General features: G+C 43.1%; 2 protein-coding genes across 7 annotated transcripts; both read right to left on the reverse strand.

The window, feature by feature from the left end:
- Positions 1-9,612: 9,612 nt before the first annotated feature.
- Positions 9,613-38,603, reverse strand: LOC146172925 (TNF receptor-associated factor 6-like). 4 transcript variants are annotated; one of them, XM_084584119.1, is made up of 12 exons: positions 38,480-38,592; positions 37,929-38,407; positions 29,732-30,024; positions 29,234-29,338; positions 28,411-28,572; positions 23,565-23,639; positions 18,315-18,392; positions 16,651-16,743; positions 15,591-15,650; positions 14,576-14,626; positions 12,855-12,920; positions 9,613-11,888 (listed from the first exon to the last, which is right to left on the reverse strand). In XM_084584119.1, exons 3-12 carry the CDS (start codon positions 29,969-29,971, stop codon positions 11,856-11,858), a joined length of 963 nt encoding a protein of 320 aa, XP_084440245.1. In that variant the 5' UTR covers positions 29,972-30,024; positions 37,929-38,407; positions 38,480-38,592; the 3' UTR covers positions 9,613-11,855. The 4 variants fall into 4 exon arrangements, with proteins under 4 accessions (XP_084440245.1, XP_084440246.1, XP_084440248.1 ...); XM_084584120.1 differs by lacking the exon at positions 37,929-38,407 and having other exon boundaries at positions 38,480-38,603; XM_084584122.1 differs by lacking the exon at positions 16,651-16,743 and having other exon boundaries at positions 37,929-38,586.
- A 5,136-nt stretch (positions 38,604-43,739) lies between these two features.
- LOC146172926 (uncharacterized) lies at positions 43,740-55,324 on the reverse strand. Of its 3 annotated transcripts, none has more exons than XM_084585638.1 (8): positions 55,121-55,320; positions 51,531-51,678; positions 50,226-50,300; positions 49,285-49,359; positions 48,874-48,966; positions 47,705-47,764; positions 44,874-44,939; positions 43,740-44,014 (listed from the first exon to the last, which is right to left on the reverse strand). In XM_084585638.1, exons 1-8 carry the CDS (start codon positions 55,171-55,173, stop codon positions 43,883-43,885), a joined length of 702 nt encoding a protein of 233 aa, XP_084441764.1. In that variant the 5' UTR covers positions 55,174-55,320; the 3' UTR covers positions 43,740-43,882. The 3 variants fall into 3 exon arrangements, with proteins under 3 accessions (XP_084441764.1, XP_084441765.1, XP_084441766.1); XM_084585639.1 differs by lacking the exon at positions 55,121-55,320 and adding an exon at positions 54,239-54,398; XM_084585640.1 differs by lacking the exon at positions 47,705-47,764 and having other exon boundaries at positions 55,121-55,324.
- Between the last annotated feature and the right edge of the window lie 245 nt (positions 55,325-55,569).

Genomic DNA, 55,569 nt, shown 5'->3' on the forward strand with positions numbered 1-55,569 from the left:
GTCTAGGTAGGATTTGTACAAAGTCGTACACTACATCATCTTCTTCATCTAGATCTAAATCAAGTGCAGTATAATCCTTGTGAACCATAATGCAAGTTGCTTGAGTGCGTTGCTGTGTGGAGTAATTAATGAGTTTTGCGGAGTTAACCTCCTGTAAAGCGATGACATCTGGTTGGTTTGGGAGAGAATCAATGTACTGTTGGAGTGAGGCTCTCTTACGGCGGAAGCTGCGGCAGTTCCACTGTAGGACGCTTAAGTTGTGGGTGGTTGCTGTCCTGGCGGTAGGCATGGTACAGGTGAAGAAGATTCTTCGGAAATTGAACGCATAGGTTCGAGGGTGGGTTAGAGGCAGGATTCCAAGTCTTCGTCCGTGACAGCGTGTCGGTGACGGAAGCCTTTCAATCGTGGGGAGGCAGACCGCATGAGTTCCGCCACCTGTTGTTGTAGGCGCGCTATCTTAGCGTCGTGAACTCGTTGGTTTTGAAACATAGGTTCTAGTAAGAGCTTAATTTCTTCCCTCATCTGTGGCACGACTGGTTGCATAGCCTCCTGAATCATCTGCCGCATACTTTGAAAAAGTTCTGTCCTTAGGTTATCTATAGCCTGGGTTGCCCACGTTTTAATTTCGGTATACTGCTCGGGTTCCCCGGTGGCTTCAGATCGGATGGTAGGGGGGTTGGGTGCGAGTGGAGTGGCGCTAGTGTCAGTGGAGGGTAGGGGGTTGGTTTGCGTGGGTGATGTGTTGTTTTGGGGTTGAGATAGGAGCTGTTTTAACCGGCGGTTTTCGGCTTCGAGCGTGTTGAGCTTATCTTGCATTTTGGTTTGTGCCAACAACTGAGGGGAAGTTGTGGCTACCTTAGCCCAGCTCACCTTTTGTGCGGAGCCGTCTCGCTTGTCTTCTCTTTGACTGCCGCCTCCCGCCCGGGTGAAGTGCTGGAACGCCGGGAGTTTGCAGAGCCTCCGCTGGACGACCGCAGGCGCTGATGTTTATGTGGCTCATGGTGCTGCAAGCGTTGTCTATCCCTGGATGAGCGGGTGCTGGTTTGATCGGTGCCAGATCGCTGACCTCGGGGGGTTGGTGCCCGATATTTAAGTTTGCATATGTTTAAGTTGGTGAGGTGATCGCCTCCGCAGGTGAAACAGGTAACTGTGCACTCATGGCCAGAAGATGGGTTCTGAACACCACAGGAGGGGCAGCATGACGCCTCCGGATGAGGACAGACGTCTTGGCGATGGCCTACCTGGCCGCATTTCAGGCACGTCGGTGTGGTTTTCTTGTATAGCCGGACCGGGGTCGCTTGCTGGTAGAAAAAGATGTGTCGGGGTAATTTGTGCCCGTCAAATGTGAGGGCTACCATCACTTTTTTCTCAAGGCGGCGAACGCCGATGACCGCAGCTTGTGGAGAGTAAATGGCTTGCATGATTTCGTCTGCCGTGGTTTCCAAGTCGACAGGAATGACTCCTCTGCATGTCGCATCTTGAGGCTTCAGGTATGCAGTCACTGCGTACAGATTACCTTCGACCCTAATGTGCTTGATGTTCAAGAGCTTGCGGACAGCTTCCTCGTTGCGTGCTCCTATGACGATGAGATTCTGGTTCCATTCGGGCCAGATGCTCAGTAAGCGCGCCTGCGGCTGAATCCGCCTTTGGCGCGAGGATGTGGCGCCATCATGCGGGAGCGGGCGGGAAACACATTGAGCGGCAGTGTAGCAGACGACGCGAAAGCGCACCATACGAAATGGCCCCGCCAACGCTGGTAGAAAGCGAAAGCTTCCCCCCTTTTTTGGCCTCGGAGCGAAAAGTAGTGACAGTGATTGCAGCATATCATGTTCACGCAGTATGGGGGAAGGTAGAGCGTTTTCACAATCCACTTATAACGCACGTACGCATATACTATCTTCGTATTGTAAGACCGTGTAGCGCGGGCCGTGTTCGACATGACAGAATGAGACGCTCTCAGCGTGCAGGTTTTCGGCAGACAGGAGAGCGTGGGGGAACAGAGAGAGAGGGATCTCAAAGGGCAAAGCAGCCAGGGGTTTGTTGATGCTGCAGAGCTAGGTGGAATCGTCTCCTGTGACTTTGAGCTGCGCATATGCGCGGGGTGTCTTGAGTTACCGAGCACAATGCGGTCACCGCAGCGCCGGCATGGTGCAATGGGCGTCGCTTCCTCCTCGCGTCATCTACAACCGTGCAGCTATAGGATTTCATCCACGAAGATCGGCAGAGAGGCACATATACACACCCCGTGAAAAGGGGATTTTCCCGGCCGGAAGGCACACCTGCAGGAAACGCGCGGCATTTTTCTGGCAATGGATGATTCAGAGCTGTAGCCGGTTTCTGGCCTCAGGAGTCAGAACGGATGTGGTCGCAGTGGTGAAAAGGTTCTCGGTGCGCAGAGAATGGTCATTCTGTGTGTGAAAGGATCTCCAATGTTCATTTCTGCCTCCGCCGCGATTTCTGCGGAATCAACAACTTGGTGACACATGTGAATCTCCTACATATCGGATGCGCATCTCGGTCAGGAACCAACCCTGTTCTACGTCCAGAGCGATCCACTCTGCAAGTGAACGAGCATGAACCCTCCAGGAGACTCATTTATTGTGCCGGGCGGTTTCCTTGCTGTTGCAAACGGTTGGACGTAGACGACGATTATTAAGCTCCCTAACGAAGTGCATCTGATTGCGTACACCAAAGGAACAAAATCCGGATGCTCTGGCGTGCACGAAGGCGAGCCTTTAATTTAAAAAAAAATACTGTGCGTTGTGCAACAGTGTCAAGTGCGACATATGCTCCGAGCGGCAAAAACACAGATACTACAGGTATGTATGCATCTAAACGAAATATGCATGATGAAAAGTACCTACTGGAGCTTTCACCCAGGCTGTAGCGCACCAGGGATAGCTGCAATGAGGATTTTTTCGGTGCGTGATTGCTTTAGCTGCGCCGGGGCCTGAAGGCGATGTATTTTGTCCTTTCTTTTCTCTATGTGCGAAAGGGCCAGGTAGCTTAGTTATCACAGGCGGCTCTGTGCGCTAGGCCGTAATATTTAGCATGTTTTATCGTGACTGCCCAACAAGAAAAAAAATACGGCGTTTTAATGCACTGCCGTTCGCGAGCCTCATGACCAGCTCAACCACTCGGCTCGCGAACGGCGGTCCATCACAACAAACGCCTAATTTTTCTTTTCTTTTTAGTCAGGCGGCAGTCGCGATAAAACATGCTAAATATTACGGTCTAGCGCACACAGCCACCTGTGATATCTGCGCTACCCGGCCCCTTCGCACATAAAGAAAACAAACGACAAAATACATCGCCGTCAGACACGCCGAACAAATGCTCATTGCGGCTATCACTGGTGGGTTGCAGGCTTGGTGCAAACTCCGGTAGATACTTTTCATTATGCACATTTCCTTTAGATGCATACATACCTGTAACGAAGTGTTTTTCGCACAGTCGAGAGTACGCAGTAGGTAGCTAAGGTCGGCCATTCACATCTTGACGCTTGGTGGCCCTAATTGTAGCTTCACGTCGTTGTTAGCCGCGGCTCGGCGAAGGAAACCTGAAAAACCGCGTCTTGCATCTTGGCGCGCTTAGAGAGTGGCAACCGTACGCGGCAGATGTGGTTGGCATCGTTTTGCCAAGCCTGTGACGACCACGGTGCTGCCCGGTGCCGCCAGCCCCCGTGCACTGGCGGCGCCGAGAAACGCCGTCAACGCCGCTCAATGTGTTTCCATCGGTCGCCACTACTACTTCGCGCATGCGCAGAAAACGCGCAAAAGGCGGATTCCAGTAGCTTCATGAAGCGCGTGGCTGATTTTTCCGCTGTTCTTGAATTGGCTTAGATCGAGGGTATCCTTGGGTTTTATAATTACGACCGCTTCGTTCTTGCTGATCTCTGCCTGTGTTGAAGGACGCCAGCGGGGCAGCCGCGTCCGTGGTGAACTGTCTGTCGTTGCAGAGCCGGACGCTTCCTGACCTTTTGGCGCTGCGACGTGGCGTTGGCTGGAACGCACTTGGGTCCATATCTCTTTCTGCCTTTCGAGTAGCGTCTCCGTGTAGGCGGTAAATTTTGGAGAATCGCTCACCTGGATTGTGGAAGTTTGCATTGCGTCGGGGTCGTATCCCATGACGGTAGCCATCCTGATGTAGCATACGCCTGGATCTGGGGCCGAAGCCCGCGCTCAGGCAGTTAGGCCTAGCTGCAGGCCACTGCTGAGTTTCGGGGTTCAGAATTTACGGGAAGCGAGCCCACCTGATCAGGAAGGTAGTCGTGGCGTCCCAGAAGTGTCGGCAGTTTCTCAGGTGCACGTTGCGACAATGCAATGCTCGTAGACGGCCACCAAGGCATAGATTGAGCAGAGCCTACTGGGCGTGCATCCGCAGGGCGAGTCTTCACTCCTAAGTGTCCAAGGATGCGGGATCGAATCCTGGCCCTGGCGGCCGCTTTTCGGTTGAGGCGAAAAGCTAGGCGCCCTTAAGCTGCTAAAGAACCCCAGGTGCTAAAAATTTCCAGCGCCCTCCACTACGGCGTCCCTCATAGCCAGAGTCGCTTTGGGACGTTAAACTCAAAACCAGAACCTACTCTATGAACTTTGGATGCCTATGTACTGCAGTCTCTAGCACTTTCAGTTGTCAGGTATAACATTATCTTATGGTCAGCTAAAGAAAATTTATAGTATGATAGGTTATAGATACCTGGACCAAATATCTATAACAGTTCCTACGACAATGTATAGGTTTTGTGCTAAAGGAGAGTTAACATTTCCTACGTGCAGTGTTTGTCAAAAATATACGACCCAAGAGGTTTTTTTTCTATGCCCTGTAGCGCGGCACGTTCCACATCGCCAGTGTTCGAAATCTTACCGATGACACATCTCGTCTCCACTCTTCTCTTACTTGCCTATACATTCTGTAATGAGGCGGTTAAAGTAGTTTGTACACCAATATATTTATCTTATCGTTGCTGCTACGAAGGTCAGCGTTCTACAGAGACAGCTCGAGCTTTCTCCGCTTTGTCTTCACAAATTCATCGTCTTCGGCGACGTCTCAGTCTTCCTCTTCTTGCTGCTTTTTCACAGGTCAAGTATCTCTCTTTCAATACTCCCCTGTAGAAAGACGCTATCCTGGCGGATTAAGCCAGGCCATGATGGCAGGGTCATAGTACGATTTGAGGCGGTCAATGTGGACAATTTCACGTTCTCGGCGGTGGTGATCTGTTGACGGCGGGAGGAGCTCGATATGGTAATTAACCGGAAATTTTTTTTTTACGCGCACCATAGGGTCCCTGCTATCGACTCAAAAGCTTCGGCAACTGTCCTGAGATAGAAAGGGCACCCATAGCCACACCAACGAGTCGGGACTATAAGCAGGTGTCAGACTTGTGGAACCGGCGAGGTTGTTTTTCTGGTGGCACTGGCTTAGAGTTGTGATTTTACGTGCGATCTGACGACACTTTTCGTCACAGGCAACGGCTTAAGAAATATTTGTCAATTCGGAGATGTCAGGATGGTAAGGCGTCCATTGTGCAAGAAGGTTCCCGGCCATACAGAAGAAAATAAGGCAAGAAACCGGTATTCGCTTGAGTAGCAGAATTGTAGGCGTAGGCTATAAATGGTAGCACATGGTCCCAACTGGAGTCGGTGGAAGAAACATACATAGCCATCATGTCTCCGAGGGTCGGATTAAATCGCTCGGCCATTCCATTTGTCTGGGGACGGTAGGAAGACGTCTTACGATGAACAACATTGCACTCCTAGAGAAGGGTTTCTATGACATCAGACAAACATGCGTGACCATGATCACTCAGCAATTACTGCGGCGCACCGTGACGCAGGATGCGGCTCTCAATGATGAATCCAGCGCTGTCAAAGGCTATGGCAGCTGGTAAAGCAGCCGTTTCAGCATATCTGGCGAGGTGGTCGATGGCAACAGTTATCCACCAGTTGCCAGCGGAAAAGCAGGGAAGAGGCCCATAAAGGTCGTTTCCAACACGTGCGAATAACATGCGTGGACACGTTATAGGCTGCAGGGGAGCTGGAGGGTGCGGTGCATTACTGCGCCACTGACAGTTGATACAAGAGCGAGCATACTGGCGAACAAAATGATACATGCCCTGCCAGTAATCACGATATAGGCGAGTAAATGTTTTCAGGAATCCAGCATGTGCGCACTGTGGATCATCGTGATAGCTAGTGCAAACGACCAAGCGGAGATGTGGGGGAATAACGAGCAGCCATTTTCAGCCATCAGGGAGGTAATTTCGGTGGTAAAGCAGATTGTAACGTTTAGTAAAGTGATGGGCTTCACTTCGGAGAACTACAGAAAGGAGGCACTTTGACTTGTTGGCCAGAACGTTCGTGATTGAAGCAATCCAGGGATCCTTGCGCTGCTCACATGCCATATCCATGATTTCAAGGGTGCAAAGCGTGAGGCCGGTTACAGAGTGTGGTTCAAGGTCAGAGGTAACAGGGGAGCAGGATATAGCGTCTGCGTCGGAGTGCTTGCGACTACAGCGATAAAGGACACGAATGTCATAGTCTTGTAAACGCAGATCCCAGCGGGCGAGGCGGCTGGAAGGATTTTTGAGGGACGACAGTCAGCTCAGAGCATGGTAATGTTATGACATCGAATGGCAGACCATATAAGTAAAAGCGAACCTTAGTGATGGCCGAAACAACCGCGACATTCTTTTTCTGTTACTGTATAGTTGGTCTCTGCTTTGGTCAGGGCCCAACTGACGTAAGAAGCGACGTATACTCAGGGAAACCAGGATTACGCTGAGTGAGAACGGCACCGATACCGATGCCGCTGGCAACCGTGGGAAGTTCAGTAGGAGCGAAGGGGTCGAAATGGCGTAATGTCGGTGAGGAAGTCCGAAGTCGGCGCAGCGAAGTGAAAGTATTACCAAATTCAGGCGATCTGGCAGACAAGTCGGGGCTCCCAGCAAGAAGCTGGGTAAGGGGGCAATAATTTCGGCAAAATTTCTGACGAGGCGGCAGAAATACGAGCAAAGCCATACAAAGCTGCGCAGTTCTTTCAATGAGGTGGGCCAGGGAAATTGCGCCATTGCACGAAGCTTGGCTGAATCCGACAGGACTCCGTCCATGGACACGACGTGACCGTGTATGATCAGCTGTCGAGCACCAAACCGGCACTTCAAATTTAGCTGCAAGCCTGCGTCGCTCAGATGTCGAAGAACACTCTCGAGGCGAAGAAGAAGAGCTGCTTAGCCCTTCAAGAAGATGACATCATCATCTATGTAGCAGAGACATATCTGCCGTTTCAGCCCGCGGACGATGTTGGTCATCATGCGCTCAAATGTGGCTGGAGCGCTGCACAAACCGAAAGGCATGACTTAAAATTCATATATATGCTCTCAGGCATTATCAATGCGGTTTTCTGGTGGTCGGCTTCAACCATTGACACCTGCCAATAGCCAGAGCGGAGGCCAAGCGAAGAAAAGTATTTAGCTTCCTGCGCACAGTCCGTCATCGATGCGAGGGAGGGGATAAACGACCTTCCGAGTAATTTTGTTGAGCCGATGGTAGTCGACGCAGAACTTTACTAGCATTACGGTTGATGCCCACAGGCTGTGAGAAGGCTGGATCACTCCGCGTTCGAGCATGTCACTCACTTGGTCATCGATGACGCGGAGTTCAGCGACTGGGACTTGGTAGGAGCGCTGACGCAGTGCTACATGGAGGTCGGTGTCGATATGATGTCGAACCGCTGTTGTTCGCCCCAAGAAGTTTGGTGAGAGTCGAAGGAGGCGCTGAATCGTTGAAATAGGGTGACGCGAGCTTCCGATATGAACAAAAGAAAGCCGGTGGCATTGTGAGTGAAAACCCTAACTTTTTTCCTCGCAGGTGCCAGTTGGTAGATGTCACTGGCGAATACTGATTGGTCGGTGGGCTGTGTACTGTCACAAACCAAATGAAACGACAGGTGCTGCCAACTCGTGCTTCTCCTCCGAGATGAACTGGACCGATGAAGATCGAACTTTCTAGGATTATTAGTCAGGGAGTAAGAAACGCTGCTTATTCGGAAAACTTAAGCAACGTGCGCCGGATACAGACAGCCTGTTATTCTCGTAGTCTGCAGTTTGCCAACAACCTCTTCAGATCAGTAATTCTTACATCTAAAGTTGAAAATATGAAAAGATGAAAATTCAACACCAAATACTATGTTAAACCTTACTTCGTGTCTGCCTTCGCGTACCATAGCTTTGCCTTTACAAACGCACGCACGCACGCACTTACAGCACTGCTTACAGTCAACAGTACTATGCAGCTAATACAATAAAATCAATGTTGCAATGAAAGTAAATAAATGTCAGAACCGGACCGAAGGTAGCCGTAGAAACATGTTTTCAAGCATTATTTCTTTGGGCTCACCACGAAATTTTATTTCATGGGAGAAAGCTTTCGAACACTATCCTAACATGCATTAGTGGCTAACCAGTAGAATACCCTAGTTATAGGACTCCCTTTGTTTTTAATTCAGTTGTGTTTCAGAAGCATCAACTTCTAACTTGAAAAAGGTAGATATACAGGAGGAGGTCCCAAGGCATCAAACAAAACATTTTGTAATATACAAGTACGCATAACTGGAATATACGCAGAAATCTAAAAAGGGGCAGCTGGAGCGCAAAAGAAAAATGTTGCATAAAAATGGATTTAAGAATGATACCTAGCTGGGTAGTATGAGCTCCCGGTACATTTTGTACAAGCGCGCTCAAAACATTTATGTGCTAAAACAACGGGAGAAAAGCACTGCGTGTGGGATGACATGAGGAAATGTTTTTTTTTTTTTTTTTTGGGGGGGGGGGCAGAAAATTGAGGTTTACATTCTATGCCTTCGGGTAATGAATTCCACAATGCTATGGTAGACACTGTAGACGTTGCTTACCGTTATTGGTTTTAACTTTCGACTAAGCAAGCTTCTTACAACAAGAAAAGGTGTATAGTGTATTTGACGGCGTAAATAAAGGAGGAAAAAGGTTGCAAAGATACATTTCTGTAAAAAACATCGAAAAAAAAACATCCATACAGTAAACACGCATGGATGAAAGTGGAAGCACACCACGTTCTTTGAAAAAGGCGGCGTGGGTGACTGGCGGGAAAAAAATGTCATGATGTGCAATGTGCTTCCTTTCCGATATTAAACAGTGACGAAAGGTGACTACAGTATGAGCTGCCCCAAGATGCAATCCAGTAGTTGATATATCTATGAGTAAAAGCATAATGCAGAGTTAACAACGTTTGAGTGCTGAAATAGAATACAGTTTTGAGTAGAGCTTTTCTGCTGCAAGGAACCTCTCTGCATGAATCAGTTATGTGGTAAATGGATTATCAGTGCCGACAACAATGGCGAAAAAAACTCACTTGATCGCGACATGAGGTAGTTTAAGAGACAATATACAAGCATAGATAAGGCTTATGACGATTGAAAAAAAAAATGAAAACGTGCCTTATTATCGTTAATGGTCAAACAATTACTGCGGAACCAGTTTTCCAAGGATTCGAGATCAGTTTAGGGGATATAAGTAAATACATGGATGTCAGAGTACGGCGTCAAAATTGTTTGTCATGAGCATATAAAGGCCTAGTGGCATACACAAGGCATGAAAGCAGTTTATTGCAATAGATTAGTAAAGGTAAAAGCAACATGTTGGATACGGAGGTAATGGTGAGAGAAAAAGATCGATAGTTGGTAATGAAGTAATTTGTGACCTATTTTCTAGATGAATATCAGTTATCACGCCCGTAACTTTACTAATAAGCAATTAGGTCTGTAAATGAATGTCACCTCTCGAAGGCTGATTTAAGGTGGCCTTTGAACACCACCTCAAGCAGCGAAGATGACGCATATGATGACAGCAACGAGCAGGACTAGCCATAAATCTTTGCTAAGAAGAAAGTAGGCTTTTTGGAAGAAACGCTGGAACTGCCAGTTCTAGAAGTACCTCTCATCCCTCTCTCTTATCATCCTTGCGCAGCCATTCTCATCAGCCTCGGTCCTTTCTTGCTCTTCTCTGGCCCTTGGACTCATTGCGGGTGCCTGTGTAGCCATAGTCAACGTAGACCCTCTTCGACACCAGTTTGGACATAAGGACATCAACATGGGAAGGTGCACACAGATTGGTGACATCCAACTTCCGAATTCATAATGTCATCCCACCTAAAACAATTGATGAGATCATTACAGAGGATGAAAGAAATACGGTCCCTGAGAATGTTTGTTTCAAATATACAGTTCAGCGCAAAGTGCGTACACAGTAGGGTGGTCGTACAAAAACGTTCCTGACTTATACTCAAAAACAGACTTCCAAGAAGCGTTATGGTGGTATAAATTGTTACGGCATTAAAGAAGTTTACAAAGCTCCGCAGTGATTCCCAACATGCTGTCAGCTGTGCAAAGAGCATGACCTCTGGCGTGTAATGCAGCTGAAAGACTTTAATAATGAAATTCTTTGGCGCTGAATGCACGCAGGAATGCTGCAAGCTTAAGAGTACTATGAACGATAGATAAATAGCCAAATCGGTAATAAAGGCACCAGTATAAGGTGACAATCAGAAATATTATATCTATTACTTGAAGCATATCGCTTGAGGCTAAACGCGTACAATTTTGCAATTTTCAATTTAACAGCTTCGTGCGGTGCATTTGTAGGTACTGCAGTCATGCAGCCGTCTACAAGACTCTCTTCTTTTGCTATCTTTAGCCACAGAAAACAGCATGAGTTCTTTTTAAAGGACAAAGAGGACATGAATTTTCAGTTTCATGACGGTAGTTAAGCACATTTTCCAGCGGCTCATTGCTTAATACCAAAGAAATAATATTTATCCGGAACTCAGGATATATATTGCTCAGGCGTGAGGTCGTCACACGATTGAGAACGGTTATTGCTGGCCACATTTGGTAGCGATTCCTTGCGACTAAGTACATCGCTGTGACGTCATATACAATCACCAGCAATCCCTAGCACAATCCCTTGCAAAGGCGGCAATCTTTTATTCAGTACAATATTTATAATTGTCGATGATGCAAAGTTAAGCATATTATCAGAAACAAAAATAAGGAGGTCGCCTATGCTTCGCCTTTAGAGCAGATACGATAGCAAGTGCACTCATTGCCTCACTAATAATGCTCGCACCTCGGCATCCCGCCTTCGCTTAAACCATCCAGCTTCCTCGTACCGAACATTCTTTTCCGCCTTCTCAGCACCCATCTTACGTAATCTCCCTAGTCAATGACTACTACCATCCCGAGAAGACACATCTTAAAACGAAGTCCTCACATCCTCACACGTATACAGCATAATGTCAGAAGACGCTGCCGCATTAGTACCAGCTAAAGGTTGAATCACACGTGTCCAAACTCAGTGACACACACACTATATTATTAGTCTAAACCACGCTGCTTTCATTCACTACTCAGCAATCACTACTTGCTAAACAATAGTCAGTCAATCACACCATTACCCACTGCACTCAATCAACCAACGCTACATATATCATATACACTCTATACAAGGTATCCATCATTTCTCCACACACTTTTAGTCCTTGCTGAAGCGCCATGTTGGCAAAGACGAATCAGAAATTGCGTTCCGCTGAGCGCCGCACGCCTTCCGCCGGCGCCACCCAAATATTTCCGCCTTTTTTCACTCTGCCTTGAAAGCACCTTCTTAAACTGCGGTAAAACAATGGCTTTTCGGTTCAACGAACCCAGTACGCTTTGCGTAATACAGGTTGCTTCATGTACTTCAGGTCATTTTTCTTGAGAACTTTGTATAGTAGCGCTTCCAAAGTGGAACACTTGCACTGTGATTAGTAGGTTGACATCTTCGTTCTTTAGCGCCTCTGCGATGATGCAGCCTTTAATTCCTGCGAAGAAACAGCCTCATAAACAATTTAGACCAACAGTCGGTGACATATTGCCATTTGTCAAAGTTTTAGCACATGCAAGAAAGCTCTGTAGTTTCACAATCTAGTAAGCATTTAGTATATTTAGGGTTTGCATTCTCGCATGTTCCCTATCAGTGCACTCTCAGAAACCATATCACAGACACAAATGGACCCGTTATTAGCATAATATAACCTCTCCGCTGTCCACGACTCATTGCAAAAGCAGTTACAAATGTCCTTTCTGCATGTGTGCAGCGCAAGCCCAGGAGCCCGAGAGTTTGGATATATCACTTTTTGCCAAGCTATGCATGGTTGCCTACTTGCTGCAAATACAGCACAAACAAGGCATACTCTCCGGCCTTTTCATACATGAACTCTACATTTTCTAATTTTTAGCGCCGTGTGTAATATTCTCACATCATTAAATAAATAGCGACACAACTTTATTTATTTAAAACTTCACGTGCTATTAGCAATAGAATTTCTCAGACAATAAGATAGCACATAACATCACTAAGTTTACTTAATTCCGCGTTCAACGTAAAACTCACCGACAGCACGCGCACATTTTTTTCCTGTACGGTTTTGTGTATGCTCGACTTTTATGGGCTTCATTATGCCTACATTCAAGATGTAGTTTTTTAAATGCAGGCGCTGTGAAATTATCTGCGCAAATTTTTCAGTTGACCACTTTAACCCTCAATATAAACGCTTAGAGAAAATCATAAAGCATTTTGAAATATTTTCCACTCTCCTAAGGCAGCGCGCGTCACCATAGGACAATTATGGTCTCAGTACAATCCAGCAAAGTAGAGCGCCCACGGTGCAATTTTCTCATTGCGTACTAAGCTTGAAATCGGGTGGCGGCAGCTGAACAGGGTAACAGCTCTCGTGGTAAAAACAAAGTCTGCGAATCACACATGAACGAGGAATGTTTGTACGTACTCTCACTTCCTCACGAAGGTCCTCCAAGGCATCGCCCATGTTCCCTCGCAGGTACTCTTCTGCTTTCTACAGTGAAACAAGACCATTTGGCATCAAGATCGCTTGCTATGTTTCTGTCCTCAGTTCAGTTCAGTCGTTCAGTCGTGTACGACTCTTCGTGACCCTATGGACCATATCACGCCACGCTTTCCGGTCTCTCACTATCTTCCTAACATCACATAACTTCATCTGCAGCGCCTCGAGGATGCCATCTAACCATTGCGTTCGCTGCCTACCCCTTCTCCGGCTACCCTCAACCTTTCCCAACATCAAATCTTTCTCCAGCGACTCCTCTCTTCTCATCAGATGACCAAAGTAGCTGAGCTTTAACTTTAAAATTTGACCCTCCATTGAGCAGTCAGGGTTTATGGTCGACAATATCGACTGATTTGATCTTCTGGCCGTCCAAGGAACTCTCAAGAGTCTCCGCCAGCACCACAATTCAAACGCGTCAATTCTTCGGCGGTCAGCCTTCTTCACAGTCCAACTCTCGCATCCATACATCACAACTGGAAAGACCATAGCACGAGTTATACGGATCTTGGTTGGCAGTGTAATGTATCTGCTCTTTACTAGGCGGTCAAGGCTAACCATCGCTCTCTACATATATATATATATATATATATATATATATATATATATATATATATATATATATATATATATATATATATATATATATATATGTTTCTGTCCTACGCCGCAATAATTGCATTCTAAGCACTGTTTGACGCTGGTAGAGTACTGAGAGGGATTACATTAACAATTGCAAACTTCAATGAACATGAGTTCAGGGTTCAAGCACAGTCTCTTAGAATCACTACTAGGTTAAAAAAATAAACAGATAGCCTAAGGTGTTCTGTAGCCCTCCACTATAGCAATCTTCATTGCCCAAGACGCTTTGGGAGATTCAACTTCATACTTCAATAGCCTATATCTTGCTTTTCACGACACACCTAAGCATACGCCAAAGCCATTGCACTGGAGTACAAAGCTGTTCTCACTGACCACCTGTTCGCATTGTTTCACGACTGGTGGAGTCAGCTACCCCGACAATATCATTTTCTCAACTCCCAAAGCGAAGACGTTTAATTCCTCACTGTACCAGCTTCGTTCCACCATAAACCTAATCATTTACCTAAATTCGTTTATTACTTGTCCAACTGGATGATCTTAGCACTACGTTGGTAAAGATTTTTTTTCTTCTCAATCCACCACCCCGACTATGCAACATGCCTTAGCTAAATACAGGAAATACAAAATTAGTAACAACCCCACTAGGTCCTTTTGCTTTCAACAATTCCTGTTTGTTTGCGTTTTACAAGCGCCGATCACCTTAAACGAGCAGTAGAAGCAAGGACTGTACGTGAAACGTAGACATCGGCAGATTTAATAGCTTGCCAATAGTATACCAAGATGGCCTGAAATAACCATCAGCCCCCAACTAGTGCATTATTCTTCCTCTTTCTGGAGCCAAAGCTTTTTCAGGTGACTAATTTATGCCTACTAATGACCTTCAAATCTTTCCATTAAAATTCACAAGTGATTGTCGATCCTTCCTACTAAACAGCACACAATGGCGCGCTTTTTATTTCGATTTCGTTTTTAACACTACCGTTGTACACGTCTTGGCATAATGAAGTCATTAAAGAATGTTTACATGCAGGTATGGTTTAGCTTACCTGATGTACTTCTAAATCAGACACTCTTTTCTTCAAGGCAGCATTTTCCTCCTTCATTTCGTAGACGAGAAAAAAACAAAGTATTTAGATTAAAAAAATGTTCACCTGGAAATTACGTATGTATCAGCAGCGCGAACACAATCAGAGGAAAAGAAGAATAAGATAGGACAGAGCGCTGAACTTGCAACTTTATTAGAGGAAACTGAAACCCGCACCTATATGCACACCGAGAAGACACCCACCAGGGGGAATTATCACGGCGACGTGACCGTCAGGGCGCACGAGTGAACTGATAGAAACACACGTGTCCGGGACATCAAAAGATTACACGAGGAGCATCATGATGCTCCTCGTGTAATCTTTTGATGTCCCGGACACGTGTGTTTCTATCAGTTCACTCGTGCGCCCTGACGGTCACGTCGCCGTGATAATTCCCCCTGGTGGGTGTCTTCTCGGTGTGCATATAGGTGCGGGTTTCAGTTTCCTCTATGCTCCTCGTGTAATCTTTTGATGTCCCGGACACGTGTGTTTCTATCAGTTCACTCGTGCGCCCTGACGGTCACGTCGCCGTGATAATTCCCCCTGGTGGGTGTCTTCTCGGTGTGCATATAGGTGCGGGTTTCAGTTTCCTCTAATAAAGTTGCAAGTTCAGCGCTCTGTCCTATCTTATTCTTCTTTTCCTCTGATTGTGTTCGCGCTGCTGATACATATGGATCGTTACCAACTAGCCCGACAGATCGTGTTATAGAAATTACGCTCGGTTGAGAAAACTTAAAAAGAGTGGCCTCCCTTTACTTATAAAAGCTAGTGTGTTATTGGTCACCTAACATAGGCTCAGGTGTGAATTTGAGCGCCTTCTCAGAAATTCATAAACAGAAGTACACTCCTGGTTTGGCGGTGAAACCGCACAAAATTCGCCTTTAGTCAAAATCAAATTTTAATGAGTACTGCGGTGACAGTTTTATCCTATCGAAGTATTTTCAGAACGTTGGCAATATGGATCTTTTTTGCTTACCTGTAGATCTCGTAAGTCACCGATTCGTTCTTTGAGGGTGGCATTTTCTTTTGTCAACTCCTAGAAGGAAAGAAAAACTCTTTCTAGTCAACGTCTTCTAAGGTTACCAGTATATATCGCGTGTTTCAGCGAACAGCTGCATTAATTCCTTACAATAGTGACATAACAATGAACAGAAAATATTTCCAGGAACAAACTATCTGCTGCAGGGGCGCGATTAGCTGCAGAACGAATTATACAGGTTATTAACTAACATCAACGAATGAACTTTTGTACTTGAAAAATATGGCTGGTTAGTACCACTGAGGAGTTCGAAGTCTGGGACAAGATGCTATAAGTTTTTGAAACGAAGAAAGTCTCCTTTTTAAAAGCGTTATAGCGCAACAAAATCCAACAAAAAATACTATCAGTCTTATCTAACTATCCTTTAATGTTCACGTGAATTCCAACTGTGTCATGTCATCAGTATTAGTTTATTGTCTTATCTCGTTACAAACTACTAGACTGTGACTTACTATCACTGTCTTATCAGTAGCTACTTATCAGACCTTCCGACGACATATGATTACCAATAATGTTGACCTAATTCCTCCTTGGGGAACATTATGAGTCTTATCTAAGTATTCTATCTCAATATCATTAATAATCCTCTGTTAATTATCTGGCTATCATTAGCTTCGTTACCTCCTGTAAAAATCTCGTGGTCGCAAACTTAAGTCCTACCACCATGAGTCAAGAAATGCTTTCTCATTACTAACACTGCAGTATCCTTGGCAGGCCAATTTTTATTCCAGCTCAAACTAAGTTTAGAGTGCTCGGACGTCGTCCAAGCACACCATTATGCAATTATATAGGTGCACCTTGTAGGACACAATAATGATATAAATTTCCCCGTTTAAAAACTAAGGTATTATTAATATTTCTAGTCCAGTAGGTGCGATTACTTATGTGCATATGTTTGGCGAGCTTGTTTTGTGTCGTACAGGGAGGAATATTTTTTTTTTTTTTTTTTTTTTGCCAAGCCAGGGACCCCCGTCTTAAGTTGGCAGGCCTCTCTTACCTTGATTTCAGTTTGTTGACGGCAGAAGGCATCCGCAATAATATTGCAGTGAGAGACTTCTGAAACATGCTCTGCCATCGCAGATCGTGGCCCCTAGAATGCATTTATATCGCCTTTAGGATCGGTACTGATGTTTCTGAACATGCGCAAAATTTAGAGTTCTCCGCAGCTCTTTGTCACACTATTTGCGAAACACACGATAATAGATGTGCAGCTCCCCAAATGGACAAAACTAGTGGCGCCCTCTGTAAAAGTGGTTACCTAAAGATTTCGCGCTTATAAACAGCACACATAGGGTGCCCACCGTAATCCTCCTGAGCCTATCATATTTTTACACGCCCGCGGAGTGGACAGCGTAGCTATTCGACAAAGTTAATTATCGTGCTGTAAAGACACTACAACAGAAGGCTGAGATATCCCTGCACTTAACAGGTTAAGGTTCAGAGTCGTTTTACACTGATTCAGTGAACCAGTCACAGATGATTCCGGGTATTATTCTGCATCGACGTTCTCGCTTTGTGGCTTCTTGAACGTACAAAGATTATTTCCTTGATGAGGCAGTCGAAATAAGCAATTACTGTCAATCCATTGCGCAAGGTGTCGATGAGGGTTACAGCTTTTGGTATAGCCCGGAATCCCTGCCATGTCACTGGCAATTACAGTATTCCACGCGCAGCAATCATTACAATCCAATATGTGGCCATAACGAATGATTATTTAACACATGTCATCCCAAATAACATCTGCAAAATCCTGGGGCAAGACAGCGCGAGCAGGTGCGTCTGTCGCCCGTGTAGTACGTACAATGCATGTGACGCAGTGTATGGGGAGGAGATATTACTACTTAGGTGCGCCCTAAATAATTAGCTCACACGCGAACAATTTCAGATGCGTGAAAGGTTCTTTAATTCATTGCGTTGTGTAGGAAACCTATTAAGTAATTCATCTGCCTTCCTTCGTGTCCCCTTACGCAGGTGACACTTTTTCTTAGGTGAGCAGTAAGTTTTCTCGCAATATTGTTGCCATTCGATTACTTTTAGGCGATTCTTAATTTACAATACACACTTCTTTGGATTATCGTAGGTGCTATAGTAGGTTGTCTAGCGAGAGGCTTTCATAGCAGGTAGAAGCCAGACAATTTGATATCCAAACAAAGCCAAAACCTCGTTGAAACAAAGTTAAGAAACACTGCGCCAAGCTGGCCCGCAATGTAGAAGGCTGCCTCTTCTTCTTCGTATTTGCGCTATTTTTGCCCTGCGACAAATCAAACACAGAAAATGAAACGAAAGCGCTCGGCTTGGGATCCGAGGGATGGAGGTTCAATTCCAGGTGGAGGCAATGTTTATTAATTTATTGTTAACTCTCATTCTAAAACGCGTGACATTTCTGCTAACAACCTTCTGCTGACAGCCTTCTGTCGAGAACCTTTTCTCGATAACGATGAGGCATTAAAGTCTTTCGCCTTAAAACGCAACGTACCTATTCCGTCTCACATCCCACGTTAACCCACTTATCTAAACAAAGGCGAATATGAAGGTGAACTTTGCCCTTCGAAGTTAGCAACAACAAACCGAAAATTTATGTCAACTTAACATAAGCTGAAGTTCCAAAATATTGAGGTCATAGAACAGAGCATGTTACTTATCTATTGTATTGGACCTTACCTCATAATCACAGCCTAGTAGCTTATATGGGCAAAATAATGGCATTCTCGGACACATGGGGTAGTGATCTCGCTCAAGCTGAAATAAAACCAAGAGAAAAATGTTACATTCACAGTTTGTTCATTAACCTGCAATATGCTTATGACAAAACCAAAAACAAATTAAACTACTATCCCAGTGAAAGAGCTCGTTCAGCTTTTTGAATAATCGTGAAAGAAAGGGAGAAATTGCTCAAATAAAAAACTGTCTTGTCACGCATTGAGGCCAATAATATTCGAAATTCAAAGACATTTCTTTTCGCAAGCATACCACAGTTAATGCGCTTAAGATGTAGTTGGAGCTACAATGACAACTTAAAGGGCAATAGTGTCGCATATCCGGCAAAATGCACCAGGACATAGCTGTTCTGGATGGTAAACATCTCCTTCAGAATGGAATGCCAGGCAGGCCTGTTCTGAAGTTTTCTCCTTGAACAAAAGTACGGCACAGACAATTAGGCCAGCTTATGAGTATGAGGTCGAAGGCAATATGCTCCTCCAGCAAGTGAAGTGTCTTAAAGCGAGGTTTCCAAATGTAATGTTTTTTTTTTTTCGGTTGAAATTGTATTCGGTGTGTGTTTTTGCGTATTATACTTGCATGGTTCGCGCTGTGTTATAAGTCGTAATCGCTGAAACTTCAGTTTGAAGGCATACAGTTGCAGGAGTATAAGTCATTGGTTTGAATTCCTGTCATAAGCTAGTCTTTAATTTCACTAGCAGATGCGTACTATATGCCCCAAAATCGCATGACACTATCAGAAGGCTGTAGATGAATTGTTTCGTGAAATTTTTATACGAATGCCGAGAAGGCATACGGTGGAAGTTTCAATACCTGTCGCGAGCTAGAAGCCAACATGAATAGCAGATATTTGTTTTATGCGACCTCAAGTCATATGATGACACAGCCATAAATGATTGGTTACATCAAGCCCGTAGAACAAAGCTTACGACCGATAGAGGCCCTCTAGTGGAAAGTATGTACAGATAATCGATAAGCACAGCATTGCTTGTAATCGAAGTTCTCTCGGTCGCGGATTGGTCTGTGTCATTAAACTATGACGTCAAATGTTTTGTGTCGTATGAACGCGCATTCTTCGTTTTCTATTTCAGGCACAACTCCAAAGGCGGGTTTTTGTTTTTGTTGTATTAAGACGTATAGTTCATACGCACTAAAACGGCATCATTGCTTGGGGACATTTGAAGCATTTCTGTCAAATGGTAGCGCTGCACTGCGCCCCTCGCGGTAATGACACTACCGATTCACTACGCGAGTTAACAGCAAAATATCGCCCTGGGAGATCGAATATTTCTTCTATCTTGCAGATAACGTCACAGAGTTACCTAGACGCAGTGTAGCAGTATTCAAAAGAGTAACTAATTTTAAAAACAAGTATACGCTATTCGTGCACGGTGCATGTGTCAGTGAGTAAAAATCTTGGATTCATGCATACGCCCAGTCCGCGTGCAACCAGCGTACAGAAAATCAGTTTCGGCCATTTGTTTTCCTTTTTTTTTTTTTACATTTCAAACTTTATAAATGCCCCAGTGTTTCAGCACATGGCACACTGGTCAGTCGGAAGACTGGCTTATTATCCGAGAAAATGAACCCTTTCTATAGGTAAAACCAAATCCGGAAGAATTATTTCTTTCCAGTGGGATTATTTCAACTACACTTTTAAGCAAGTAATAACGCAAGCAAAGTTTTTGACGACTCCTAAGCAGGAACCACAAAGGGAGCTGATTGAGAGTTGTCACACTGTGAAGGCATGGGATTGGTGAGTGAGTACGCCTTCGATTTTATTGCACCAAAAATAAATGATTTCCTGGCGCATACCTAAATGTTAATTTTCCACGATCGTGCACACGTTTATAATAGTGCAGCTTCGTTTACATCGGGATCATGGAATTTCCACCGTTTTTCTTTGTTCTTTGTTTTCAGTCTATTTTAGGTCGCTTTCCCTTGTACGACTTTTTGAACACGTTTGCCTTTGGTATTTGCTTGCTTTCGCTATTTTTTATTATCCTTTGCAGCGAGTGTATAAACCGTTATCTGTTTTCAAATACTGGCTTTTACTCTGCTTTGCAGTTATTAGCATTTTCTTGATCTCGCATTCTATGTCTTTTATTGTTTGAATGATGAAGCTATTTCGCTTACCCGTTGTTAACCGCACTGCTGAAAAACTTACGTTACTTCCTTTATTACCTTTCTTGTCCAGTTTCTTTTTCCCGCGTTCTGATCATCGTGATCAGTCGAACAATACCCACTGCAGGGCAAAGGCCACTTTCATAACCCTTGAATTAACCCGGTCCGGTCCAAGCTGCATGCACTTACCACTGCGAACTTCTTAACCTCCTCCGCCCACCTAACTACTGCCACCCCATGCGACGCTTTCCTTCCCTTGGAATCAAATTTGTTAGTGTAAGTGACCATCCGTTATCTATTCGTACTACACGTCCTGCACATGGCCATTTCTTCTTGATTTCTACTAGCATGTATTAACTAAAATGCGCCGGTTTGCTGCACGATGTCGGTGCACGTAAAAGAACCCTGGTGGTCAACATTTCCGCAGTCCTTCACTAAAGCGGCTGCCATAGCCTTAGTCGCTTTGAGACGTTAAACCCTACAAACTAATGTCATTAACGCGAGTTATTTTTCTTACCCACTCCATACGCCTCCTGCCTCTTAACGCTACATCAAACATTTTCCATTTCAAGGCGCTCTGCATTGAACTCAATTAAAGTAGAACCTGTTTTGTTACGGTTCATATTTCTGCTCCATAGGGAGTGCCGCTAAGATATAGCCGTTGTATAGTTGCCTTTTGAGGGATACTGGTATCCTGCTGATCATGATCTGCGAGTACTTGCCAAATGCGCTCCCCAGTCTGATTTTGCTAGTTCCTTTTCGTGGTCCGGATCTTCTCGTATTACCCACACTGACTCTACATATTCCCTTAGCAGTTCCAGAGCCTCACCACCTAATGTAAACTGCTGCTCCTTTCCGAGGCTGTTGAAGAGAACCTAAATGTTCTGCTTATTATTTTAAGGCCTACCTTTCTGCTTCGTCTGTCCAGATCACCAATCATCCTTAACAGTTCGTATTCTCAATTACTTAAAAACGCAATGACATCAACGAAATCCAGATTGGCAAAGTATTTTGCATCGAGTCTTATCTCTAACTTGGAGTGTTTTCATAACGTTATGCACACATCGTGAGAGACGACCGTTATGTTACTTCTTTCAGCTTGCTTTGTTGACATGAACTGCTGGGACATGCTGCAGTTTTGTTTTGGTATCATTGGCTCTCTGACTGTCAATATGGTTTAGGAATCTGCCTTATTGTGTACAGGGATCGCTTATGAGAGATGTTAGCCAGCCTTCTTCCTTTCTTGTGCGCTTACTTGCTTACACCTTGTTTTACGCTCAAGCTTACTTTTTCATCTGGGGATGAAATTATCTGTAACCACTTCATATGCATCGCTTAAAGTGTTTATTATCACACGAGTTATTATAGTAACAGATGTTATTGTTTTGACACATAATTATAAATATAAGTCTTGTTAAATTGTTGCAGTAATGCTGCTGGCATCTTTACCGCAGTACGTTAATGTTAGCTTTAAACATTCGCACTTTTGCCGAGCAGGCCGTAACGATCTATCGGTGTAGAATGACGTCAGAGAAGAATGATGTAAGGCCAGACAAACAACGTGCGTTGCTCTCAAATGGCATTCGAGTTGACTGGATTGCAGTTTAACAACCTACATTGGACACCCAGCAGACGCCGACAAACGTACGCAACGCCTCAAACAGCCAGTCTTTCGACCGCGGTAATACCCATATGTGCGTGCACATTCTAAACGCTTTTCAATGTTTGAAAATTTCCTTAACACTTAACCGTTCACTCGCTCACAATGATAAGAACAAACATGGCGTCGTAGATGAAGAACATGCCGCCGCTTTAAGGTTGGTCTTTCTTTCACATTGCAAATGGCATATCACAGGATCGTATTGATAAAGGGTAATACAAACGAGAGTCAGGAGAGTGTTTCTCATTAGTAACTATGGGAGAAGCCTTATAATCTACATGGTCCAAAGATTATAAAAGCTCTTGATCCTAAAGGAAAAAGAAAATTAGTTCTTGTTTAGCTCTGGCGGCAGGCTGATGCTGATAGCACCCTCCCATATGAAAGGAGCCACCCCAGTTGGCAGCTCCTGCCCGTGGCATAGAGGTAACGAGAATTTAATGTCATGGCAAGCCGATTTTTTTATGACGAGACCGTAGCTAAGCCTCTTCACGGCGGCCACCCGAAGTCTCGCTTTTGCTGTCAGAGTACGTGTTACTTTAGAAGCAAAAACTAATTTGACTTGATCACGCTCATTAACATGACGCGGTGGCTCAGTCGCTAGAGCCCTCGAACCCAAAACCGTAACGGCCGGGTGTGAACTGGCTAACGGAGCTCGCACTTCTATGAAGGCAAAATGCAAGGCGCCCGTTTACTCTGCTATATCAGTGCGCGGTGTAATACCTCAAGCGATAGAAATTATCTACAGCCCTTCATAACGACGTCCAACATAGCCAGAATTGCTTGACGTGTTGAACCCTCTAAACCAAATCAAACCTGAGTTATTTCATTCGATTTAAAATTTCATTTTAGCTCATAAAAGTTTTCTTTTAAGGAATGAGCGCGGGGGGGGGGGGGGGATCAAATATAAATACAATGTCCTTAAAAAGAGTTTCTTTTGAATATATTCAAACCCGTAAAACACCTCTTCACAACCTTAACGCTTCGAAATTATTTTTAAGTTCATCTCAAAGTAAGCCAGTAAACCTAAAAATGAATTAAAAATAGATATTTCTGGTTTAAAACGTTCTGCTTTAATGAACTTGGATCCTCAAAGCAAAACGAACTATGGGTCAGTGCTGTAGAAGAAAGCATCACCGATACATTTCACAATTGATAGTATCATTTGGTTACCAACAACAATGGGTCTCTACAAATGCAGACCTGCTCTTTGTGCCTGGTTGATAGCAATCGAAGCCACGAAACTGCGTTTAAAGATGAATTGTAACTACAACGCCATATCAAAATTCACACAGCAAGTTCAATCTGATGTATAATGTGCTGGATTCAAACAGGCGTGAATGTGCAAAGGGCACACACTAAAGACCAAAGCTAACGCAATTGCCGCAAAATGTGAAATTTGAACACGTTACCTGTAAGTAAGTTGTGAACTGCTTTCGGCAGTGTTCGCAGGCGCCTGGACGCTGAGGGCAGTTGGTTTCATGTGCCTAATGATGGAAAAGATATCACACCATGAGGGACAGCAGGGTAAGACATCGAGAGTTGTGCAGATATTTCTTTCAATAACAAAAGTGACATTGCAATCTATTGTAGTTTCTATATTTACTATCTCTAACAGGCTACTCACAGCACTATGAATCATAATTTTGCGAGCTATATTGATAGCATAAAATCAAAGGTATACGAACCCACTGTTGCGCTAACTTCGTTGCCGTAGTGGGCTTTAAGGATGTGGTGGTAAGGTAAGGTTTAAGGTAAGGTTATTCGCAGAGCGCTATACTGAAGGACCCTACTTAAAGGCATTGAATAATGTGGTAGTATCACCAGTTGCCTAATTGTGCTGGTACAAATTACCGCAGAGGCATAGTTTAGTAAGCCTGCTTCTGAGACGAAGTCTGGTAGAATGATCGCTTCAGCAGGTACGCTTGCCAAAGAAAATACACATCTAAGTTTAGCTGCTGGTTTAAAAACAGAGACTTGCACAGAACATTCGGCGTCAGCATACAGACGATGAAGATTGCGCAACTTGATTAAATGCCAACAGATCAAAGACCCTGAACGCCGCATTGTTCAAAGAGGCATCTGGTTTGTTACCTAACATTTTCAAATTTATAAAATTTATCTAAACTGCGCTCCACAGTTCCTGTCAAATAAAAATGCAGAATTTGTTGAATGCTGTTTTGATTAATTTTTGGATAGTTGCGCCCGGCAGCAAGCGTTCAAGCATTATTCTCAACGTTAGGGGAGTAGAAAATTAAATCATTATAGTCATAATGAGGCGTAATAGTTATATTACAATAGTAGTGTAACGTTTATCGTTGGTTTCAGCTGAACAGGCATTCTACGTGGTTGGAAATATCCTTTCTTCTAATATGTGCAGGCAGATGGAAAAGAAAAATGACATGCACATATATATATATATATATATATATATATATATATATATATATATATATATATATATATATATATATATATATATATACCCTGCAGTGGCCACAGGACTGGAGGAGGTCAGTTTACATCCCCATTCCAAAGAAAGGCAGTGCCAAAGATTGTTCCAACTACCGCACGATCGCGCTTATTTCGCATGCTAGCAAGGCGATGTTAAAAATCCTGCAAGGTAGGCTGCAGCAGTATGTGGATCGGGAGCTTCCGGACATGCAAGCTGGGTTTCGCAAGGGCAGAGGAACTAGAGACCAAGTTGCCAACCTTCGCTGGATCATGGAAAAAGCAAGAGAGTTCCAGAAACCCATCTACTTCTGCTTTATTGATTATGCGAAAGCATTTGACTGCGTAGATCACAGCAGATTGTGGCGAGCTCTCCAAGAGATGGGAGTTCCAATTCACCTCATCTGTCTCCTCAGGAACCTGTATGAAGGGCAAGAGGCCACAGTCAGAACTGGGCATGGTCTTACTGATTGGTTTCCGATTGAGAAAGGAGTGAGGCAAGGCCGCATACTGTCGTCCTGCCTATTTAACCTATATGCAGAGTGCATCATGAGGAAGGCCGGTCTGGACGAGTCTTCAGCTGGAGTGAAGATTGCTGGAAAACGTATCAACAACCTTAGATATGCGGATGATACCACTTTAATGGCAGAAAGTGAAGCGGAACTCAAGAGACTTCTGATGCGCGTACAAGAGAGTGAGAAGTTTGGGCTTAAACTGAACATTAAAAAGACAAAGATCATGGCGTCTTGCCCTATCAATTCCTGGAGCATCAAGGGACAAGAAGTGGAAGCTGTGACAGATTTTCTCTTCTTGGGCTCCAAGATTACCTCGGAAGGAGACTGCAGCCATGAAATTAGGAGACGCCTGCTTCTGGGAAAGAGAGCAATGGTTAGCCTTGACCGCCTAGTAAAGAGCAGAGAGATTAGTCTGCCAACCAAGATCCGTATAATTCGTGCTATGGTCTTTCCAGTTGTGATGTATGGATGCGAGAGTTGGACTGTGAAAAAGGCTGACCGCCGAAGAATTGACGCGTTTGAATTGTGGTGCTGGCGAAGACTCTTGAGAGTTCCTTGGACTGCCAGAAGATCAAATCGGTCAATATTGTCGGCCATAAACGCTGACTGCTCATTGGAGGGTCAAATTCTAAAGTTAAAGCTCAGCTACTTTGGTCATCTGATGAGAAGAGAGGAGTCGCTGGAGAAAGATTTGATGTTGGGAAAGGTTGAGGGTCGCCGGAGAAGGGGTAGGCAGCGAACGCGATGGTTAGATGGCCTCCTCGAGGCATCGCAGATGAAGTTATGTGATGTTAGGAAGATAGTGAGAGACCGGAAAGCGTGGCGTGACATGGTCCATAGGGTCACGAAGAGTCGGACACGACTGAACGACTGAACTGAACTGATATATATATATATATATATATATATATATATATATATATGTGTGTGTGTGTGTGTGTGTGTGTGTAGTTGATACTAGATAATCAAGTTGATCTCTTCACTCACAGCCAGTGGAAGCCATTGCAATTTTTGAGAGATGCATATATGAAAACAGAGTTTAGAGTTTTTCTTTTTTTAGATTTAAATAGCAAGATATGAAATAAATTTTTTGGTGTGGTTCAAGTACATTTACTTTAGAGCATGAATGTATTGATGGACAAGTTGCAGGACTTTATGTGCGGATTTCAATCATTTGTTTATTCACCTAAGAATGATTATAAATGCACGAATTATGTTTTCCTTACAGTCTATTATCGTAAATGTTTTGGCAATGCCACTCGCTAACAAGCAGATAATAATTCACAACACTGCTGTCTTGTTTTTGTGGTACTATCGATGGATAGAGTCGTTGCTCTTCATCTCACATGGTGTGGAGATGTCAATCTAGTCCCCATAATAAAATCGATTGCACTCCCGATTGTACTCTCGACTGCGATACTATCAATAATGCTAGCAAAAATCCTATCAAAATTAATGTAATCAGATCTTCATTGATCCTACAAATATTTTCCATAAACTACCATTAAACCATCACTATAATTACGTCAGCTTGCCGATATTTTTTCATCAATATCGCTCTATATTCGTTTCTACAAATACTTTTGAGGGCTCACACACGAAACAGTTGATCAAAATTGTTATTTTGCAATACCACTAACTATGGTAAAGAAAGCGAGCTTGGTGTTATATTTTTTGAGAATGATTGCGCTGCTATGTCGATAAAAGGATATGAACACTCAAGTGCTTCTTTATAGGCCCATCATAGGACCTCATAGGCTCATCGGCAAGTAGCGACGAAGCAGTAAAAGGGCTGCAAATGCAGAAAAATAATGCAGATGCAAAACACGCAGATTGTCATAAACATCAAAGGTAATCTTCTATGTCATCGCGCTTTACAAAAATAGTAATTACAGTTGGCAGCAACAATCAAGCATGCAATGGTAAAAAAAAAAAAAAAGTTTAAACGTTGGCTTAATGCTGCAGCCCTTAAAAGAGGATTGTTAATGTGAGGTCAAGCTTCACATTATCGAACAAACGTATAATCTGCAAGATATATGTGGCGAACGGAATACCTCTAGGTACGCACCAAGCACCAAAATATAACTTTTTCGTCGCGAATTCCTGGGACTTTCTGTCCTGTAGTAGAGTAATTGGTTTACGGAAAGTGAACTCTAGACAATTTCTCTGCGCCACTTTGAGACGAGGACTGAATCTTTAGAGGAGAAAGCTTTATTAAAATTCGAGCTTTGCAGGCTTGCCTTTCGCCAATTATTGACCAGTTAATAATTGAATGAGCGGTAATATTGCTTGCTCACTCTAACACCCATCAGATATTTTATCAACTGGTATGAGGTATGTCCCCCTCGCAAGAACTTCACCTTGAAATGCTCGAAGGTTCGCATTTGCATTTTGTGCAATGCAAACATCATTTAGGATAAAGAAGAGCGGTATTCGGAGGCCTCGGAATGCACCTCTCGGTAATAGCTACTAGCAGACAATCATTTATTTGAACCTAATTTGTTTAAAATTTCATTTGATTATTTGTGTATTTTTATTTATTTTCAAGATTTATTTCAATACTGATGTCTCAAGAGTCCTCTCTATTATAGATAGTCCAGCCATTTTCATTTCATCTTTGGAATGCTGTGCTTCCTATGAAATCTTACTATTATATGACCTAAGCCTTATGCATTATTTCTTTTGCAGCAGATGGCATAGAAAAGCAGCAGCCATTTTGTTTCTATTGCATTTTGCTTCTTGGTAACATTTTATGCGAGAAATAAAAGGAGCAGCCTGGTAAGTTGTGCGAACTAGATATCTATTTTATAGATCACGGTGCTCTAATATTTCATTCGTAATGAGCAATTATGAATCCTTAAAGTCACTGCAAGGCTATTGAACAAAATTATTTTTTAACAGTATTTCATCAGGCTATTTCATAAGGAATATTTAGTTTTTCATGCACAAGAGCAATCAACGCAAACATAAATTCTAGCCTGCTCAAATAATAATGAGTGAAGATGGTTAGAGATTAAATTCTGGGAACCATCATCATATCTCTATACTTTATTTATTCAGTCAGGGGGCTGAGACTCCTTTCTTTCCAAGTGGATGAAAGAAACGACCTGAAGAAACTAGCGCTATCTTTTTGCTTTTGTTTTTCAGTATAATGTTCTTGATTTAGGAATGATTTGGGAAGTCTGAGCAAAATTTGGCTGTTTTTTCAACAGCTGCTAGGTTAAGTGGTTCTTGTAAAAACGTGCTATCGTTGAAGATGGGTAATGCTTCAAAGCATAAATAAACTACGCACCGTTTTCATACAGGCTTCGACGTCGTCCCTGCAAAACACGCACTGGAGGATCCTGTTTGGACACTCGTTCAGTATGTGGGCTGTGTGAGCCTTTTTATTTAGGGCCGTTCCACACAGCCCGCAGGGCATTTTTCCTGTGTATTCACAGCGCTCGTAGTGCCTCTGCGAAACGGAGGCACGCAATAAAATATGATATATTTAAATCAATCAATCACCGAATCAGTTAATCGTCTAACCAACCAAACAGGAAGACAACTAGTCATCTGTAACTGCAACCGTTGCATAAGTTTTTCTATAAGGTGTAAATACAAACGTATAGAAAACATATTGTATTGAACCTTCAACCAGAGAGCTGGAGCTTTACGAGATGAAGGAGGTTCTAATTAGGGCAGCCTCACTCACTTTGTTAGGCACTAGGCACATTTAGCCACAGTTGGCACCTTTTAATTAAGCATGAAGTGGAGCAGTTAAAGCAAATGATATGCTTGATAATCAATCCTGATACCGTACATTTAGACTATAGTAGTGTATCTAGCCTCTTCAAGGTCGCAAATCCTACATTTGGTAGGGGACCACCGCGGTGCGTCTGTCAGAAAAAAAACGGTATATGTTAAACGCAGACGTCAATATTGTGATTTTCGCTGTGTGCAGCCTTTTTAAAAACGATGTTTACAATGCCTATTACACACCGTTCAGATCCGAAGACTTCTGCCCACATTAATTGTAAATATTTTTGTTTTGATTTTGTGGGCAGTCATCAATATGTTGCAATGCACAGCTAAGATTGCAGTCAGGAAATTGAGTAAGCATATCATCAACTCACCAAAACTTGTTGGAAAGTTGCATTATAAGGACATTTCAATTTTTTATTTGGACAACAAGCTCTCATTTGTTGTAGCATTGCCCATTCTTCCGCATTATCCTTCATCTGAAATAAAAAATAAATATCCTCAAAATTTGTAGATGGCGCTATTAGGTCATTTTTTCGGTTCCTCATTTCGGCACTTGGGTGGCATCGAGAACTGTTTAGTTCATTCGTAAGCAATAAAAACAACAGGTTTGTAGATACCTTTGTTTTACTCTTGTAGCTCTGATTACACTGAAAACAATTTATATTCTTCATTTTTCTTTGAAAAAATTGTCCTTTGCTAACCTTGAGCTGTTTTTAATGGTTGCAGCTTCACAAAGGTGCAAACAAAAATAAAAAAAAAATCTATTGAATTGTACTGCAAGATGCATACAATTTGGTTTATATATATTAAACTGTTCGCAATAAGAAAAGAAACCTAATATATGCATTATCACCAATGGAAAGGCTTACCGAGGATCGGTCACCCTGCCAGCCGCATATCAAGCATGTGAAGCGGTTGGCACTGTCTGTTTGCATAAGGCTGCACTCTTGGCAGAAGGAATGGCCTTTGCCGTCCTTGGTTCCCTTGGGTGTTATGGCGTCGCAGGCTGAGCAAATCAGTTCCACGCGAAGCTGCGTGGGGAAAGGAACTGTAATTCCATTTGGGAAGTCTTGGTGGTCTTTCAGCTCGTAGCAAGGAATCCGTTCCATCTTGAATACCGTGCTTAAGATGGTGCCAGCGAACTTCTCATCACCGACGTGATCTGCGTATAGTGCAGTGAAAGCAAAACAAATGCGTGAAAGGCCAAACTTAACTTTGGAGTAGAAGTTACTGAAACCCTTTTTATCAACTGCAAATCTTCCTCGCCTTAAGAGGCCCCCGCAAGAGACTTCCGAAACGTGGTCGGCGAAATAGACTGAGTTAGGTTGCGAAAAGGCATCTTTGATTTTGACTAATGTCGCCATGGGAAGGTGAGTATATTAAAAAAAGGCAAGGTGAAAGTGACGTATTCTACTACGTTTCGTTTTACGTACCTTCTCGCTTAAAAGTCCACACAGTGAATATTGGTTTCCAAGGTTAGCCGACTACGCGGCCTGGAGTAGGTTACGGATAAAATATTAGCAACAGTTTGAAAAAGAAAACGTCCCTGTGACCATGGTCCCTTCTTCGAACCATTTTTCGCAGGATGACGTCCTTCACAGCAGTTGGTAAACTTACCTTGCAGTCGCTAACTCAATGTTGCATGATCGTGTTGTGATGACGCCGTTTTGTTTTTCAGGCCCACTGTTATTGACAACTGAATTTTGTCCTACAGGATACAGCTCTACCTCTAACTACTTTTACTTTGTAATGGATACTGCTCTCGATAGTTAAGCCATGCGGCTAGCATTCCACTGCGCTCTAGCTGCTTACAGTCGCTTATCATGACCTTATATGTCAAAGCGAAGGTGGGCGCAGTGCACAGCCGACGAAGTAGAGGATGAGTTGGTTGGACGGTGAGGGGTAGATTGCGCAGCACAAGATCATATTTTCAGGATTCGTATTTACCCTTTTTTCACAACTTTAATTCCCACTTCCTCCTTTGTGCGCTTACTTCTCTTAAAATCATTAAATATCGCTTATTTGGAAACTGTCAAAGCGTTATAAAGCTACCTACTCCATTTTCCTAAGATATCTGCTGTTCTGAAACACACTGCGATCACACAATATGCGACGATGGGTCACTTAACACAGTCTGCGAATCGGTCTCCAACTGCAGATTTGTCTATTTGGTTTAGTTTGGTTTAAGAAGTTTAACGTCCATAAGCGACTCAGGCTTTAAGAGACATCGTAGTGGAGGACTCCTGGAAATTTTGATCTCCTGAGGGTCTTTAATGTGCCTTGTCATAGAACAGCACATAGGTTCCTTGCTTTTCGCCTCCACCAGAGACGGCCGCCGAAGCCGGCATTCAATCCCACACCCTTTGGCATGGCAGTCGAGCGCCACAACTACTGCACCCTCGCTGCGAAAGAATTGTCTGAGTGAATCATTACGAGTACACACAAATTTTGTGCGAATTCTTCTGAAAAAAAAACAATCGCTTATCCTTAATTTGCCGTCTCACACTTAACAACTTTTATTTTCTAAATAAAAGAAACTTGGTAAAGTTTTCTTGCGGAATGTTGACCCCTACGGATGGCGACAAAATGTTAAAGAATTTCAGGCATCACAGCGTGTTTACGGAAATGCAGATTTGCATCAATCGTGGCCAGTTCGTCGTTTCTCATGCCATTATTTTATGCTGCTCAAATGGGGCAACTATAGCCGACCGTAGAGAAAACCGGCATTTTTCCACTTAAGAGATTAAGGAAAAATGAAAGGAAACGTGCGGAGTTCGGCGAAAACTTCGAAGCGATTTGCCTGAAACACTGAATAAGTGCTCCACACAAGGCTTCACAGCTTTCAGCAAAGCGGTAATGCCTATGCCCTCTCCTCCCAGCATGATGCTATTCTATATTTAAACTAATCTGGTGCAGATTACATTGAGATACGGATACCTCTACGCACAGAGCTGCAGAGAACGACGATTTCGGAATTGCTATTTTCATGTCCGGTCAGGTAGAAGTTTAGTATGGTTTTGGAGGTTTACCCTCCCAAAGCGAATCAGGCTATGAGAGACACGGTAGGGGAGGACTCCGGAAATTTCGACCACCTGGGATTTTTTAAAGTGCACTAATATCGCACAGCACACGGGCACGTTGCTTTTCGCCTCAATCAGAAAGCGACCGCTGAGGCCGGGATTCGATCCCGCACCCTTGGGAAGAGTATTCGAGCGCCGTAACCACTGCGCCACCCCGGTGGGGCTAAGGTCAAGTAAAAGTATCTCGCCGCTATAAACTGCCTGTCCTCAAAACAAAGCCCTGAGGATTCCACACCCCAACCGAGAACTCTAAGCGCAGCACCAATTAAAAGTGTCGTCGCGAACCTGTTTCAGACAGCCATCATTTTTTAAACCGATCAATGTTGGCAGGCACGTTACTTTCCCCGCAGTTGCGAACTGTGCTCCACATATGCCGCATTCGATAATACATTAGCAATTCCCCTTTACTTGAATGTGCGGGCAAAGTTTAAACAAGCATCAATTAACCAGCCGCATCTTCTGGACCCTGCATAATTTACCCTGCGCTTACGCGAGTGTCTCGGATATTGAGACACAAATCGCGAGGCACATGCGCCTAACTTAGCTTCAAGTCCTTTATGATGACCAGCTTCCTGTCCTACGTCACCTGGTTTAGCCGTGACATGGTAACAACTTCGCCGCAAATAATATTCTTGTGTGAGAGGCTCAGCGCAGGCTTGCCGACAGTGCATCAGAATGGATTGATTGATTGTCCTTTATTGAATTGGAAGGCTCATGGCCATGGATGGGGATAAAGGGGAGTAGACATAATCTTCATTGTTTAGGTCGTCACTCAAATCACATTGCTCTAACCAGGCCACTAAGCGAGCCATACTTGGCAAATATCATCTGTGTGTTTGCATCAGTTTCTAGAAGGGAACGGTAGTTCAGGCGGTAGGGTTCGATCTCGGGGCGTCCAGTAGAAAAAGCAGGGCATTCCCAAAGTAAATGAGATATGCCGCCGCAGGTTAGAGTCGTACAGTGGGGGCACGTAATCATTTTCTCCTTATACTGACGCCAGCGGGCCATAATACGTGGCGTGTAAGCCGCATGGGCGATGAGCTTATTCAAAAAGACTTCTTGACTTCGGGTGAGGTGGGTTCTTCTCGTAAAAGGTGGGTCTGGTGTGGCCACCTGCATGCGATGCTGACTGAGGCTACGAAGACTGGTCCGAGTATAGTGCATAAGGGCAAGAGAAGGGGTGAGTTGCCCGCCCAAGGTCGAATAAGGATGAAGCAAGGGGGGTGGGGAAGTAAATGTGGACATCCCACCTGCCAAGGCAGCCGCGGCGTGTGCCGCCGCATTGCCCCCTGATTCGTCCGAGTGACCTGGGGTCCAGTGAATAGCGACAGTTCTGGTCGCGAGTTGGTGGCGTTTAAGGAGGCGCTGTATAGCCGTAGCTGTTGCATCTTGTGAACCCGGAGTAGCGATTTCCTTGTAAGCTTCAAAGAAATCAGTAAGAATACGTAGTGACCCAGTTCCGGTGCAAGGCACTCCTGACAAGGCTCCCCAAATCGCGAGGAGTTCAGCGTGAAGAGGGGTACCCTGAGGTAGATGGCAGGCATAAGCGCCTGAAAGGGAAGGGTTGTCATCGCATACCCAGGCCATAGATGCGAATTCGCTTGTAATGGATGCGTCGGCGTATATGTCAGTCGTATCGGGGATTCGCTCTTGTCGGTGATGGGCAGCTAGGAGCTCCCGGGGAATGACAAAATCGCGGTTTATAGGTCGGCGATGGACGCGTGTGACTACTGGCATCTCCCAAGGGGGAAGTGATGCATATAGGGCTGGTGTTTTGTCGTTACGCTGTTCATCCCAGGCCAGCAGGCGACGCCCCTGGGCAGTGTTCTCTAGACGTATTCGATGAGGCGTCTGTGACTCGGTAACGATGGTAGTGAGAGGTGGAAGAGCGGCCAAACGCTCAAGTTCGGCTATAGGAGTGTGCTTAGGTAGACCGGTAATAGTGCGTAGTGTTGCGCGATGAAGGCGTTCGACCTTAGCGAAGTCAGTCTTCGACAGTTGGAGGACCGGTGTGCCATAGAGGATTTTTCCGACCGCCGCTGCTCTGGCCATCGCACGGCAGGCATGCTGCCGCGCACCGCCGTGCCGGTTGGACAGGCGACGAATAGTATGTAGCAGTGCTGGCCAAAGGCGTTGTAACTGATGAACCCATTTCTGGGGGCTGTTTCAGCTTGATATGGGCAGGCCAAGAATGCGGATTTGCCCATTTGAGGAGGTGATGGTGTTGCCTCCGATGTGAAGATGGATCTGCATACTGGGGTTGGTTTTATGTTTTCCGTCGATACTAATCAATTCTGTTTTATGTGGTGCGAGTTCGAGGCCAATTTTGGTTAGTGTATCTTCAAGACAAAAAAGGGCCGCCTGAAGTTCAGTCTCCATAGAATATTTGTCTACGTAATCCGCTGCCTCAGTCCAGACGGTAATATCATCAGCATATATAGCGAATCTTGCGCTTGTGCTGATTTTCAGATTCTCGGCGACGCGTGTTATGGCCAAGTTGAACAATATGGGTCCGAGAATGGAGCCCTGAGGTACACCCCTATCCAAGTAATAGGTTTTGGGCACCCATCCCGGAGCTTTGCCATGTAGCTGAATGGGTCTAGATGTCAAAAAATTGCGGATCCAGATTTGGGCACGATTACTAGGAAAGCGTTTGGCGAGTTCCTCCAGGATAACCTCATGGCGAACATTGTCAAAAGCTTTGTGTATATCGACAGCCAGGAGATAGTCAGGTAGCGTTTTACGATGAGCTCTATTCAGAACTCTTCGCAAAAGCCAAAGGCAGTCAGTTGGGCTAGTTGAAAGCTGTTCATGATGGATAAAAGGGCGAAGACGGAACGTGGACACAGAGAGGACTACAAGACAAGTGCCGTTTTCACAACTGGTTTATTGGGAAACATACGAACTCTTAAATATGAACAAGTATCTAATCGACAAAACATACAGTCAGCTAACAAATCTAGGAGAAGAAGAAAACAATGTCCAAATCTACGCAGATATCCTATTTCTCTCTTAGATAGTGAAACCGAAGGCTTGCTTACACAAGGCTTGCTGACTGTATGTTTTGTCGATTAGATACTTATTCATATTTAGGAGTTCGTATTTTTCCCAATAAACCAGTTGTGAAAACGGCACTTGTCTTGTATTCTTCTCTGCGTCCACGTTCCGTCTGCGCCCTTTTATTCATCTTGCCGACAGTGATTTCAAAATGATTAGCTTAATTAAACACTACTGAGAAGTTTATGTGCCACTCGGATGCTATTGACTACCGTTTAGCGAGACACTTTCGTGTCTGCCTCCGGCTTTTTTTTTTTTTTTTTTTCGAAGGTACATTTTCTTTGAAGGTTACTTAAAGGGAGAATGCGGCATTTTCAGTAGATGTAAAACAATCAGAGCGCCAGGTAATTCTGGCTTATGGATTTCAGCTTGCTGTCTTTTTTGGATAGAAAACCGTAATTCCTACGCTTCGTAGCCGAGTTCAGAGACCCAACACAGGTATTTGAACTAAGAAATTTACTATTTATATGCCAGAATGTCACGTCTGGATTTTGTGGCCAGCTGAGCTGGCAATCTTCAAGAGAGTAAAAGATAATAATGATAAATATCTAAAACTAAACTCTAGCTGACCAGGCTAGCAAATTATTGTAGATCATTAGCACAGATTCTAGACTGCGTTATGTTCTCCGGTGCGTCCTCTAGTGCGGCCACTAGATGCAAGCTATGATCAAATACAACAAAACGTGGATTATCGCAGCTTAAGTGCGGGAAAATGATACACTCTGAGCGATAACAGCGAAGGCAAGCGATAAACTCCTGAACAGTCACGCGCCTACATTGATAAGTGCTTAAACCCTTAAACACATACGATACGTCCTAGCAAAAAAGAGACCAAAAAGTAAACACATTTCAAGATGCCAAATTTGGTGTGCACTGTGCTGATTTCTCGAATGAGACGTCCCAGTAGTAAACTGCGAACTGTGCCCCTGCTTTTACTCATGTAGCTGTGTAAACTAAATGGTTGGCCACACTACAGAGAGAGGAGATGACATTTTTTCCGTGGGTGCAAACTGAACTCGAGCAGAGTAACAGTAACTGCAGTCACGTGAGGAAGGCAGTGCCATGTGTGCAAAAATACAAAGCTTCATGGTAGATTTGCTTCACCTTGTTAGCTTAATCACATCGTAAGAGCAGCCCAAATGTACCATTCGTGCAATGAAACTGCGTACCTAGTAACCGTGATAAGTGTGACGTCTAGTGTGTTGGAGTTACGGCTGAACAGCTTAAAGCAATCTGAACGACATCATATTTGGCATATTAAGTCAATCCAGTTTTCTATGTTCGAAGTTATCAAGTACAGTTTCGCTGCATCAGCATGTTACCCAAAAGCACACCTACCTAAGAAGAATGCCGATTTCTTTCTTCTGGAATTCAGGATGTTACACTGGGCCACTAAATATTGAAAGTGCGCGCCATTGCGAGATTTTATATTATTTCTTGTTTATTGGAAAGGAAGTCTCTCTGCGAGCTTACTTTCAACGAATATTGGATGAGTTCCAACGGGGTGAACTCGTCAGCTTGGGGTCGCCGCCATTACAACTGAAAGCTATTATGTTGAACACTATAGTTCTTTTTTTTTTTTCGTGGCTTTCCTACATTATTCGCGGCAAGTGTAACCCAATCTTATCTTCGTACGCTCCATTTTTCACCTCGGGCGCGACAGTCAGCTCAAGTTATCGATATTTGTTGAAGATATCAGCCCTCTGTAAAGCATGCGATTCAATAGAGCACGGTACCTTCGTGACGGCTGAAACAATGCCACTAGAGGGATTATTTATCAAAAGGCGCTTAATTCGTTGAAAGAAAGAAAGAAAGAAAGAAAGAAAGAAAGAAAGAAAGAAAGAAAGAAAGAAAGAAGAAAGAAAGAAAGAAAGAAAGAAAGAAAGAAAGAAAGAAAGAAAGAAAGAAAGAAAGAAAGAAAGAAAGAAAGAAAGAAAGAAAGAAAGAAAGAAAGAAAGAAAGAAAGAAAGAAAGAAAGCATCCCAACTACCAGTCAGTAAAGCGCAGTATAGTGCAGTGCACGGTACCTACTGCAGTCTTATACGCATAAGATATAGCACAGCACATCAAGTTTGTAATTTTAGGCTGGTTTAGGTTAGGCTGGGTTGTATGATACCGTAACTAGAGAACCGCCTTTTTACTCGGTCATGTAGACGATTTGTTTTTTTGTTTTTGTTGTTTTGTTTTTTTTTTTTCAATTGGTTTCCGCGTCTAAATCATTTACGAGGCATGTATGCAGCACGACGTTAGTATAATACATAGGTATGTCCATTGGATCGCGTAGGGCTGAAGTCGCACAGTTCCTGCGTCTGGTTCTACTACAAGTTTGAGGGCTCTGCATTAATTACACCAACAACTGCCCTGTCATTTTGGTGCTGTTTGTTCACCACAACTTACGCGGCTACATCGGTACAGAGTGGAGACAAAAGCGAAAAAAAAAACTAAAAGAAAGCGCATATCTATACACATTTGATTTCTTAGTTCTTCAGGTTTTGCTCGTGCTACTTTAAAAGCTACGTCATCAAAGACAAGGATACGAGGCTTCCATAAGCAATAGTTCTGCCGTTAGCACTCGTCAAGCAAAGCTGCACCCTAATTATATGTGCGCTCCTTTTTCGCTGAGCTGTTTTTCTCTCGTCCTGTTGTTTTGTCTTGTTATTCTTTCCCTGTACTTTTTTGCGTGTATTCTTATTTACGGCATGCTCTTCCAACAATTCCTTTTTTCCCTCAGCTGCTTAGCTGCTGCGCAGTCGTTCGTTTGCATTCTGACGCACCACTTTCGAAAACACTGCACTGCTGCCATAAAAACAACAGCCTTCCCTCAAAAATACCTAGTGCAATAATGGCGGACCACAGGAACTCCATCCATCGACGTCGCGATCTAATAATATGCGTATTTCAGCGCTATAACTGTAAAATAACAGCATACCTTCTCCGACCACTGTTGAAGCCGCGGAGCGAGCACAGTCAAGTCAACCAAGGCGACGCTCTCCTTGCCTTCTAACTTCAGGGTGCGGCGCACTTGCCGACACGCCGATAACGAAACTTGCAGCAGGGGACGGAACAGAGATACCGCACATTTCTGACGTAGCCGTGGAAACGCACTGCCATCTGTTGAGAACAGCTAAGATTACGTGCGACTGCTCTGACAGTGAGAACCGTGCATTTTCCAGCCCGTACCAATTTTGGGCTGGTAGTCTATAACCCTGTAACACGGGCGTTTTCAACGGCAGTTCAGTTGAGCGTCAGTTGAACGCCGTAACGGCCATGGGAACGAAACGGTGGTGGCTGCGCTCACACGGCGCTTTTCATGTTCGGTCAGTTCACTTCGAGCTGGTTGAACAGCGCCGTCATCTTTGCGTACACGGGCGCATTGTGTTTCTGTGCTCGCAGTTCGGCAAGGTGATCCTGCCACAAGTTTATAAGTAAATGCGTCAGTCACACTGTCCAGGCAATGCGTTTTTGCGCCGGAGCGCTCACCTGTAACGGAGACACGTTGCTGCTGGGGGCTACCGTCTTGCCTATTTCACGACGAAACAGACGGAAACGGCGGCGGAACGGAGACCGGCGAGCTCCGTTGTTGTCAATCGCCGTTGGATTTCCGACGGCCCTCGCGCTGCCGTGTAACTCCGCCTAACGGCCGTTAAGGCCAACTAACGTTTTCCTTAACGGCCGTTAAAGTGCCCGTGTAACAGGGGTCTTAAATTGTTTTTTGAAGCAAAACTTCAAACGCTCACTGATGCTCTTATCACTGTGAAATCTTCCGTGGACTTAAGTAGTGGTGATGTCACCAAGGAACTTCAAAATGAGGTCATTGGGTTGAAAAAGTCTCTTGAATTTATGAGCGATGAGTTCGAAACCATAAAGGATTGTAACGCCGGTTTTGCTGCCTATCCCGCATTGAGCTTCCAGGAGTAAAAAGATTACCATTAGTCGAACCACACTCCTCATGTACAAGAAATAAATACTTTGAATCTTGAACGAGGCGCCGCATGTCATTGTACACTCATATCTGTATACGCATATATCAAAAGCAACATTCATGAGCATAACAAAATGAAAATTGTTTTGTCTTTGTTTGGTTTATAGGGTTTGACGTCCCAAAGCAAATAAGACTACGGGGGAGGCTGTATGGGAGGACTCTGGAATGTGTGTGGTATGTGCAGCCATGCACTGTGTGTGACAGCACATGATATGCATGTTATGTGTCACTGCATGGCAGCTCTCAACGAGGTTCTAGTGTCATCGCATAGCCGCAGTTATTTGTAACTTGAAGTTCTCCATGTTGAAAAAGCCATTCTCATTATCACATAAGCTTCACGTTTGAACTAAGCACGACTAAAGAAAATGGAGCACCTAACTCATAGATGTTACAGCGATTACGCACTCTAATAGTAATATATAGCTGTTTTCGCCTTACTAAACTTTGGCAGCCAAAGCATCAAGCTTGTTGCGGTACTGATGAGCATTAGAACAAATTCTAGCTTTCTAAAGAGACATTTCTCAGACCACAGCAAAACGAAGTCATCGACTGAATTTTTGTGAAAGCTGAGAAACATAACTCCTTGTGCGTTAATCATGGCAATAATATTAATTACGAAATAGTTACTTTGAAGTTTTCTATCTTTAGTTACTCACTTTCTTTCATTCGAACTGATATCAGTGATATTACCTGCCCTTACGTACCCTGCATTTTTTTAATTGGCATAGATTGCAGAGCCCTGAAATATACAGCAGTGGGACCTATGCAGGCGTATTCTACCTTTCTACATTCATGTTATTTGATTCTAAATGATACCATTTGTAGAGCTTGTCAATAGCCTTTCTTTTTTTCTATGCTGGACGGATACTTCTAAAATCCTTCATTTTCTGCTGTGCAGTCTTTACAGATGTATTCAGTGTAGCGGAGGACAGTATGTTTACGGTAGTGGCTCGTCTAAATTCTTTCATAAGCTTATTTCGCGAACACTTTTTAATTCTTGATTTCGTCGTATTTCACTGCGTTGCTAAGCCCCGCCGTACTTGCTTAGCGGTTACGATACTTGAATTTTCATTCTAAGGACGCGGGATCGAATCCTTGCCGCTGTTGTGCGACGTCATTGTGGGTTAAAAAAAAAACAGGCGGTCGAAATTTCCGCAACCCTCCACAACGGTGTCCCTCATAGCCTGAATCTCTTTGAGACCTTAAACATTACGAACCAAACCAATTGCATCACTGAATTAGAGTCTTTCAATGTCCTAAGGGAGAGCTGAATTTTTGTAATTTTCTAATCAGAACCAGGCTTCATAACATCGAACGTGAGAGCATGCACATAAGACTAACCGATAGCAATATCTGTGCGCTATATGGGCCGCAAGTGGTATAACGAAGTAAAATTCGGAAAGTTATCTGTACTAACAAATTACTGAAACACTTAAGGCCCTCCTTATAAGTATGGCGAGGTAGCAGCTTGTGGTCTTTTCTAACTGCACTAATATCCATAAGCACACAGTTAGGATTGCATGAAACGCTACTTAAATCTAACCTTAAATCAAAAATAGCATGCAGCCTAACCTATAACATGCCAAAATGCATATCAACAAATGCTTGTTCGCAAGCCGCACAAGTCGGGCAGCGTGTTGCCAAACCATAACCCGTAGGAGCACTCGAGCAGACGAGGCTCTCAGCGAGATAGATGGTGATTGTTGCTGAAAGGCTTGTGTGAACACAACCTAAAAGTAACATACACTCACTGAAAGCGGCGATTTTTGCTGAAAGGTGTCTGTGAACGCAACCTAAAGGTAACATTCAATCCGTAAAGGCAGAAAATAATTACTGTTAAAGTAATTGCTTAGTGTAACCGTTGTCATACCGATTGTTGCTTAAAGGTGTCTCTGAACAGAACCTATAGGTAACATACACGCACTGAAGGCAGGAAATTATTAGGGTGAAGGCAATTGCTTAGTACAAAATTGCGGCTCTGTTCATGGCTGGTTTTTCTGTTACTAAGAACCAAAAACATCACATAATGCAACCTAACGGCGAACACACCCCAGGAAAGTTGATACCTTATTTTAGCGTTATGAATTTAATAAAATGCTCAGAAAAAGAATTGCAATCCAAGATTCGGACATATGCTTCAGTGGCAAGAGTATTCAGATGTGTAGTGTTCATCTGTTGCGCCACAAAAACAACGTGATCAGCGGCCTTTAAATGCGCTCTTATTCGTTTTGACAATATTTTCATTACTTGTCGACAGTTAACGCTACTCAGAGGAATCACGCGCCAGAGCGTCGTCTGCTTAAATGCTCCTGCGTTATATGGTTTGACAATACGCAACCGGGCATCTGTAACCTAGTCGGCAACATCTCTGGCTCACAACCGGAGTCGTGGGCTCAAATCCCGCCTGAAACCTAGAACTGTTGATATATTCCTCTCAGCCAAATAAATCTCTTCACAAAGTCAATACCGTGCGATATGCGGTGGTTTTAATTCTCCTTACATGTATTGTTTTAAATACCTTCATTCCACACATGGTGTCGCGTTGCCCGTGAGCGCTTTGGTGTGGTTGAATTCGCGCTGCGACGTCATGACCCAGGTTTGACAAGCCAAGATTGTTACGGCACAACGCCGCACGCCGACTAGACAAAGAATGGTTGGCCTCTGGACGGAAACCTGAAAACTATCAATTTAAAGAGCAGAGCCGCATTCTAAACATTCTAAATAATGAGAAAAGCGCACATCACACATAGCGTTTTCTTCTTGAAGTGCTTATAAATCGCCACATGGCGTCATACAGAAGCCTACTCCGTGGGTCTTTTCCGTTTCCGGTGATGCTGAAGCGCAAAAAACAGTCGAATAGTTCTGTAGTTCTTACTTTTCGCTTTATCCAGTCAGCCCACTAATGATTTTCGCTCGCCACTCTGCCATGTAGAACATAACGTCAGAATTCGTTGCTGCAATAAAGCGGCTTTGCTTTGGCGTCGCTGCTATGCGCTGGGACAATCTCTCCCTTCACTGGTTGACCAATGCGCCCCAGCGAAGTATGAGCGAAATGCACTGATCGCCCGACGACCAAAACAAATGTCGCTACGTGCTTCGGTATTTAAAGGCGTCTCCCCTGCATAAGGTGTGAATATGCTACTTTCGGTACGCCTCGCGCATCATTTCCGGTAAAGGTTTATTTTCCGCGCCTTAAACAGAATGCACATGCGCTAAACCTTGACTGTCGCGCCGCACCGATTGCCGCTTGCAAACTGCTGCCATGGTGCCAGGAAGACCACGCAGGTAGCCACTGTAACATGGGGCAGAAAGCACCATCGAGTGGGTTCCCTGAAGCTCCGCTCATAGCCCGCATCAGCGGGCACCAGAGTCAGGGCGATTCTTGGCTTGGTGTTAGCACCGGAAAAGACGAAACAGCAACATTATCAGAAGGACTGCTTTATCTACTATATACTCGTGAAGCAACTACATGCCTGCATAAGCACGGGGTTTTAGCAGCGGCAACATCCGTTGGCGCGTCAGGCGACAAACTTAGTTCCTTGTCTGCCCTAGTAATCGCTAGGCTTAGTATCAAAGCGGCAGCGGCCGGTGCTTTGGAACGGGCCAACGTTGTAACTGTAACGCTGTTCGAAATTCATCACCGCTATACTGGGAAGCCCATTTAACAACAAAATAATGATGAGCCCGATGTGTGTGATGCCTTCAGCAGCGAAGCTACCAGACGCTTGGCGATCGCAAAGGACAGTAGCAGCTATGCGGCTTTATGAAAATGCTCGTATCGGAGTAACTGCATTTCAACACCGGTACAGCAGCTCAGTGTTGGCCAATGAACGTCACAATTTACTCTTGTTGACAGTCATGTATCCATTGATTTGTTATTTACACGAAGACACAATATTAAAGCATTTTTCCGATGTCAGCAGCCCCACCGCAGAGTTTCTTGACTCCTAGCGCTGGCAGGCAGGCGCGGTAGACAGCCCAGCCGGGTCGTCCGCACAACTCGCACGGCAACACCTCCATGGCACAGCCCTCCCACGTCACCATGACGTTAGCGCTCTACGCGTTCGCATTGGCTGTCGCCGTCAGACGAAGGTGAAGAGCTGCGACCGGCCGTTGCGAGGAAGTTCGCAACGGCGTGACGCAGCTAATTGCTCCTTTCTGCACATGTGTACCCGCCTTTACTCCAAGTTAGATATTTTGAACCAGAGTGCCATTTCGGACGAACGGAAGGGCGGACGGACGGACGGACGGGCGGACGGACGGACGGGTGGACGCTGGGAGGAACGGACGGACGGACGGACGGAATAATGGATGGATTGAAACAATATTTTCCAAGGAGAATTATGTGGAGGGTGGGCTTTAGCCTTTTCTTCAATGACATCCTCCTAGCCTAGAACCTCGAATGTCATGCATTAAGCCTCAGAAAATTGTGCTCTATTACCAAACTTCAAATATTATTTTAGTAGTTGGTAATAAATTATTCACCTTATATAGAACCTAATACCACGGACCTATTCTATTTTTTTTTTTTTTAATTTTCCACCCTCATCCTAAAAATCATCCTAGGCGAGTCTCAGATTTTGGAATGACATTTTTTTCTTATTGTTTAGTTGTTGTTTTTTCACACGTTAACTCTGTTTGGTCTTATATTATTTATAGCTGAGCCATTCTCAGTGTTGTAACACAAAGGACTGTTAAAAAGAGAAAGGGTGTTTTCTTGAAGGTGGAAAAAGTGAAAAAAAAAAGTAATAAGAGATAGGTTTATGAAATTTTATAAACAAAATCACTCTCATCGCTTCTCGACCAGCAGATACAATATAGGGTTCAAGTATTCACAGAATGTTGAAGTAAACCTCAAAAGGAAGTATACATGTTACTAAGAACAATGCTAAAGTCCTTAGTTACTTCAGTTTCAGTTTGTTTTTCTCTAGAAGGCTCTTTAGCAGCGTTTCCGAAGCCCGACTGATGAATTCCACTTGTTCGATTCTTTTATCAAGGTCTTCCTTCCTTTGCAATGCTTCGGCATGCAATCTCTGTAGGGGGAAAATAGGCAGGGGTTAGTTATCAACATTCTCATTACTCTCACAAATAGTGTAGTATGCTGTATCGAATGATGTCTTGTTGTATTTATGACTGCGGTAATGCAGTTCCTCGTTGTCCTTACGATAATGGCGAGCATATTACTGCACGACCTCTCATAGTAAACAACGAAATAAAATGTCTTCTGCCTAGATGCAAACCGACTGCCGTCCACGTAAAAGATTAAGGACTCACAGGCTACTAGAGTTCCGTGATAAGGCGTATTCTTCCTCGCATGAAGGACTGTTGTTCTGGCAGCGAACGAACGAAAGAAAACTTTGGACAGAAGCAGTCCTCCCTTTTTTTTAACAGCTGCAAATTTTCCTTCCTCGTGCAGACCAAAATGACTACTGAATACTCTAATAAAGCAGTCTGACACGTTTTTAAGCGTAAAGCTGCACTACGCTGGTCAGAGACGAGTTTCGCGTGAGTGTGCTCCGCCCACTATGCGCATGCGCGAGAACCGCGTGGCGTTAGCCGGCGCTGAGCCTAACAGAAGAAGAAGGAAAAAAACAAGAAGAAGAAGAAAAAGATAAAGCAAAGGAAATTAAAAAGAAAAAGAACAAGAAGAAGAAGAAAAAGAGAAAGCAAAGGAAATTAAAAAGAAGAAGAAGAAGCTGAAGAAGAAGAACGCTCGGTCACCCGCAGCTAATGCTTTCTCTCCATACTTGGTTCAGCAGCGTTGAACCATTCTCATTTTTTAAACGAAAGAGGTGATGCTCACGATGCAATACAGGGGATTGTTACCAAGGATAAGGAAGATGGTACTGAAGAAGCGGCATACCTGACCTCTAAACAAAATTTCATACGTACATCGACTTGTTCCTGAAGTTCCTTCACAGTGTCGGCCATGTTCATACGCAGGTACTGCTCGGCTTTCTGCGATGGAAAAAACCTCTAAGTCACCTGTTTTTCTTTCTGTCATTACTTTCATAGAGCATCATATATACTTTTATTCAACATTTCTTGATATGGGTACAATATAAGACCTAATACTAGTGCATGGTCACAGTGATAAAATTGAGTTTTTGTACCTGACTGGGTTGCATGACAATACTGGTAAGCCTAGTGAATGATACCAATAAAAGCCCCTTCTATTCATCTTCTTTTGTTTCTTTAAAAGGAGGAGAGAGAGAGAGAAAACTTTTAATGAGCATATAATATATAATATAATATATAATATATAAGGAGGAGAATCCTCACCTTAACCGAGCATATATCTTCTGCCCCGTCGGCTCTGTTCCTTTTATACATTTATACGTATTCCCAAGTTTCGATCACTGTTCCTACTTTTTTTTTTCTAAACTAGTGTTTTGCTTGCCGTCCAAAACTTCTATAACCGATAAACCAGATATATGGAATGTTGCAGGTCAAGACGAGGAAGAAGGGAGTACTTTCGACTTCCTTGAATTCATAAACATGAAGCCGTAGTCCCCCGCACATGTATCTTCACATATTGTTCGAAGTTGCAGATCCATCTGTATTGGTCGACCCACCTCCTTGTATTCAGCAAACGAAACGCGGAGCCACTGACGAACAATTGAATTCTGTGAAACTGAAGCACACAAACGTCTCTTATTTCCGTCCTCAGTATCGAACAATTTTTTTTTTCCTTTAGCCGGGATATGTTTTCATGGGAGTGTGCATCGAAGTGAATACATTTATGCTACATGAAAAAGTCCTCCAATGGGTACACTTGTTCTTTATAAAATTTTCTCTTCGAAAACTTTAATAGTATAAAATTATACCCAAATGCTGGCTGCCCTAATGAACTCTATTCTTACCTCAGTGTCTTCTAAGATATTTACTTTTTCTTGCGGGTTTTTATACAATACAATTTTTTTTCCTTTAGCCGGGATATGTTTTCATGAGAGTGTGCATCGAAGTTCTTAGAGTGAATACATTCATGCTACATGAAAAAGTCCTCGAATGGGTGCATTTGTTCCTTAAAAAATTTTCTCTTTGAAAACTTTAATAGGATAAAATTATACCCAAATGCTGGCTGCCCTAATGAACCCTATTCTTACCGAGTGTCTTCTAAGATATTTACTTTCTCTTGCAGGTTTTTATACGCCGGGTTATGTTTTCGTGGGAGTGTGCATCGAAATTCTTAGAGTGAATACATTTATGCTACATTAAAAAGTCCTCAAATGGGTACATTTATTCCTTTATAAAATTTTCTCTTTGAAAACTTTAATAGGATAAAATGATACCCAAATGCTGGCTGTCCTAATGAACTCTATTCTTACCTCAGTGTCTTCTAAGATATTTACTTTTTCTTGCGGGTTTTTATACAATACAATTTTTTTTCCTTTAGCCGGGATATGTTTTCATGAGAGTGTGCATCGAAGTTCTTAGAGTGAATACATTCATGCTACATGAAAAAGTCCTCGAATGGGTGCATTTATTCCTTAAAAAATTTTCTCTTTGAAAACTTTAATAGGATAAAATTATACCCAAATGCTGGCTGCCCTAATGAACTCTATTCTTACCGAGTGTCTTCTAAGATATTTACTTTTTCTTGCAGGTTTTTATACGCCGGGTTATGTTTTCGTGGGAGTGTGCATCGAAGTTCTTAGAGTGAATACATTTATGCTACATTAAAAAGTCCTCAAATGGGTACATTTATTCCTTTATAAAATTTTCTCTTTGAAAACTTTAATAGGATAAAATGATACCCAAATGCTGGCTGCCCTAATGAACTCTATTCTTACCTCAGTGTCTTCTAAGAAATTTACTTTTTCTTGCGGGTTTTTATACAATACATTTTTTTTTTCCTTTAGCCGGGATATGTTATCATGAGAGTGTGCATCGAAGTTCTTAGAGTGAATACATTTATGCTAAATGAAAAAGTTCTCGAATGGGTGCATTTATTCCTTAAAGCAATTTCTCTTTGAACACTCTAATAGGATAAAATTATACCCAAATGCTGGCTGCCCTAATGAACACTATTCTTACCGAGTGTCTTCTAAGATATTTACTTTTTCTTGCAGGCTTTTATACGCCGGAATATGTTGTCGTGGGAGTGTGCATCGAAGTTCTTAGAGTGAATACATATATGCTACATGAAAAAGTCCTCAAATGGGTACATTTATTCCTTATAAAATTTTCTCTTTGAAAACTTTAATAGGATAAAATTATACCCAAATGCTGGCTGCCCTAATGAACTCTATTCTTACCGAGTGTCTTCTAAGATATTTACTTTTTCTTGCAGGTTTTTATACGCCGGGTTATGTTTTCGTGGGAGTGTGCATCGAAGTTCTTAGAGTGAATACATTAATGCTACATTAAAAAGTCCTCAAATGGGTACATTTATTCCTTTATAAAATTTTCTCTTTGAAAACTTTAATAGGATAAAATGATACCCAAATTCTGGCTGCCCTAATGAACTCTATTCTTACCTCAGTGTCTTCTAAGATATTTACTTTTTCTTGCAGGTTTTTATACAATACAATTTTTTTTCCTTTACCCGGGATATGTTTTCATGAGAGTGTGCATCGAAGTTCTTAGAGTGAATACATTTATGCTGCATGAAAACGTCCTCCAATGGGTACATTTATTCCTTAAATAATTTTCTCTTTGAAAACTTTAATAGGATAAAATTATACCCAAATGCTGGCTGCCCTAATGAACTCTATTCTTACCTGAGTGTCTTCTAAGATATTAACTTTTTCTTGCAGGTTTTTATTTTCAACTGTCAACGTCTGGAAGGAAGACAATAAATACAACTACTTATACTTCCATTATGGATGCTCACGCCTGTATTCATTCGCATGCAGCCGTCCAGCGGCAGCACTGTTCCTAAGCTGTGCGCTAGCTGTGACATAACTGAAAATCACTTTTATAGCCATTGTCATTTCTGTTTTGTTCTTTTTTTTAATATTGTAGCAGGAAGTTCCAGAACTGGCGTCTTAGTATTTTACGTAGGCGTTGAAATATGGCGAAGTGGAGGCCTGGAGATTAATTGATATAAGGCAAGATTGTTTACCTCACGGTCACATTGCTCAGGAATGTTTGAATAGTTGGCATATAATAACTGACGGCTTCCTGACCCTGATTTGTTCCTGAAAACTCGATCGAAACCCCATACTAGCACACGTGATCCACTACTATAGCAAACTTGGTGATCTCAGCGTGAATGTACTTTCAGCCGGTGCTTTGCAGCATGTACATTAAACTATTACTTTGCTTAAATTTCATGTTTCATTTTTAGTAGCCGATATTTTTTTCCTAGCCTGCTCCATACTAATGCATTACCGAAAGCTGCAAGAAGTGTAATGATGGGAATGGTGACTTACCACTCTTAAGTTTATTTGCATTCCTGAAAATATGATAAGTGAGATTATGGAGACAATAGCTCTCCCTCACCCCCTTCCCAACAATGAATTCATAGTGCCTAAAGGTATACAATGGTTTCGATCAGCTTTCACGCACTCCGCGAGAGAACACAATGACTGCTTTTCTTATCAGGCAATGAACCGCCTCCGCCGATTCCAGGCGCGCCTCTTCTCGCCACGGCTTGACCCTGGTGATTGTCACTCCTTCAGCCCAGCAGTCATTCGGATGTCTCTTGGAAAATTGCTGGAAGCACTTTTTATTTGCAGCTATATGATCGGTTGGTTCCTTATTTATTCCGGAAACCATATCACTAAGCTCACGTATGAAAGCGGGAATAGACAACACAACATTTCCGAACAAACAACAGCTTCCACATGCTCGTGTAAACACTGTACTTATGTGAATGCCCAATTATCTATGAATATATTTAACAACAATATTATCCAAGAAATATCATGGTAAATTCCGACCTTACCTGCACTTTTCTTTCCAATTTCTTGACTTCGTCCTTAAGTCGACTCTTATGGCTAGCCAATCCTACATCATCTTCCATACTTTTGAAGGATACCTGACACCAAGAAAAATGCGTGCTTCGGTTACGTGCGGTAGCCCTTTTATTCTTTTAATTTATACCGACCCAATTTAGAAAAACTGAATACCAGTCAGTACAAAATACATTTTAGTCTCAATACTGAGATGTCCGAAAATTTAATTTCAAAATGTTGCATATATTCCTTTGGTAGGCCGACTTGGATATCAAATTTTGTGTGCCCTTCCATCAGCCTCTCAGGTACCGCACATACACAAAAAAAAATTAAGAATCCTTGAGGCTGCGTCTGAGAATTTTTTTTATTTGAAATTTGCTGAGTGTTTAAAAAAAACTTACCTGAGCGTAGTCGAATCCTTGCATATAACGCCTTTCGTGTTTTTTTCGACAGACATCCAAGTGTTCGTCCCTAAACTGGATTGAAAATGCATATTTTCATAAATAAAACACTGCTGTCGGTGATCCGCCAAACATTTTTTACTTTGATGCTCTGGCTAACGAATCCATCTAATGCAATTTCTGTAGAAAACGCTTCTCTATTAAACAACAGGGAAGTATCGGCATTTCGGAAGTTCCTCATATTATGTGAGCAAGCATACAATATTTTAAATTATTATTAGGCAATCTGCTTTTCAATTATCTCTTGCCACAGCCTATAGCGAGGCTGCAAACACCGTTTATTTCCTCTTAACATCTCGTACAAAGTCCCTCGCTTCATGAGATAGGTAGGCAGAACAAACTACGAACGCTCTGACTGCTTCCCTGCATAAGGCGCTACAAAATTAGCCAGCTGCAGATCACGCAAGCACTGCCTCCCATTTCATCCCAGCTGGGTCCACCTATAGCTGGATTCGTAGCACTGTTTAGCCTGCATACGTCACCATACCCAACCTTCCATGAATTCTGCCAAGAGACCGTGCCGTGAGAAAAGTGGAGGCGGCAATATTGGTACTAGTATCCTCCTTATATAACAAGCTTATTGCTTTCCTGTCTCGTACGAGAATAATAGCGAATTATTGTGCTTAATGCTATATGGCGCTGAAATATTGCATATGTCAATGATACGGCTACTGTGTAGGATTTAGGCACATTTAATAATATAAACTTAGCACTGTTTTTGATGCAACACGTTGCACCAACATTAATATTAAAATAATGTTCAAGTCCGTATATTATTCTACAGGTACAGTAAAGACTTTATGGGTTAGTTCATTGTACCTGACGGCTCAAACGGCGCACAGCCTGAATGGAGCTAAAGAGGATGACAGGCAACTACTTACATATACAAAGGAATCAAACTCTTCATTGCAGTAGGTACAATTGACCGGCCTTAGATCGCAGTCTCCCATGTGAGCCTGGAACGGTGCATTGAAGCAATAAATCTTAGTACTATATATTAAGGAGCACAAGACAATACCTCTCTAGGTGTAATGCCAACTTCACTAATGTTCATGAAGCGTTAAACAAAGCTAACAATGTTCCCTGCTGTTTTACTTTTAGTTTTTGTTTTAGGGCACTTTTTTCCGGCTACAAAACTTCAAAAGGAAATTTGAAGAATTTTCAATGCAGTGTTTCAACAAGCTGGGTGCCCTTCATTACTTCATCTATGCTGCCAAAGAAAAAAAAAATGAGTTATCACTTCAGCGCTCATATTGCCAACCACTGCTAAGAATCATTTTCAATCTGAGATGGGCACGATTTCTAACGTTCATGAAAAAACACAGCGCAACACGACGGCAAAGCATGAAACAAAACATAAGGCCCATTGTTGTCTTTGCGTCACTTCGTTGCCGTTATTTCGCGGTACTCTCAATAAGATCCTTCACATAACGGATCACTCAGTCCAAAGCTTCTATAAAGCTATCTGATGATTCATTTTCTCTTTGCAGGTACCTTCGAATGCCTATGAGCATTTGACATCCCCGAAGAAATTTGTTATATACCGTGATTAGAAATTCAGCGTTGAATGAATGAGCCTAGACATTTCAAAACTGTGGTTGATGTTTAAGCGTACTCGTACTGTGTACTAGGGTTGTGGGGCGAATTTAGCTTCAAAGTAAGCTGCTGCACACACCAGACACCGCCGCCTTCACGTGTCACCCGAAGTTTATTGCAAAAATAGTTCGTTTAAACAACATGTGTGTAGGAAAAAAAGAGCAAAAATTAGCAAACAAGCGTTTCCGCACACTGCATATCCTTAAACTAGTTCAACGCAGTCTATTGATTCAACCCGTCGCAGAAGCTAGCTTGTAACGTGTGTTCAATTCTCTCATTAAATAATTATAACTGCCATAGAGAACCGATAGGATGCTTTGCTGACTGTATATAGCAAAAAAGGCAGTGGTATACTGAGCAAGTATCAATGAATATGTTCAATGTTTAGTGTTGTCTTTCGGCAGAGTTTGTTACGAACATCTTGTTTAGAATATAATTTAGTTATTAATTTTTGGTGTGGCAAATAATGTACTGCAGTCAGATTTTACATCCTGAATGCCTGCCAATCAACGAAGGTTGAAATGTTATATTTTGGCATAGACTGGCACCAAGCAATATACACGAGGGCAATATCGTTAACAGACACTTACCTCTATATTTGAGGCCTCTACACTGACTTCGCAGTAAGGGCATCGGAGCAGCCTGTGCTCCCGAAATTCTGCAAGGGGTGTCGACTTCACCGTGGGATCAGTTTCCTCCCAATATGCTGAGCAAGTCGCCGCACGAAATGCTTTCGACCTGCCGTTTATAAATTATGTGAGACTGCGATAAATTTTCAACGTGATACCGCTTCATTCAATGCTATTTTGTATCTAAATTGGCATACCATTGCTCCGCTATTCTCCCTAAAAATAAGGAAGTACATTTAAGCCTAAAATATTCGCACCCATTTCAAGGAGCACCGGAGTCAAAGGAATACGAGCAAATTACCACAACTCGAAAACGTTATTCCTGCACCTTTGCCTCGAAACATTCGGAAGCAACATAGTCCTAACGAACTGAAAAACAACTGAACTTCACAGAAACAAAAATGCCCTTTTCTGTAGAATGCATTATGTCTGATAAAAGAGGACGAAGATAAAAGAGCAAAAGGATAAATCCTAAATGATTTTAGTAGTAAGGTTGAAAGTTGGGCGAGTTGAATCTGGTTCATTTTGAAGGTAGCGCGAAAAACGAGGACCAAGAGTACAAGGACACAACACGAGCGCTTTTCAAGAGTACAAGGACACAACACGAGCGCTTTTCACACGAGCGCTCGTGTTGTGTCCTTCTACTCTTGGTCCTCGTTTTTCGCGCTACCTTCAAAATGGACTAAATGATTTTATTTCTTCTTAATTGGAGGATTATGGACGAGGCCTTCGCCTGCAGTGGGTACAGTCAGGCTGATGGTAATGATAACGATGATGATGATTGAATGTTTGTAATAGGAAGACATTGTACATCATAGAGCTTCCTAAGATTTTTCTTTGAATTCAACCACATCTTTGAAATGTTGCGTTTAAATATTTTCTGAGGTCTTGGGTTAGCAAATGTATTTAACCCGGTCCTGTGCTAGCTGTATCCACTTGACCCCTGTGAACGTTTTAACCTCATCCACCCCCCTAACTTTCTACCACCCCCTGCTATGCTTTCCTTCCCTTGGAATCCAGTTTGTTACCCTAAGCGACCATCGGTAATCCTCTCTTCGCACTACATGTCCTACCTATGCCCATTTCTCCTTCTTAATTTCCACTAGTATGTCGGTAACCTGAGTTATTTCTTTGACCCACTCTGCACGCTTCCTATCTCTTAATGTTACCCCTACCATGTTTCGTTCCCTAGCCCTCTACGTTGTCCTCAACTTAAGTAGAGCATTTTTCGCCACGTTTCAGTCCCGTAGGTGAGTACAAGTAAGATGCAACTGTTGTATAATTTCCTCTTGAACAATACCGGCAAGCTGCTATTCATATAATCAGTGTGTGCTCGCCAAATGCGCTCCAACCCAATCTTATTCTCCTCGTTATTTCAGTTTCATGGTCCAGATCTGCGGTTACTACCTGTCCTGAGTAGACATATCCGCCTACTACTTCCAGTGCTTCGCTACTGAACGTAAACTACTGTTCCTTCCCGAGGCTGTTGAACACTACCTTAGTCTTCTGTATATATATTTTCAAGCCTGCATGTCTACTTTTCCTGTCTAGGCCATCAATCATTATTTGCAGTTCATCCCGTGAGTTACTTAGCAAGGCAATGTCATCAGCAAATCGCAGGTTACTGAGGTATTCTCCATCTACCCTTGTCCCTAACTACTCCCATTCCAAGTCTCTGGATACCTCCTCTAAGCAAGGTGTGAATAGCACTAGGAATATCGTGTCTCCTTTCCTAACACATTTCTATATAAGAATTTGTTACTTTCCTTATGCAGTTACCATGCAGCCACTATATATATCTTCTAGTACTTTCACGTATGGCTCACTTACACCCTGATCTCACAATGCCTACATGACCGCCGAGGTTTCTACTCAGCCAAATGCTTTTTTGTGATCAATGAATGCTACGTATAAGGGCTCGTTATATTCCTAGCAATTTTCTATCACCTGGTTGATGGTATGGATATGATCGATTGTAGAATACCCTTTCCGAAACCCTGCTTGACATTTTGCTTGATTGCAGTCTAAGGTTGTCCAGATTCTATTAGCGATTACCTTAGTAAATACATTATACGTCACAGACAGTAAACTGATTGGTCTGTAACGTTCAATAAAAATTTAATAACAGTTTTCTAGCTCGGAAACAATACGTTTAGGCAATATACTGTGTCATGCTAATCAACAAAACTTACGGGGGAAACCCTTTCAGCGCCGCTGGTATCGAACCCTGCCTAAATGATGTGTAAAGGCACGTAGCATCGTCAATGCCCTTTTCAGAACGGCCGGCGAGTCGAACGAACTGTCCCAAATGAAAACAACCGAGTTGCTGCCACCAATTCTGGTTCATCGGCCCAACTTCACAGTTTCAATTAACCACTGCTGCCTCTATCGTCAACAAAATACACCGTGAATGCAGCTGAACCGTAAGGTTAGCCACGTTTTCGTAAACGCGCTCGCGGAAGCTTCCATTCTCAATTTCTCAGCACTTATCTCTTAACAAGGGGTTAAAAAAGCGTTCCAATCAGAAGTGAAAACTAGAAAGTAAAACAACCCCGAGAGGAGATTAACTGTGTTTTTCTAGCTGCAAGGAAAACGGTACGCCAAGCAGAACAGCACGGAATTTAGAAATCGGCGTTCCCATCCACTTCAAAACAATAACAAAAGCTTACATGTTCCAGTGGCGTCTTTTCCAGTCCTTTAAGGGTTGGGGTAGCTATTTGCTGTTTCTCTTCACTGGTACACCTCGACAGTTTCTAAAAGCGGTCCTTTATCTCTCTTATCAAACCCTATTATTCATACAATATACAATCCAATTGAGAAAGCTCCCGTCAGTGGTGCCATCTATCTCAGCGAGTGGTAATCAGAGGCTGAACGTAAAAGGTCGTAAAAGAAAAAAAAAGAGCACAACGTAAAAAAAAAACTTGAGCGTAAAAAAAAAAAAAAAGAAAAAGCTCGGCGTAATTCACAGTTTGTTCGAGTAAAATACATGTATGAAAACGCAATACTTTGAGCGGCGAAAAATTTGAATGTTAAGTTATCATCGCGGAATTTGCCGCATTATCGTACACCCCTCAACTCTGTAGATATATCACTGCTTTTAGGCCGCTTCCTGTCGGAAGGCGCAGCTTTATTTTGGCCGGTTCCTGAATCAGGTCACATGGGATGGAGTCATTTCGAAAGACTTTGATAACTCGAAACACTAACTTTTTCGTGACGCGCTTTATGATAAATTGATGCGGTAATATTTTACGATAACCAAAAGTTTTAGAATTCTTTTCAAGGAGACAACTCAATATCATTGAAAATTTATGTTCCAGCCGCGAACTACAATCAATTAAAAACTGCTACGCCTCATACACAGACCAATTTTCGCTAATGGCATTTCTGAGGAAAAGTTATGAAAGAGCTCTAGGTTCAACAAATCACACTCTGCGTTTTTCTACAAAACAAATTTAATTTTCATCTTTTATCAAACACGGACAAAACAATCTGTTCGAGTTTAATAATTCATCCCGGCCTAAAAACAAACGCAACACACTCTTTAAACTTACCCTATTTGAGCACCTACGCGACCGCGCACCTGGGTCCGAGAGCAGCTCTCCATCTTGACTTTCCTACAATCCGCTTTTCTTCATTAACTTATTTTCTGGGTTTCGTATCTTATTTTACGACCAACGAGGACGTTCTCATTGGTGAGGTGCGCAATAATAATTACAACTCACGCTTATGTGATCACATGCATAGGAGCAAGGCCTCTGCGTATTCATAAGACTTATTTCTATTTTGTCTAGCACGTTCTTTGGCAAGCCATATTTCTTTTTAATGCGAACACTAGATTTCAGCGGAACAAGTACCTCTTATTTTATAACGTTCTTTTTTTTAACATGTTGCGCAGCTCGGAAACACACTGTGTTTAAAATGAAGGCTTGTCAACGTTAAAGTCAACAATGAAGGCTAGTACACAGGTTGTTTTTTTTCTATTCTGAGGACAACTATTCTT

This window comes from Amblyomma maculatum, chromosome 11, assembly GCF_055883805.1.
Source record: "Amblyomma maculatum isolate TAMU_Amacu chromosome 11, ASM5588380v1, whole genome shotgun sequence".
Classification (NCBI taxonomy): domain Eukaryota; kingdom Metazoa; phylum Arthropoda; class Arachnida; order Ixodida; family Ixodidae; genus Amblyomma; species Amblyomma maculatum.

What these genes read in the sequence shown, in the direction of transcription:
- LOC146172925 (XM_084584120.1), bottom strand. Translation starts at nt 29,971, where the DNA reads ATGGAACGGATTCCTTGCTACGAGCTGAAAGACCACCAAGACTTCCCA. An exon ending in GTGACTTACGAGATCTACAG is followed by an intron (nt 14,627 to 15,590) that starts GTAAGCAAAAAA and finishes TACGAAATGAAG; the next exon opens with GAGGAAAATGCTGCCTTGAA. An exon ending in ACCTTCGTGAGGAAGTGAGA is followed by an intron (nt 11,889 to 12,854) that starts GTACGTACAAAC and finishes GTTTCTTCGCAG; the next exon opens with GAATTAAAGGCTGCATCATC.
- LOC146172926 (XM_084585638.1), bottom strand. Translation starts at nt 55,173, where the DNA reads ATGGAGAGCTGCTCTCGGACCCAGGTGCGCGGTCGCGTAGGTGCTCAA. An exon ending in AAGGATTCGACTACGCTCAG is followed by an intron (nt 48,967 to 49,284) that starts GTAAGTTTTTTT and finishes TCTTGGTGTCAG; the next exon opens with GTATCCTTCAAAAGTATGGA. An exon ending in ATATCTTAGAAGACACTCAG is followed by an intron (nt 44,940 to 47,704) that starts GTAAGAATAGAG and finishes TTTCCATCGCAG; the next exon opens with AAAGCCGAGCAGTACCTGCG.